Source organism: Elaeis guineensis, chromosome 12, assembly GCF_000442705.2.
Source record: "Elaeis guineensis isolate ETL-2024a chromosome 12, EG11, whole genome shotgun sequence".
Taxonomy (NCBI): Eukaryota; Viridiplantae; Streptophyta; class Magnoliopsida; order Arecales; family Arecaceae; genus Elaeis; species Elaeis guineensis.
Genome location: NC_026004.2, coordinates 87,395,456 through 87,467,544, shown reverse-complemented (window position 1 = coordinate 87,467,544; position 72,089 = coordinate 87,395,456). Strand labels below are relative to the sequence as shown.

Below are 72,089 nucleotides of genomic sequence, written 5' to 3'. Positions count from 1 at the left end.
GATTTTCTCTTGAGTTAACCTATCCATTCTGTTCTTATTCACATGACCTAGTTGACAATGCTAAAGATAAGCATTGCTGACATTATCTATTTAAGGATATTTATTAGATGTGTATATTATATGAACAGACTATGATAGAAGGTATATACCATGTTTTAATTATCCTTGCAAAATTATAGTACCATTCAAAATGATACCATAAAATTTATCCTTTATTAAAAAGCTGAAACCAATTTTGGCCAAAAGGTTGGCCTACAGAGATAACATTCATTAAAAAAGAAGGATAATAATGACAATCATCTAACATGATAATCCTAGACTCAAAAATAAATTTAATAATTTTTAGAGCTAGAACTGGAATAAGGCTTCCATCTCAAATGTTCAGGAACCATTCACTGTCTCTAAATTTTTTACTAACCTGAAGTCTCTGCAATGAATTCTAAATATTAATTGGACTTTCAATATTTAATACTCATAGTAGTATCACATACAGAAAAATTATAAGGAGTTATCATATAAATATCTTGTCTAGCAATCGATTTTTTATTTCTCTTATTTGATCTGTTGAGATCAAGGGAGGCTAGATACTGAGGATAATTCTTCTTTCAGTGATCCTGCTTCTTTTAAAAGAAGTACTGTGTCTGACTCTTATTAACTTTTAACTTCTTGCTATGACTGAGTTTTGGAGCCCCAGCATGCTGCACCTTTTTCTTATTCTTCTTCTTCTTCTCTTTCTTAATGAAATGATGCCCAGAAGAGGAACCATCCACCATATTCACCAGCTCTTTTTGAAGTTGGTTATCCTTCTCAAAAGTCTGCAGTAACCCTAACAAACTATGATAGTTTACTGCAAGCTTAGTCATTCTATAATGACTAAGAAAGGGTGGATAGGACTTGGGCAAAAAATTCAGGATCGCATCTTTTTCTAGTTGCTCATGTAAGAAAAATCTGAGTTTGCTCAGACGCTCGATCTGCTCAATCATGTATAGTACATAATTAGTGATCAATGCCCTCTCTCTCATCCAGACGTTGAAAACTGCACAAGATGTTTTGTGTCTCTCAACGTCATCAGAACTACCAAAGGATTCATTCAAAAATTTGAAAAATTTCCTCCAATTGAGCATCCTCAAAATTATGGCTGAACTCATTGTTCATAGCCGGCCTTATAATGCAATGCACAGTGACTTGATCATTGAGCCACTTCTGGTAAGTATCTCTGATCGCACCACAAGTGCTCGGGGGAGGGCTCCTTAGGTGTTTAATCTGTAAGTACATATAAGATTCTCTTGTGCTCTAAGATAATCTTAAGCTTTCAATATCAACTATCGAAATTATGTCTAATGAGCTTGTCGCTGTCCAACAGCAAGCAGAGCGATAAAGTGTTAGCCATTGTTGAAAAAAAAATAAGACCTTATTAGTATATAAATTATTTAATCCTAGAGACTTGGACTTTAGTTTAAAGGTTCTTCCACTATTTTATATGAATTAATAGCCTCTATCTCCAATTTGAAAAATTACATTAATCCCTTAGCAGGTACTAGAATCCATATAGATTGCACATGAGTCTGAGTGTGGCTCGGCCAATCCCTATGAATCTATGGTAGGTTCTTAACCAATTATTTCTCTAAATAATTTTTAATAATATATTTTACTCTGAATTTCTCTTCAGCAGGCGTGTGGTGCCTCCATTAAAAATTTTGGTTAGGTCTAACCATTAACATGATCATACCGAGTGCATCTAGCAAATGTATGCGCAAGCTCGAGTGTGGCTCGATCAATCTGACCATTGATCTGAAAGACAGTGAGATTATCATATAATGAAGGATAATTCCAATACCTAATAAACACCAAGTGCATGGCACCTCCAATGCTTATTTAAAATACTGGTTCCATTATCATACATCTTAATGAGAGGCTATGAACTAGTTATTTCCATAATAATTTAATAATTAAAATTGGTTTATGCATCTTAATAATTTAAAAAATTTAATTAATTGATTTAGAATGAAGAGAAAAGATTAACTAGTATTTCAATAATCCTCACACTGACTTCACCAAATCATCGAAAAGGACTAAAAACAAGCTGGTTCAAGAACATCTGAATCAATCACACTGATTAACCTTACTGGCATGGGTCAACTCAAATCAATCAGCGATCCACTCAAAACATAATCTACTAAATTGATCAAATAATTGAGATGATGGGAGGGTAGCTAATGCTTGTTTTAGACACCATATAGGCCAGGTAAGCATGCCTCCAATTAAAAACCATCAGTCATACTATTGAACTTATCTTAAATATCAATTGATCGACTAGTTTCGATTTGATCAGCCAAAAGACTCAGGCTCGGCCACTGAGCCATAATCAGATCCATTTGGTATGGTCAAAATATGGACTTGATCAAGCTATAACTATTCAGTTTGATCTAAAAAACTCTTGACCTAATCTAATTCAACTCTTGATTAGATTTAATCTATTTTTCTATTTAGTCTATATTTATTTCTAACCCTAGGTTTAACTCAGTTAGATGACCTAATTCGAACTAACCCATAGCCCCAACAGTTTATGAGGTATCTTAAGATCTTCAATTCTCAAATCTAAATCTTTGATTTTTATATCTTAATTCTCAATTAAGTATATGAAATTCTGTGTTGAAACTATTTCAATTTGTAAAACTATTTTACAAAAGGTTTTATGCAAAACTTGCATCATATGTCATTAATTTTCAAATTAAGAAACTTACTTTTAGATCTGAATATTTTACATAAATTAGAGAAAATTAATCATAAATTTTTTAGATCTAATCTAAACTAATTTATAATTAGAACTATTCTAAAAGATTTTTTTCACTGTTCTTCTTCAAGAGTTATAATCACATCAGCACCCCTATACATCATAAGAGAATCCATCAATTGGATAAGAGAGGAACTTTAATTTCTATTTTCTTTTATGACCGGACGGTCATGGTGATCAACTCAATCCAAGTACTTGGCTATTAAGAATAATTTTATACTACATATCATATATGTAAAAAAAAATTCTAGTTCATATCATATTCATAACATGATGGCATGCAGAATTTTATATAATCTAATTAGATCATTACATAACATCACAATTAGTTTAGATCTGAAACTAAAATTTATACAACATATAAATTATCTAATTTAGATCTAAAATAATATAAAAATTTATTAAAAAAATATGTATGATTGCATAAAAAAATTTTGATTTAAGATATAATTAAACATATGCAGATACATTGTCCAAAACAGATCTGAAACTCTATCAAATAGATTCAGATCTAAATCTAATTCAAACATCAATTTTCTAATTAAAATATATCTACAAAAATCTATCAAAAATATATTTAAATTCATGTATAATCAGATTTTAAAATAGAATAAAAATCTGCATACTAATCCCGCTAGAAACAGATTTTTAACAGATTATTTTTTAGAGGCTGATTTTGATCTGATAATCTGATCAAAATCAGATTAGAAAAATATAGAGAATATCATATCAAATTAAGCTTTGATCTTATCAAAATTTTTGATTCAAAACTAGATCAAAAAAATTCAAAAAATCAACTACACAATTATAACATGCAACCTAGCTCTGATACTAGTCAAAGAAAAAATCTTATCCAATCAGATCAGATGCTAGGAAGAAGGAAGAGATTCTAATTTAAAAATTTTTATAACTCTTATGAAAGTTACCTTGATGTGCAATAGAAAAATGATCGAGATTGATTGATTCTTGAAGATCGTTGCTTCACGAGATTTGGATGTGCAGATTCTCTACTTCACTCGCACATCAAGCAATATAGGAGAGAGGGATGAAGAACTCTTCAGGAGAGAAGAAGAGGAGAGCCTTGAGATCTGATCTTGAAGCTAGGATGAAGCCTGCACGCCACCACACCAAGAGGAGGGAGGACGCCTAAGAGAGGACATGCCCAAAGAGAGGATGCCCAAGGAGAGGACGGCTTGATGGATTACTTGATCAATTGCTAGATTGATTTCTCCTTCTCCAAACCCCTCCTTAAATAAACAAGATGTACTAGATCAAATTAAATACCTTCATGGGTTAGGAATAGGACTCTTCAAGTTTGAATCAAATCCAAACTTTCTAAATCATGAGGATTCCTAAAGGAAGTAGGAGAGGTGCCAGCTTGCGCCTCTTTCTTTATGCTGCACCTCTCTCTCTCTATGTGCCTCTCTCTCTATGCTGCACCTCTCTCTCTCTATGTTGCATGCCCAAAGAGACCCCTCCTCCATGTTGATCGACCAAAAGGTGAGAGAATTTTAGAAAAACATGGCTAAGTGCACCACATCAAGTTTGGTTCAAATTTGGATTCAATTCGAATCTAATTCGAATCTGATTCAAATCAAATTCGAAAAGACTGCTAATCTCAATCTATTTAGGATTTAGGTCCAAGTCTAACTTGGCTAATTAACTTAATTTAGTCTTAATAAAATTAAATCTAATTAAAATAAATCTGATCTAAAATAACTAAAATTCTAATCCAATCTCTCATATTTTTTTAGATCATAGATTCGATCAAATTCATCCTAGGAATCAAATATATGCCTCATGTGCAGTGCTAGCTGGACATAGTCAATATTTAATTTTATATGATCCAAAACTTAATTGTCAATTAAATAAATCTTTATATTCAATCAAATCTCATACTTTCAAATGGAACACATAGATATTAGGTCAATTTTTTTTTATATTGTTTGACTTTATGCGTGACTCTATAGGTTCGAGCATTAAGTCGGTAGTATAGAAATTATTTTCTATATTAATCGAAGTGGCCATCTAGTAATAATATCCGATTTCTGGATAAGTTGAATATTTATAAAGCAATATTCAAAAATCTCGACATATGGTTACTACATAATTCATCCCTTTGATCCTAATACTCAAGACGACCTATGGTTAAACTGTCAACCCTGAATTAGTCATCCATATTATATTTTAATCTTTTTCAAATTTTGTAATAGATCACATGGATTACCCTGGCCAAGATTTTACTGGGTTGAGATACAGTGATGCATTAACTTCTATAATCCGAAGGGGTCAATCCCATCTTAACTCACATACTGACTTCATAAGTACTTTATTGTATCCAGTAACTTTTTGTCACTGTATTAGAAATATAGGTAGTCCAACATCAAAGCACAGTAAGTTGCTTGTAAGTCACTGTGATGATCTCAGGTCAGAGAGATACTTATGCCCATATTCTTCACGAGCTGCTCTTGACAGTAAAGTATTTCACAGGTGAGCTACTATTTGATGATGGTATACTCTTACATCTCATCATTATGCCATACTAGTGTCTCTACACTCCTTGATTAAGAGGACAATCAATCCATATGGCACACAATGATCTATATTCGATAAATATTATTATCTTTATTAATAACATATCATTCGATCGTGAATAAGTTTTAAAAATTATTTGATAAATCTTTCTTTATCGATTATATTATAGTTCTAAGGACTTCATCATACACAAGAGTTCAAAGGAAGATGCACTTTTATGATGAACTTGCCAAAATAATTTTTATTCATTAATAATTTATATACAAATTATAAAGAGCACAATCATTTACAGATAGATAATTGGCTTTAAGATATATTTTTCAACATTTGCATGGCATCTGTCCGCTCTTTCAGGCTGATATCACGATCGAGTGGTTCAGGCCATGAATCTCCAGTGTTGCCATATTGAAGTAGCTGATATGGTCTCGAAGGGACTCATCGTCCCTTTGCTCAATGGTGAAGAGAGTATTAGATGCGCACCTATACTTTCAGCTGCTCTTAAACTAAGTAATAAAAAGTCAATTGGACACCTCAAAGGAGTGAATAGAGTCTAGCTAAAGCCCAACATGCCACATCCAAGCAGCCTTCCAAAGTGTGGTGGGAAAGGCTTTAGACATCACCAAGTTGGTGGCTTCCTAGAGCATTATGAGGGCCCTATAGCTCTCCAAATGGTCATAGAGATCATTGGTGCCATTGTAGGTCTCGAGCTATGATATCTTGAACCAACGAGGATGGGCTTCCTTCATAATCCTTATCGAGAATGAAGGCTTGGTGGAGAACTCCGAATCCTTAGATTATTGCCTAATGCTGTCGCAATACCTTGAAGTACTGGTCCACTACTTGCAGCTTTCGATCAAGGTCATCTCATCTCACGAAAGCCTCCTCAGGTTAGTGAGATAGAGAATCGCTAGTAGTCGAGTTCCTATAAAGAAGAAGAAGTGGAGGGTGAGCACTCTGCACCTCATCTAGAGCTCTATGGACAAGAGTTATGGCTATGGTTCCTTCCTCAAACTTTATGGATGAGGATGGCAATGGTGGGAGGCTTACTCTAGGCTTCGATGAGAGAATCGATGCTCATGGGAAGCCTCCCAAAGTTGAGGGAGCACGAGTGATGGCTCCACTCCAAACTCTATGGAGATGGAAGACTTGGGTGTGCTAGGATTACATGATTCTATTATTGCTGTATTGCTGCCTACTGCAAGCCCTGTACCAGTTTGGTTAGGGCTTAGACCTGCTGCAAGAGGAGCTAGAACTGCTCAATGATAACTATGGGATCGTATATGCCTTAAGAGGAAGTAGAGTTCCAAGGGCTTTGTATAAAGCCATCAGACTTCGTAGGCATATTGGGATGACTGGCGGATGGTGCTACTGGTGCTTTCCTAGATCTTATGATGGTTGTTGTTGAGCAGAATCTCCAATGATGGGATCAAGATCCTTTCTCTAAAGCTAATCTATTATTTTTAAGGATCGATCTATTTCAAATCGATAAGCTAGATGGTGAGCTCGAGAGCTAGATGAGGTGGTCAAGAGACCAAGTTGCTAGCTAAAGATCTCAAAATAATTGATGATGGTCGGATCTTCACTCCAACACTTAGATCAACCCTAAAACACAAGTAGAGAAAGTCAACTTGTCAATGGTTTTCTAGTGAGAACCTTCCAATGCCTAAGTCAAATTACCACAAGACAATAATGGAGATTCTGAGTGAAAGAAAGAGAGCGCGATCTAGAGTTCATGTCAATGTGTCCTTTTCTCTATGCTCTGTATGGACTTGACTTGGGACTTAGATACCTAAAGTAGGATTGGACTTGATTCAACTTACTTGGAGGATCCCTTGGGAGTGCTTTATATAGGCAAGGGCCAGAGCCTATCATGATGAGAATCTTGGGATGTGTGAGGGAGGTTGTTCGGGATAATTGCTCACACATCCAGAAGATACGATGAGATGTGTATTTCATGGTTATGGAGGCTATTCTGCTGTTGTGAGCTAGCTATAATCGAGTGGTGGGAGATTCGGACGTCATCATGCATCTTTTGATAATGGTCATGTGGTGAAAATTGGTTGGCCAAGGTGAGGACTTTATAGCTAGTTTATGTTGGACTCTGATTTGTTGGTTGTATCATGTTAACTATGGTCGGTTTTGAGATGTATCACTTATAATATTGATGTAAGATAGTATAGGAAACAAACCTTAAACCAAAAGCCCTCACTTATGAGGTTGTACTTATAGCCTAGCTTCATTTGTATAAGACATGTGCATCTTTTTGGTTAAAGGAGAAGAATTTTGCCATCTTTTTTCTAGTTCGTAGCAATAATTTCAAATTCATCTAATACCATCAATTTTTTTATACCAAATATGAAAATAACTAAGAAATAGACTTTTATTAATGGAAATATTTCTCACAGGTGGCAGCCCAAGTGGGGGGATGGGGGGTGAATTAGGTTTCTTAAAAATTTTATAAAGACTTGTGTCCAAAAATAATTTTTAAAGTATTTATCTGGTGTTTAGTAAAAAATAAATAAGCAATGGAAGAATAAAAATAAATACAATCATACAACCATAAATATAAGAAATTTATAATGGTTCGATGCTCAACTTTGTACCTACGTCCACTCCTCAAGTTGGCCCACTTGAGAATTCTATAATCCCATAAGATTATAGTTTGATTATTTTCTCAATTTTATAATCCAATCCAGTTTGTTTTTCTTGGCTCACTAACCAAAACCTTATAACTAGTAGTATCTCGGGTTACAATCAACCTAGTTGGTTTTTTCTGGCTCATCAATCAAATTCTCACAACATCCAATTTTTGGCTTGGACCAGCCCTCAAGTATCCAAGTTTCTTTTCAAAGAAACTTATCATAATAGATAAAAAAAGATATATAAGGTTGCATTTGGTAGCTGACAATCTATCCAAATTGCTGGCAATTTAAAGGGGCCTCATCGGATTACTACGTTTGGTACGTTCTTTAGATGGCAATCTGGATTGCCTTGGCAATCCAGATTATCTCCTAGAAGATAATTTGTATTACCTAAGGAAAGGATGGCTATTCAGTTTATCAAATATTTGATAATCTAATAATAAAATATTTGGATGAAACTACTCTCATCAAAAAAATAAACTAAACTTCTCTTTCCATCACATGAAGCCTCTCATGTTGTTGCCTCCAAGCCCTAGCTACCAAAATCTCCCCCTCTCACCTCTCCTTTAGTCGACTCGCCGTCGTTCAACTCATCGCTGGTGACAGCTCTTCGATCGAGGGGTCGGGGTGTGGTGGCCAGGGCAATGAGAGCGATCAGGGGGTCGGAGTGCAGTACCGAAGGTGCGAGGGTGGGGGGCAATGGGGGGTGGGTGCGGGGGACTGGTGGGATGGGTGGGGGCAACAGCATGGGTGGATGAGAGCGATGATGGAGGCGACCGTGGGGGGCATAAGGTGCGAGTTCATCGGGAGGCCAAGGGGTGGTGCGGGGGGGTGGGAGGAGGCGTGGATGGCCAGGGGGCGGTGCCAGACGCACGACACATGGGGCACCATGGGGGGTAGGATGTGCGGAGCAGTCGGGGGCTGTCGAGGGTGGGGGGAGGGGGAAGGGTGTGGTGTAAGGAGGAAGGAGAAGGAAAGAAATAAAAAAAATAATAATAATAAATATTAAAAATAATAAAAAAAATATTTTAAATTTTTCATAATAATAATAATAGCCATCGAATCATTTATTTTGATAATAAATAAATTTTATTATTAAAAAAATAAATAATTTAATTATTTTTAAATTTTAATATATAAAAAAATTAAATTTTTTAATATATATTACATAGATTGATTTGGCTAAGAATTTAGATCATTGATTCTACTAAATATATATTAAAATATTAAACTAATAATTTGATTTAAAGATATTTTAAAAATTTGATGTTACATTACTAGTAATTTGATTGTCATACCAAATATGTCAATCAAGATTTTCAATAATTTTATTGTAACATTATCTACATATACCAAACACAATAATCAATATTAATGGTAATTTAATAATGACAATTTATCCTGTAGGTAATCTAGATTACCTTTTAAGATTGTCTGATAATGCACCAAATATAATTTAAGAATTTAAAGCATAAGAAATAAAATCTTTAAACTTTTGGAAAAGTCAGAGTTATTAAGCTATTGAATTACTTTGACTTCTTCCTTGAATGCTTAAGAAAGGATTGATAGAAACTTGAATGCTTTTGGTTGGTGGTTGTAGGCTCAATTAAGTGCACACTTTCTCTCTTTTGAGTTGAGTAAATATAAAAATATGAGAATTGAAAGCTCTTGAAATCTCCTTTCTCTATCTTTTTTGTGTTCCACTCAATAGGTTGAATATTTTCTTCAATAAATTTAATAGCTTGGTTCGTTATTTGAATTTTTTACTTTTGTGACCTCAAAAATGGCTAAATTAATGTACTAGTCACTGAAAGCTCAAAAATAGCTATTTGACATAAAATATGACTATTTGAAATAATATAAAAAATAGTCATTATTCTATCAAAATTCTATGAGTTAGCTCACCCAAACTATTTTTTAGTAAGCACTCATCTAAATTCTTAATCAGCTAACTTGAAGTACTGAGTTGGCTAAGTAAAACTCTAAGATGACTCAGGAAAGGATACAATTTTTTTTATTTCTATTTATTCTATCTATTTGAGTGGATCGGCTTAGATATCTTCTTAGTCAGCTAATTTTAGGACTTAGTCGGCTAACTTATTTTTTAGATCGACTTAGAGAACTTATAAACTTTAACTATTTTCTAGCTTCTTCTATCTTTGAGATTAAATCGACTATCCCATTTTTTTTGACTAAGTTTCTGTCTTGCTCGACTATCTTGTTTTCATGGTTGGCTCAGGAGAATATCTAAAAACTTCATTCTTCTATCTTCAACTTAAGACTGAGGCTCAGTCGGCTATCCATTTATGTGAGTTAACTATGATCCTATCTTAATCGACTCAGATAAAAATTTAATTAACTAAGAAAAAAAAATTAGATTTCACATCTTTTTGTCTTTTCTCTTAAACTAAGATTGGATCGACTAAGCTTATATCTTGATTGACTCAGAGGCATGCCAGACATCCCAACAGTGATTCTTTATGTTTTTGAGTAGTTTTTTTTATTCAAAAATATTCTAAGCTAGACTTGTCTTCTCAAAATTAATTTTTGAGTAGATAATCTTGTTGAAAGGCTTTCTAGACTAGACTCTCTTTTTTTAAATTTCTTTCATGCCGAACTTAATTTCTTTGCTTCCATAACTTGAAATTTTAATTTTGAAAACATGAATTTACTCAATTTTGAACTTCTTCTTAAATGAGATCAACCATTGAGTATTATAAGAAATCCTATAATCACTCTCAAAAGCATCATTAGTAACTATAATTTGTACTCAAACTCTTTTGACATAATTAAAATCAATTTTTAGGCCAACAAGAATTATTAAATATTAATCTTAAGAAAGATTTAATGAAGATAATTTTGAAAAGAATAACAATGCAGAAGCAAGGGAGTTCATTGATCAAATCTAACTCTAGAAGACAAATCATGATGTTAGATGTTAAAAATCCAAGCGTTTCTCACAAGGTGCATCGATAAATATTGTGCAAGCATATATACGGTGTTATTGTGAAATATATTGTGCCAAAACACCACTAGTTGCAATATTAGGTTGTATAGAACTAAATTGACCTAGACTTTGCAATGGCCTAGCCTAATATAGTATGTATTTATTGGAAGACACATGCGCAAGACACCCCTTAAGGTCTTAGATCATATACAGGTTCTTCTATCCAACGGTTTCACACTCACGGACTTCAAAAATTTGTTAAAAGCAGCTAAATTGGGCTCCAATCTATAGGCAGTCCTATAAAAGATGACGACAATAGTGGCAGTTTCATTAAAGTAAAATTAAATTAATAAGACAATTAATGAAATAAATCTTTTATATACGTGGTAAGGGAGGATGTGGGAGTGAACAAAAAAGGCATAGGTAAGAGTAGCTCCATCTCTCTCTTTCTCTTCCCATCCTCTCTCCCAGACCCCACCGATAAGTTTTTTCCTCCATTCTTTGCTAAGCTCTATCTCATGGTACTCTCATTAAAGAAAGTTCTATAAGAGGCAATGAAGGCTATTTAACAGGTTTGATTTCTATTTCAATTGATTATAGTATTGTCTACATAGTTTAAATTCTAGATCTAAAAGCTCAATTCCAAATCATCGTATGGAGCTTTACAAAATTTCTTGAATTTGGACCTACAGATTTAGGATTCAAGTTTTTGTACTACTCTTTAAAAAATTCTTGCCCATTTCTACTATTGTATCTTAAACTTTTCAAATCTTCTATTTTGCTTTTGTTTGCAAATCATTGGAATTTTTTCTTCATCCATACAAGTCCAAAATTTCATACCATATATTGTACAATTCACATTTTTAGATTTTATAAAGCATTTTGTCACTCATGATATTTTATTTTTTTGAAATCATTGATTCATTTTCTAGTTTTGAGCATTCTTGAATTTAATTTTTCACATCAATTGTTGGTTGGTTCACTAAAGTATGTCAAATCGTTTAGGAAGTGATCAAAATTTATTATTATATTATGATTATCTTCTAATAGAATAGGAAATAGAGAGGCTATTTTCATTTGTAAGCTTGATTATGTTCAAGAACATATATGTCTTCATAACACTTCAACTATCTTTTTTATAGCAAAAAAATGTAAAGGAAAAAAAATTAGAATTTGGGCTCATGACCTTCTTAGGACATAAATACATGTGCAAGATTAAACTTCCCCATGATATATTACATTTACTTTTTTTCACATATTAGAATTTTTCCAAAAATAATCATTTTATGTCAAATGTCTACATGAGAATGTAAATAGCTTGTTCTCATGAGGATATGGTAGATCATCTGATCTCCACATGTTTTCCATCCATTTGCGAGAATATTTTAGATTTTCTAAATAGTATTTCTTAGACTTGACATTACATATAAGAGGATGATGTTTGATTTTGGACAATATAGTGTACATTATTGATTGCATGTATAATTTATCTATATGCAAAATAAGAAAATATTTCTTTGCATGCAATTTTAAGTATCATAGCTCATCTAAATTCAAGAAACTTTTAGTATGGTTCATGTAACCAACATGGTAATATAGGTTTACCTTTCTTATGTCCCCTAGTTTTCTCAATCTTTAGGTATGTACTTAATAGTGTGGGAGTCCAATGTTATTTATGAATATCACTGTGAAATTGGTTGATTGTGCAAATTTGACATGTATATGTGCTTTCTCACTTTCAAGGCTCATGTATGGATCTTCTCCAATTCATATTATATCAATATTTCCCATAAAGAGAAGAAAAGTGCGAGAGCATTTAGCTTACACACACACACACACACACACACACACACACACACACATATATATATATATATATGCACATTTTTTGGTTGTTAAAAGTTTTATTCTAATGGGAATTTGATCAACAATGAAAGCTATAATGATAGCTTTTTCAAACTAGTTACTCTTATTTACTTGCCCAAAAATTACCCTTCTCCTAAAACTAACTTTTCCTTTTCTCCTTTCATCTTTGTATGCAGCAAAAATCAAGTTCTCTCACTTAAGAAAAGAGGGCACTTTAAAAAAGAAATCAATAGAAGCTCGTACACACTTCTTGTTGATTTAGCAATGCACCAATACAATCACATTGGATGAGGTAAAGGTCATCCTAGCATAAAAAGCCCTAATATGATTGAAAGAGAAAAGGATGAGAAACTGAAAATAGGGTTAGGTGCATAACAAATGCTGACTCTAAAGATATAATCTCTTATCTTCTCCCATATATTTGATGAGATCTAGAGATTACCATGGCAAAACCTTCAATTCAATGAATAAGGATAATTTCCATACCAATCTCTATTATAATAAAGAAGCTTTTGTTACTACCACCATTAGCAGCCTTATCCCATCACCGCTCCAATACTTAGGCTCACTCACCCTCCCAACTCAACAAACTATGAATGAAATGTTAGAAAAAAAATTGAGTAAGCAGCAACCTTTATGGCAACAACTCCATAAGAATACCTGGAATAGCTCCAATCAATCCTCCCCTAATGAGATTACCTTAGAGGATCTCCTTGTGAGTTGGGGAATAGTTAAGAAAGGGAATAGCTCCTGCTCAATTTTTTACCAACCATCACCACCAAATATGTACCATACATCTAGCCTCCCAACTCATCAGTTAGATGAATTATTAGAAGAAAATCAGGATGATCAATAATCTTCATGGAAACAACACTGTGAAAATGCTCATGATAGCTCTTGTCGATCCTCTCCTAAAGAGATAGCCTTTGAGAATTTTCTTATAAAATTAGGGATGATTTAAAAAGGACATCGCTCCTGTCGAATCTCTTTTCAACCATCATCACTAACTGTATATAATACATCTAGCCTCCAAATGGGCCTAGGAGGGACAAGTTTGGAGAGGATGGCACATGAAGACCATTGGAGCCTAGGAAGTGTTATAAGTGGTGTGGGTCCAAGAGGAATATTTTATGAAAAAGAAGGGATGAGTATGATGAAGATTGAAGGGCATGAGCAAATGGTGGGGGATGAAGAACATCAAAATCTTAAAAACATCATCAGCAAGGTATACCCAATAAAAGTATGCTATAATACAGGAGGAAGGATGGGAATCACAAGGATTGAAATGCAACCGACTAAGATGGAGAATGGGGGCCATCTTGGAAGTGCCGTGGGAGGAGTATCCCTAGAAGAGATATGCTTTACTAGGGCAGAGAGCATAAGGATTAAAAAAATCAAGATACAACAACTGGATATAGGATCATCAGTGACCCCAATATCAGTGGATAGTCTGATTATCAAGACTAAAATATGTGCTAGTAAAGAAATGGAAGGGGATAGAAATAACAAGCGAAAGCATAAGGTATACAAAACAATGGAGCAGTAGATAGAAAAAAAGAGGAAGGACCAAATCAAGAATCAAGAGTCTGCTTCTCGCTCTCATGCTAGAAGGGAGGTATGAGCTTATTCTCAATTAACTAAAGAAAGTAACAGATTTTCCTTCTTGATGCACTCATATGATGTTATTGCATGATCATTCTTCCAATATAATTTCTCAAAGCATATGGTGTATAATAAACTTTTAATAATTTTTGTATGGCATGAATACTTGTTCAATTAAATGAACAATCATGATTGGCTTTGTCGACAAATAACATCAGTAAGTTCTTGCTTCAAATAATTGCTATTTAGCTCATTTTAAGATGAAGATATACGCTAGGTATTTTGAGATTCATGTTTGTTATATTGGAGGTTTGGCATACATTATAGGCCCCCAAACATGCATATCAAAGTGGATTTGATGACAGACATATAACTAGTGAAAATAATTTTTCTTTCAAGTATTGTAGTAGATTTAATCTTGAAGGAAATTATTTAGATTCTAAAGTCAAACTTGTAATAGGATATAGATTCATCAGTTCTTAGAATATTTTTTTGCCTTGCTTATCAAGCATGAGACATAAAACATGTTGACCAAATCTAATATTCCTAGGAAGAAATTTTAACTACCCTTTCAAACCCAACTTTTAAAGTGGGCTTGTGCTTTCCTAATGCTATTTTAGCTTAAGAATAAAGAATTAACATTGCTTCAGATATGGGGTGCTTCATTAAAGCATATGTATCTATCCTTCATTTCTTTGTCCAAAAAAAGTGAGGGGCTTGACAAGAAGAGAGTCTACTTATTTGTGTAAAGAACATATATGGAAACCAAACCAGGAGATTAGAATCAATTTTTCCTCCTAAATATAGATATCTAATAACATTCAAAGGCTACTAGCCTAAAGAATTCTAAAAAGGATTTCTATACATAGGATTCCTTGACCATTATCCCATTTGCCTATTTAAATAGTGGTAAATAACATGAGATATATTCAAGACCAAATCAGATGTATTCTCATCTCAAAACCATACCATATTTAGAAAACTTCCACCTATAAATTTCTCCATCTCCCACGATCATCTCCCTATGTTTGAAGCTTCCTTCCTTAACTCCATCCTATTATGTTGCACACCCTTCTTAGTTTCTTAAGCTACGTATAATGCCAAAGCCCTTCAGTTGTTTTATGTAGTGATTTTTTCATTGGTGGAAGGGGTTTCCATGAAGTGTCTTCATGTGATGGAGAATATTCATAAGAAAATGGAAGAAGTTTGTTTATCCTTTTGGACTCCTAATTAAGAGAGGAAAAAAGTAGAAAATAGTATGTTGTATATATTTTGATCATTAGTAGGTTCGTTAGAATTGCTATGTCATATTTACTCCATTCGTCCATTATAGTCCAATAGTTTAGAAGGAAAGGTGAGCATCAAAATATCTTGAGTTTTTAGAGGAACAATTCATTGAATCTATGCTCTTCAGGATGGCTTAATGGATGGCCTACTTCTCAAGATGCTTCTTTTGTGGTGGAAGGCCGATTATCTTTTTTTGAGCTTAAAATTATATATTTTTTTATTTATTTTCATCTTCACTTTGCAAAATGTAAATAGGCTTACAGGATAGAGTTGGACTGGATAATTAACCAGCTCAGGGATGAGAATATTGGATTAAGAAGTGATCTTGAGAAGCTAAAAAGAGAGACGATATAATTTCTTCATCAGTATCCCTTTTTATTTAAGAGTACAGTTCTTCTATGGTACATGTGTGGCACTATAAAGTGCTATGTTGCTGTAGATAGCCACCATCAAGAGATAAATAATTGTACATATTATTTGATTACTGTCCATCTCTTAATAGCAGCCATGAGAGATGAACAACACTGTACAGTAAACTATCCTAGTTGTTTCTTTAAATCTTTTAAATTATTGTCTTTCTTATCAATTTTTAGTTCTAAAAAATAATAACTTACTAAAAAAAGTGATCCCTCTTGCTTTTGCTGGCAGCACCCAAAACTCATAGACTAGCAGGAAAGCATCAATGCAGGAGAAACTGATTATGCGTTTTGACGTTGTAACAGTTGTTCGTGTTAAATTACTGTCACTACCAAATAGCTCTTATCCTACAATTCTCTACAATTCTAACTAGTCCTATTGAGTGGAGTAAAGATAGCTAATAAAGAGTAACAATTGCAAGGTATTTTACTTGTCAAACTCTGATAATTTTAAACTTGAGTAGAGACAAATAAAAGTATAATTCATAAACATATCACCTCTCAATCTCTGATTATTAGTTAATATTCTTGAGTAAGTGCATGTTTTAGTTTATTTCTATGAAAACCCAGTGGCATCTTTTTATAAAATCTTATGACTTTTCAAAGATCTACCAAGGAGTCAGTCACTAACAATGAGGTGGCAAACTATAGTTCTCCCAATAGCATTGCACCATATCATATATTGATTCCTCTCCACCTTGTGTTTGCACACTTGGTCCCATGCTTAGTAGTGTGAATCATATGTTGTGGTCAGTACAAGCATACTAAGTATCCAGTACTAATGCAACATGAAGGGGAACATACATAACATAGTATATAATTGAGAAACTATCTCATATCTAATGTTTTAGTACTCATAAGCCCATGTATCTATCAACTCGAATGTTAGAGAAGCTGAAGCATAATCCCATATTGGAAGTGGTAGAGATCCTTTAAATATTCAAGAACCCACCAGCCTATCAACTAAGTTTTTAGAGTAGGGTATTATTACAGCATCCACCTTGTAGCTCAAAGTTTTTGAGTTGGACATTATCACTAATGGCACTGCACCTTAGAAATAATTGTAATAATTTTTTTTATCTTTTCTTAGTAAAAAATATTCTTTAGCTAAGCAACATTCAGCAAATGGCTCAAATATCACTATGGTAAAAACACCTAAATGCAAAATAAATAAGCTCTCATGCTACATTACTTTTATGGCAGAATATCTCTCAAAAAGAATAGTCTCTTGAAGGTGGCGACTATGAATTCACAAAACAAAAAGTGCAAACTATCAAGCATGTGGATCATTAGGTTTATACATGATGAAATTATAAGATGTTCTACCACTTTGAAGTCCGACATGAAGTATCAGAAACAATTCTATGCCTCATGGTGCACCAAGGCATAGTTTTTTGATCCAATGAAGTTCATGATGACAAGATGAGCACCAAATTGCATAGAACATAATCAGCATAAGCTCGTTCTGGAGGTAGATCTTGAGATGGATCGTTATTTGTTAGTCCATAGAGTGATGTGAAGCTTAACGTGAAAGTTTTAAATTTCAATGGTAGTTACCTTAAATTCCTTATTCTCTTTGTTGACTTGAATTCAAAGACAAACTACATCATCACATATAAGAGTGCAAGAATAATTAATTATCTTAAAAAGAGTAGCAAGAAAGAAGGTATCCTTATTACACTTCATACTAGCAACTACCACTATACGTACATAAAAGAGAACTCCAGAGAGGAAAGAGTTAAATCAAAACGATCTAACTACTCCCATGCAGATAACCTATTGCATCACAGATTATCATAATAAATAGTCATATAATTGACAATGGATTAGCATTACTATTATGCAATACATTTGTTCTGATAATCCAAGTGTCATTAATGAATTTATGGTTGATAATTATTAAAACTGTTGGATGTATGCTCTAGAAGCTAATCTTGACTGACACTTTTAATATCTCTAGGATATAATTTTATACTTATTGGGTAGTTATAGTACCATTCATATTTATGTATCCATGAATCATCCAAGAAATTAATAAGATAATGATATATATTCTCAAAAAATTGAAAATTTGAGGCATGTGTCATTAATGGTTGATTTCTAAATTACTCCTGATCATAAGATCATCATGAAGATGGTGACTGATCCGGATAGATCAGTGCATGGATCACTTTCTTCGAACGGATGGATCTCGAATCTGCAGTATAGAGATACTGGAGTGAGAGTGTAGGTGGTTGTTAGAGAATAACTAGCACTGAGCGTGACCAACATGAGAAGTCACATGGATGTTTGCTCACTCGTTAGTAATTTTTTCAATACTGTAGTTGTATGACTGATCTTTTGACCTGAGATAATACTACTACTCGCAGTGAGGCTGCTGGAGTTTGACTGACACATCAACATGGGTCTGAATGAACCCTTGTAGTGGATGTTGACGACAGTTGATCCACTATAAGAGTAGAGTATGTATCAAGATAGGATCTATCGATCCTAGCAGAAAGAAGTAGTCCTATGAGATTTAAAAGGCTGAGTTCTTAAGTCTATGACTATAGCATTGTGATTGATGAAAAGAGTTTTTATAGAATCACATATGGACTTGAGCTGATTGAATCTATCATATGATCGATGTTGAAGTTTGATGATTTATCCATGACCTGCAATCTGATCGGGACTCACGATAGAGGGATCGTATTATATGTTAACTGCACCTAAAGGTTCATATTTTATTTTGCTGGGTTATCACTACATACTGCTAGGTATCACTGGTAGATTGTGAGACTCATGAGGATCATCTTGATGATCAATGATCTTTGGTGGACTGAGTTGGAATTATTTCAATCCATTGAAAAGTGTTTCAATGATATTGTGATAGAGATCACAATATATCTCACTACCAGATAGAATAGAACCTTTGGGGTCACACACAAAAGAAACTTTTAACTGATCAGATGGTTGAATTATGATTATGAATCGTAACAAAAATTCATTATCAATTTGATTGATAATTGATCTAATACAAAATTATATAACTTACTAAAGAGTTAGTGAGTTATAGAAGGATTAATTAGTAATAGGATTGCTAATTGGCTCAATTTGATTGAGCATTAGAGCTTGTATCAAATTCAATTTGATTGGATTTAATTTGACTCATTTTGAGATTGATTTGATCAACTCTATAGGGTTATAGGATAACCCCAAAAGGATTGGATGATTAGTTTCAGTTGAATTAGGATTTGAGTTTGACTCAATTCTTAATTAGACTAGGATGTATGTATTCCTAATTGGATCAAAAATCTTTATTTTCATGCTGCACCAAATCCTAATTGGATTAGGATTAAAATTCAGCATCAAGAAAGAATCCATCAGGACTAGGATTCCTCCTCCAATTAGGAGACATCTAATTTAAATTAATTAGACTCCAAATCAGATTTGAATTTTTATTTATTTGAGTCTAATCAAGTTCTAATATGATTAGAATTTATTGATATTTTATTATGATTAAAATAGTAATTTAATCAAGAGTCCTATGAGATTTAAACTCTTCCTTTATCCATGCAACAAGGAGTCCCACGTCCACCTAGTTTGGTGCGCCCAAGAGACCCATGCCCCAAACTTTTATTTCATGCCATATTCCCCTCCTTAATAGCATGTAAGAAAGAAATAAAAACCCCCTCTTCACCGTGTAAAATATGGGAGAGATCTGATTTTATTTGGGCGGCTCAAAGAGGATAGAGTCCAAGGCTCTTTGGACTCTATCTCCTACTCAAATTAGACTTCATCCTTTGCCTATAAATAACCACCACCTTAGGACAGCTAAGATGGGATTTCTACCAGGTTTTGACACCCAAAAAACCAGCAATTGGCATGGAGAAAAATAAAGGAAGAAGGAGGCGGCGTCCATGGGTAAGGCGTGGGTGAGTTTGTTATGATATCTCTTCTTTCTTACGCAACCAATTGTTGGTTGTTAGAACATCTTATCTCCTCCCTCTTATCCATATTTAGACATAGATATCTCCTCTTCCTTTTGTCTAAAAGTTGAACAAAATTATTACATCTCTATTGTAGAGATTTGGTGCATGAATTTTAGGAAGAAAAGAGAAGGAAGGATTCTTCTCATGATCACTAACATAGAGATCAAGATCCTCCTATATCTTCTTATTCTCTAAGAGTGTCTTAGAAGAAAAGAAGATTTTCAACCATCAAGATGCAATCTCTGCAAGGGAGCTAGCATCCCGGTGAGATCAAAAGACTTCTGATCAGATCAGAGTCTCGTGTGGATATCCGTAAAGATCGGACGCTTGTGCGGCTAAAAGGGACCTTTGAAGGACATCCCTGATCATCTGTTCTCATTGAAGATTGATTCATATCCAGATATATTTTATATTTATTTTTTTCTTTTGATTTTTGTATCTAAATCTTATCTCACATATGATGATTCTGGTTATGGTTTGAAGATATGATCTTATGCATGCTTAGATTAAATTAGATTTAATCTGAAAAATTTTTAAATTTTGTTGCGTACTCTTTTTGCAAAATCATATATGCATGAAACCATAAAACTTCAGCAAAAACTTCACTGTATCTTTTATATGAACATGCATAACATATCATCAGCTTGGACAAGGCATATACAATATGAAGTACATGATCTATCATAGATCATTACTTTGTCTTATTAGTAGTAGTGGTCCATTACACATTAATTCTATGATCCTAGATTGCCAACATATCTAAGAATGACTTGATGTCCAACATGAATAGGTTACCTTTAGTGAGCTTAATTCACAAAGGTCTTGAGAAAAAATTCAATTAGTCTAAAATCAAAATATGGAGAAAAGATGAAGTTCGAAATTCAGTCTAATGATTTATGTTAGGAAGCATATATCATGTTTAACATATTTGAGGGATCATGCATCCCAAAAAAATGAATTAGACCAAAACAAATGCTAAGTCAAGGTTAGGCATCTAATAGCACCATTTTTGGATACAGATCATGCATCTGGGATAAAACCCTATCCATTTAATGACTGAGAGTTAAACAAGGTGGCGTCATGGGAACATAAAAGATCCAAGAGGGCAACTAGTGTTGAATCAAAACCTACTCAATTCAAACCTAATTCCACATGTTTAACCTCAGGTTGGGTCCAAAGTATTAGTAGGCAACTAGCTCAAGTGGTCCAAAAGACACATCAAAGGAATAGGAAGTAAGGAGACTTGGGTAGCAGACAATGATAGGTAACTAGCATAGTTAGTGCAAAGTTTTTCTTTTTTAAAGGAAAGTCATGAAAGGAAAGAATTTTTGTCATAGACCTTATTAATAAGTTTAAATTTTTAATCTCATTAAACTTAACTAGGCTACATCTATAATAGCTAGGCTATTTCAAATAATACAGTCTAGTAAAATATATCCAGAATCACAATCACAATAGCACTAGTATTGAATGCCTAGGATAAAGAACTTAGATATATCTACAAAGCTTATAATAAATATATTGTTTTAACCAAGCACAGTGGAACCATCCTGAATTGTCGGTTTCAGAGTGTATTGAGCCATATCGGTGGAAACTAAGATGGTTTTGGCAAACAAAATGAGAAACCAATAATAGAGGGGGAGAGGGAGAAGGAAAGAGAGGAAGGGAGAAAGAGAGAGGAGAGGAAGGAAGAGAGGGAGAGTGGCAGATGGCCGATAGAGGATCATGGAGTATTTTTCTTATTCTAAAAAAATTAAATAAAGTCACAAGGGATTTGCTGACTTCACTTAAAATTTTTGAAAATAAAAAGAGGCTCTCTTTAGGACCCATATTTCGAACAAAATAAAGGAACCAAAGTAGAGCCCCTCCTCCACCCCTCTATGCAGCTTTCCAACCCTTTGTTGGATGTCCATAGCACTCCTCTCTTCCTCTCTCCCTTCTCCCTCTCTCACTGTCTCTTTTTCTCTCTCCCCCACCCTCCCTGCCATGTTAGGACATGCTTTGTAGGTCTTCTCCCTCCTTTTCTCCTTCTCTCCCTCTCTCTTTTTTTCTCTTCCATTCTTCCTCTCCCCTATCCTCTCTACTATGTCAGTATAAGCCCCGCAAGGAATGGCATAAGAGCATGCTGAACCATACAGTTGGACACCCGATCTAAGCCCCCATACGGGCTCAGTGATCCTTGATTGTAACTTTCAAGCCTTGATTCTAAATATATAGCAAAAATTTAGCAAACATTATAAATCAATAATGACTGTAATCAACAATGACGTTTACAATTTAATGACCAATTATATACAAAACAACATTACTACTATATGATTGAACCATGGCATTTATAATTTACCAATCAATCATTCATAAAGTACGACCATCAATATTGCATGAGTAGACTTCAATACAAAATATCCATATATGATTGAAAAAATTTATCATAAAAATAGTTTAATTCTTCAATGAACAATTCACTTAATGATTTTTCTTTTCAATTTCTTTCAACTAGGATAGAAAAACTAACTTAAATCACCCCCGTCATCATCTCAAATAACTCGACGAAAATCAAGAGGACAAAAATTCTCCAGAAAAGGTCCATCCAGTTTGAGATTTACTCTTTTACTAGATTTTGTCTTTTTTATCATAGCGAGCACATCTTTCTCCAGAAAGTTAAACATGACCTTTAATAATTTATCTATCTAAATTTAAGGAACCTGGCATTTTAAAATTATGTAGAAGCCAACCAATAATGAAATACTTAATCTTCTTAGTGACATCATAGATTCACTAAACTATTCTTGTGTTAGCTTCCAAAAAAGTCATTTAATAAAGGCAGTTATCTCTCATTAACATCACCTAGTTTCTAACTTGATTGCTAGAATATGGCTAAATGAGGGTACAAGTTATTTCTTTCTTTTTGAAGGGAATCAGTACCTACCTTAATTCTTTCTCTCATACGTTGCTGGACATGAAAAAATACCAACATATTCATTAAAGCAGCATTTTCCTCCTTGGTTTGCTATGATTAACATATAAAAAGATTATGTTATTTGATGAAGATAGTCATTTTAGACTTACTAAACGATATAAAAAGATGTTGCCTTCAATGGTCAAGTGTTGCTCTTTATATCAACAAATAGGTTTAGCCAAGTAAGAAAAGTACTGCTACCATGGCATTCAAAACCTCATTGCAGATCTAATACTGAATATTATTTTTTATGAATCTTGTGAATCGTAAATAGGAGAAATTGCTTTAAAATATAGGATGGTATCCACTTCCTTAAGAGTTCAATGAGATTATCCATGGGGATCTTAGCATCATATACCATAGTTGATTTTAATATTTTTAAATAATTTTATGAAGTTTAAAATAATATAAAATGCTAGAGTCAATATTTATTTTCAATTTTCTTTTTCATTTTGAAAAGAATGATAAGCAAGACCTAGATTTGAAATAAAGAAAGAGCAAAGCCTAATTTTTCATATCATATGTGGTGGAAATGGTATATGCTCATACTTGAATTATAGCTGTAACAATAGCATACACCACATAAAGATCAATAATCTACATTGTTTATAAATGTAGAAGATGCAAGTCATTTCCTCTATCTTAATGAAAAAAAACTAAAAAGCAAGACGAATTACAACAAAAAAATATCAAATGATACAAATTTATATATAGAAATGGAAATATATACTTTGAGATTAGTTGGCACAGCAACGCAAGCAGTACGAAGAGAATAAATGAGCATCTAAGCATCACTGGAGGTGGACTTTGTATTTTCAATTTTTTTTATTTCCTAATAAAACCACTAGAAGTAATGAGATAAAAATATTAGAGATCTTTTAAACAAAAGATAAGAATTATTTAAAAGAGCAAGTAAGATGTTATGTTGTCAAACATGCCAACTCAAAACTAAAACATTGCCAAATAACATGCCAGCAAAAAATAATGTATAAAAATTCTCAAAATTTATAAAAGCTAACAATACTATCAACTTTTTATTATACAAAAAGGTAAACTTGGTGAAGGCTACAAGCCACAAGAGATGCAATCAAATAACTTATCAACATGGAGACATGGATAATTTCTTTGATAGCAATAGAAAACCTAGATTCTACCAAGCCAAGAAGGGGCTTTTGACACACTCAGCCATAAGTGGACATTGGGCATTGTGAGTTGTAGGTAGAAAACTTATCGAAAGATAATTTTTTGATTATAGGATAAAAGTTAAATATAATAATTTGAAACCATCAGATGGTATCATACAACATACAACTGAAAGTTCGATACATATCTAGATATACCCATAACAAAACTAGCTAAACTTTTAACCTAGAAGAAAAATCTAGTAGCAAATACATCCTAAAAGAATTAAATGAAATGTTTCTTCAAAAGAATATGAAAAGAGAAGGTTGAAATATTCAATGATTTAACTCCTAATAGGACAAGGACTATCCTAGTCATTTCATCCTATTCCTCTGAGATTCCAGCACCTGAGATGGGTGTGGGACCCCGAAATATGCTTTCGACCTCCATTCCGGCCATCTCATCTTCTTATTGGCTAGATCACACATCGATATAGCAGTCCCGATCATGACTCATCCTATTTTTTTTCTTCAATTCATTATTGGAAGGAAGAAGAATGAGAAATTGATGTACTGAGCTTTCTCCGCTGATGTGTCACCATCGGCATTAGGAGGGAGGAGCATGGTTAGGAGTGAGGAGCCGGGAGGAGCATGCAACAAAGTTTGATTCCAATTACCTCACAAAGATCAGGAGGAAGGATTGCTCCAGGAGGAGAGAGAGGAGGGACAAGAAGGAGAGATTAGAGAGGAGTGGAGGGGAATAATGGTCGAACCTAGAGGAGGAAGAAAGGGAGGAGGGAGAGATTAGAGAGGAGCAGAGGGGAAGAATGGTCGAAACCCTAGAGGCTATTTTTGCCTCTCGAGTTCAGGTTGTCGAACTATCACTTGATTTATATTCTTTCAACCTCATCCATTTGATCTGCCTACACAACTCTCAGAGCACTTAGATTTGGACCTTCGGGATTTGGTTATGCACGATCTAGGATTTGGCTATGCGATGATTTGGCTGTGCGTGATGCGATGTGAGATTTGGCTCTGCACAAGTTTGGGCTGTAGGTGTTGTGCGATAGAATGATTGATCTTCATAGCATGGTGACAGCCTAAAAGCATGATGATAGCCTAAAAGCACTCACATGTGGTGATAGCCCAAGACTAATATCGTGATAAAAAAAAATTTAGAAAAAAAATCATGCATGAGAAAAAAAATCTTACAAACTATAACTATGGGTATGCATAAAAAAGGAGTCAAAAAACTAATATTCCTAGGACAAACCTAGCACATATGCATTAAAAGAAAAGAAAGTTATAAATAAAATGAGAATCTCACGTGGCCGATATTCGACATGAAAAATTATTCGTCTGAGATCGATACTATTTGAAATAATAATATGTTCGAAAAAAATATAGCACCTCACGTATAGTTTAATCCCATAAGTTCATAATCTTCTGTCACTTATAGGCTATATAAATATTCACACCCAATACTTAGTCTCTTATAGCCATAATATTTATCGAGAGTCAAGAGTTTGCTGTAAGTTCTAATGGCAATATTATTCTTAAGCACCTTGAGCCTTACTTGAGAAGGGAGAGGAAGGGAGATTCTAGAATTCATACAGTGAAATTGACAGGGCTTGCTAGTGCAATTTTGAGAAAATAATTAGTAGTGGTGGGTAATGACAATTTTGAAAGGTTTGAGGTAAGTTGATTGAAAGAATTTTTTTTCTTCTTTATTTGATCAGATTACAATATTACTTCTCTTTTGCTCTACACCTTGTTTTGATGTTATCCATGTATCAAATTGTCTCCTATGTTTAAAATTGGTAAAGCTATTCACTCATAAAGAATCATTAGAAGCTTCTTGACATTGCTAGATTCTAGAGCCTAGTAATCAAGGTTTCTACCTTCTTTTGGCGATGATATGGTATTTGAGGTTAGTGTTACTTAAGATAATGAGCTCTTTTTGATCTTCGATAGCTCTAAGCATAAGGGACATCTAAGAAAAATTGCATTTCAAGCTGCTAATCATCGTAGTTGAAGTTTGAATCTAAAATAATTTTTTTTATTAAAATTTTTAATAATTTTGTTATAAATTATAGATGTTGAGCATTGATTATTTTTATATGAATTTTTGAAAGCTATGATTCTCGTGTCATGGATGTTTGACTTTAGTTAGTCTTTTTTGGTGATTGTTTAATTGTTGACTTGAAAATATGCCTATTTTTTTTAAAATGAAGGTACTATTATGAGAATAAAGAAGCAATGATTTGAGGTATGAGTCAGCAATGACTTACAACAAGGCAAGAAAAAAGGTCATCTAATATAAAATAGATCAAAAACTATTTATTGATCACTATAACCATCCCCATCTCTATGATCTTTAATGGTTTTGACAGTTTGCATCCATAAATTTCTAATATGATGTAATCGCAAACTATGTCACTCCATGCCTTTTGACTTGCTACTTATATTAATATATAATTTTAGGGCTTCAGCATGTCTATCCATATTTTCACTGAATCCTATCTATTTGATCTTCATCTCTATACTACTTCATGCAATTTGCCACAACTGAACTCTATCTTGAAGATCACATTGCTTTTGCTTATCTAACTCTATCAAATCTAATCCATATGGTTACTATAATAAAAATGATCATTAGCGATATTTTTAAGTACCATTATGGGCCAAAAAGAATACTGCAAATATCTTTATCGATTTTTTTATGATACTTTTTTATGTATTGTCTTAAGATAGTGTGAGCAATTAATTATCAGTATTTTCAAAAAAATATTGATCAAAACTTTTATCTTAGCCATCAAACTATAGCTTATATTATTAGCATATAAATATAGTTTATTTAACTTATTAACATACATTCATGTCGTTAAATAAATAATGCTAAAAATATATATGTATAATATCATATTTTATGAGATTAATATGACTAAATCAAGCTCTATATAAAAATTAATAATTTAAAATTTAGTGATAATTTTTTAAAATTTCATAAATTATGATATTATTTACCAGCATATTAGTTAAATGCCATAATAGCAGTTCTGATTTTTCGTACTTCAAGTTATATATCATAAAATATAAATTTTTAGTGATATTTATAATAAAGTACTGTTATTAAAAAAATATTTATTGACAGATAGCGATATTTTTATCAAAATATAATAAAAAAATTAGTGGCATATAATAAAAATATCATAAGTAAATTGCTACCAAAAATTATTTTTGTTGTGCAATTCACCACAACCGAACTCTATATTATTTGACAAAGATTACATTATTTTTGCTTATCTAACTCCATCAAATTTAATCCACATGGTGTTTCCTATTAGCCACCATTTAGATTGTTGAAATGGATGTAAATAGGGTGGTGGATGCTCCACCAACTCAAGTTGGTGAAGTTCAAACTTAAGGTTTCTATACAACTAATGTCCATAATCTTTCAATCTTAAAAAAAATTAAATGATCATATGATGGGTATGGATACTAAATTATCATGTGATATCACTCTATTAATGGAGATGAATAGCAAAACTATATTAGGCCAGTATGGCAACTCAAAAGATCGAATTAGAAATTTTTGAAGTATGGAGAAATGAGTGCAAAAGAGAGGTGTTCCCTTAATTTTTCTCAAAAATAAAAATGAAGTCCTCATTTTAGTAAAGCTCAAACCAGCCGATTTTAATATATGTCATCAAGCTTACATTGAATATTAGGGATTAGGGCTTAGGTTTCAACTTTATCCACTCCAACGACATATCGCCATCCTGAGCTCTTCTTCTTCCATAGTGCCATGGACTACAAAAGTTGGCCACCGACACTGGATAGGCCAGCTCTCTCTCTCTCCCTCTCCCTCTCTCCCCCTCTTGATTTTTTGTTCTCTTTGGATCCCAATTGGGGTTTTATGTAAATTATCAAGATGCTTTCTCTTTCCTTCATTATCCTATCTTATGATTTTTTTTATTTGATCTTTTTCTCTCTTCTACTCTTTAGATTAGTGGAGAGAATCTTATTAGGGGCTTGTTCTCTTCTTCCTCCTCTCCTTCTCTTTCTATAACTTTTATGATTTGTATATAAAAGATGAGATCTTGAAACATCTAATCGCTGAAAGCCAAAATTTTGCTCAAGAAATCCACCTGATCTATGGCCTCCCTTATAAGTTTTTATTGAATCGAATGCCAAATAAACCGACAAAGAGATTTGAAACCACCCCCCGTCCATCTATATGCATATAATTGACTCCTACGAGTGGATTTCTTTCTTGGATTGAAATAAATAGTATTGATTTCTTGAGAAAGATAATTTCTTTGCAAAAGAAATGCAAATTTAGACCTAGAATTTATAAAATTTTTCTTTTTCCATATGCAATCCAAAAAAATTGAAAAAAAAAAATTTTTGTTTGAAGGTACAATTTATGTTCTTTATATGGTAGCTTAGATGTTCTATATGAAACTGAAGCTATGATGGGATGAGGAATTGACTAAGATGCAGATATGCCTATCATCTAGGTAACACTGTTCATAAAACAATGATGTCTTATTTATGAGCCATCAATCAAGGAATATAGAGATTTGGGTCATTTCATCATCACTCATTTGTTTCATGCAAGAGTAGTTTCGAGTACCTCCCATCTATGGTTTTCATGTATATTGCATGAATTTTTCTTTATAAACTTCTATCTTCCTAAACTTGTTGGAGAAATATTGTTGACAACCTGACCATATATGCCTATCTAGAGAGAGCAAAGACCGTATGGCTGCATTTGGTTGGAGAAAAAGAAAAATTGGAATAGTGAAAGTTATGCCTGTTGGTATAGTTATTCCGAAGGTTTATACCTATTTTAGTTTGGCTAAAAATTCTTATTCTTATCCATCACAAGTAATAGTGCTATCTCATTGTAGTATGAGGAATGAGATTACTTTTTGGCATAAGATAGGTAGATGATCTTTCTACCCTGATCATCTATACCTCAATCATATATTTTTTTGGATATTTTGTTCAGATAAATAATTATGCAATCACTGAGTGTGCTAATTATATGCATGTAGAAGAATGAAGATTATGTAATGCTCTCCATTCCACTATAAATCTTAAATGAGACTTACCTTTGTGCAATTTCAAATTAAACTAATGGCATTTTCTCTAATCGGATGGGTAAATAAGATGCTCAACTTTGTCACTTATCTTTTTTCACAAATTTATCAAATAAAATTTGGAAGGTGTTTGAGGGAGACTGAATTAAATTCATCTTTGTCATAAGAAAATATCCCATTGCTTATAATCCAATTAAAGATAACAATGATTTTCTTTATTGTGAAAAAAACTAAGAGTGGTTCAACTAGAAGTACAAGCATTTAAAAGGAGACAAGCGAAGGATAGTTTTATTTATTGCAAAATATAAAGCTGGCATAATTGAAGTATTTGTGGCAAGAATAGCTTTTGACAAAGCTCTCTTGGAATAGTTATACCTTCCATAAAGAGCATTGATTGGCATATCTACTACTCATTTATGCTATTTTTCTAAAAGTTGCTTGGCATGTTTAAGGTTTATTCTACGCCTTCGGACTACCTTATGCCCCAATAAAATGCAACCTATAGAAAATTTGTTTTTCATTGCATTGTCACTCTTTTGATTTTTCAAATATCAGTTATTAAATAAACACCCTGCAAGGTTTCTCTACACCACATCTAACTGCTTGCCATTTATTTTCTATCAGCTGCAAGGATAACAAAAGTAGAAAGATAATAACTTAAGGTTTGTTTAACGATCAAGATACACACGCGTGCGCATGCATACACACACGCACACATACATACATATACATATATACATATATACATATATACATATATACATATATACATATATATATATGTATATCTATATGTGTGTGTGTAGTGATTTAGGTCTTAGCGATATGGGGGTCATCATGACCATCCCGTCTGATTGTCCCACTTTCTTCTTGGTTGGATCACGTGTTGATACAACCATCTCCATCTAGAGTTGTTCTTTTTTTTTCCTTCGATTCATTACTCGGAGAAAAAAAATATTGAAGTACTAACAATTTTTCGTTGATGTGTCACCATTGGCATTGTCATCGAGAGGGGGGAGATAGGAGGAGCATGCATCGAAGTTCGATTCTGATTATCCCACAAAGATCAGGAGGAAGGACCCCTTGGGGAGGAGAGGAGGGAGGAGGGAGGAGAGAGGCATTTGGATTTCCAATTAGAAACTAAGGGAGGAGGGAGGAGAGATTAGAGAAGAGCAGAGGTGAAGAATGGTTGAAATCTTAGAGGCCATTTTTGCCTCTCGGGTTCGGGTAGTTGGGCTATCACTTGATTTATATTCTTTCGACCCCATTCGTTCAATCGCTCCCATACAACTCTCAAAGTACTCAGATTTGGACCTTTAAAATTTGATTGTGCATGATCCAGGATTTGGTTATGCAAGATGTTATCCGAGATTTGGCTATGCGAGTCTGAGCTGTATGTGTTACATGATAGAATGATTGATCTTCACGATATAGTGATAGCCTAAAAGCATGATGACAGCCTAAAAGTACAACTATGTGGTGATAGCCTGAGATTGATACTGTGATGGAAAAGAAAGTTCTAAAAAGAAAAATCATGCACAGAAAGATGAATCTTACAAAAAACAATGATGTGCATGCATCAACAAAGAGTCAAACAACTAATTTTTTTAGGATGAAATCGATACATATTCATTGAAAGAATAGAAAGTTAAAAATAAAATGAGAACCTCGTGTGGCCGACATTCAACATGAAAATTTATTCATTTGGGATTGATGTGATTTGAAATAATAATATGTTCAAAAAAAACATAGCACTTAATATGCAGTTGGATCCCATAAGTCCATAACCTCCTATTGCTTATAGGCTATATAAATATTCACACTAACTCTCAGTCTCTCAAGGCCACCATATTCACCGAGAGTCAAGAGCTATGCTATAAGTTTTGATGGCGATATTGTTCTTGAGCACCTCGAGCCTTATCTGACAAGGGAGAAGAATGGAGATTATAGAATTCATACAATAAAATTGATGGGGCTTGCTAGCAGAATTTCTACCCCCATCATTTGTTTCTATATTTCATGCTTACTTATCATCAAACTTGTAAATATTTTTCAATTGATAAACTATTATTTAAGAAATTTTTGTCATTATTTTTTTTCTTACTACTTTTTAACTTTCATTATAATAAGGATATCAAAATTGCGATCAATCTAATTAATGGTTGGTTTAAAGTTATTGCAACATATCATATTAGATTGGTTGGTTTAAGTTTTTTCAATCCTTTAAAATATGTAATTATTAGATAGAATAGCTCTAGTGGACTAGTCTAATAGTTATCTGCTATATTGCCCCCTATCTTCAAATAATTTAAAATCATATGAGGATGCCTATTATCTACCACACATGTGCTCTACAATTTGAAATAGGGCATTAGTCCATGTAATAATTTATTCATTAAAATAGTAAGATATCAAGAGTCTAACACTCAAGTTAAAGTAGGTAATACTTATAATGAGAAGAGAGAGCACAGACTCTCAAAAGAATAAATAAGGAGGTAAAAAGATTAAAATAGATTTTAAAAATTATAAAAAAAATTAAATAGAGAAATGGATAGATAACTGGATGTAATAAATATAATAAATAATTTAAATAAATTTTATTAATTATAAAAATATTTAAAAATTATAAAAATTTACTTTAAAATTATAAAAAAATTCTAAACATAAAAATAGATGGATAATTGAATATATTAAATATAATAAATAATTAAAATAAATTTATTTATTTTCTAAAGGAGGCAATCCAAGAGGGGGTAAATTGAATTTTTTTAACGATTAATTTGAAAACTTGTGCCCAAAAATAAATTTAAGTACTTAGTAGAAAATAAAAGATGAACACAAAGGTATAATCATAAATATATAAGATTTATAGTAGTTTGATGCTAAACTCAGTACCTACGTCTACTTTTCAAGTCAATCTACTTGAAAATTTCAACCACAACCCCTTAAGATTATAGTCCAATAATTTTCTTCGATTCACAATCCAATATAATTGGTTTTCACAAGATCACCAATCCCAATCTTATAACCAATTGTTTTTAAATTCATCAATCCAATTGATTTTTATGGAGATACTAACTGAAATCTTACAATATCCAACTTAAGATTTGGACCAATCATAAATTTTTTTATCCAAGAAACTCATCACAATAAATAAAGTAAGATATATAAGAATTTAAAATTTAGAATAATAAAACTCTTTCAACTCTAAAAGAAGTTAAAGTAGCTGAGATCTTGATTGCTTTAACTTCTTCCTAGAATGCTTGAGAGAGGATTGATAAAGGCTTCAATACTTATGCTCAAAAATGGTTGGTTCAAATTAATGCACTCTTTCTCTCTTAAGTTAAATAAATATAAGAAAGATTAAATTAAATGTATTCTTAATTTCCTTCTACTTTCTCTCTTGAGTTCCACTTAATAGCTTAAAGAATAATGTCAAAAAAACTCTCTAAAACTTTATCCTTTTGTTCCCATTTGAAATCTTTTCATTTATGACCTTAAAGTTATCTACAATTAATGTTCTAACTATTGAAAACTTGAAAATAGCCATTAGAAATAAATTTTGATCAATTGAAAAAAATAAAAATAAAAACTAGCCACTTTGTTGTTAGAATTCTGTGAATCGGCTCACTTAGGCTCTGAGTTGGCTAATCTGAAACTTTGAGTTGACTAAATAAAATTTTTGAGATGGCTCGATAATAGATGTAATTTTTTTAATTTTTTATTTATTCTATTTACCTAAGACTGCTTCAGTTCAATTCTCTTCTTAATCGGCTAATTTTGTGACTTTTTAGACCGGCTCAGAGAACTTACTAATTTATGCTACTTTTTTTGTCCTTCTACCTTTGAGACCGAGTTGGCTATCTTTTTCTATAAGTCAGTTAAGCTTCAGTCTTAATCAGCTAAGATATTTACTGGGTTAGAAAATTTTTTTGAATCTTTATCCTTCTATCTTCATTCTAAGTTTGAGATTGAGTCGACTATCCAAATGCTAGAGTTGGCTAAGATCTTGTCTTGATCAACTAAGAGAGATTTTTTGAATTTTAACTCTTTCTATCTTTTTTTTGAACTGAACTAGATCGGTTAAGCTCCTTACTCAGTCGATTCAAAGGCATGCTAAGCATGTCAAAATTGATTGTAGATAGCTTTCAATATTCAAACTTCAGATTAGATTTGCTTTTTCAAACTTAATTTTTGTATAATTGAGCTTGTTGAGAGGTCCTTCTAAACTAATTTTCTATTTATCTAAATTATTTCATATTGAACCTAATTTCTTTGCTTCCAAATAAAAGTCTTTGACTTAGAAATATGAATTCACTTGAGAGAACTTCTTCTTGGATAAATAAATCATTAAGTATGATGAGAATTCCTATAATCATCTTCAAAAGTATCATTAGTAATCACGAATTGTCCTCAAACTTTTTTGACATTATCAAAATCAAATGTAGGGCTACCATTATTACTTATAGAATTATTATATATTATAAAAATATATCCTAAACCTAGAAAAAGATAAATAACTAGATGTAATAAATATAATAAATAATTAAAATAAATTTCATTAATTATAAAATATTTAAAAATTATATAAATATATTTTATAAATTATAAAAAATCTTAAACATAAAGATGGATAAATAACTAGATATAATAAATAATTAAAATAAAATTTATTAATTATAAATTTTTAAAAATTATAAAAATTCATCCTAAACCTAGAAAAGAATAGATAACTAGATGTAATAAAAATAATAAATAATTATAAAATTTATTAATTATAAAATATTTAAAAATTATAAAATTATATTTTATAAATTATAAAAAATCCTAAACATAGAAATAATTAGATAACTAAACATAATAAATATAAAAAATAATTAAATAAAAATATTTAGAAATTATAAAATATATTCTATAAATTACAAAAAATCCTTAACAAAAAGATGGATTAACAATTAGTTATAATAAATATAATAAATAATTAAAATTAAAATTCATTATAACTTTTAAAAAATTATAAAAAATTATCCTAATCCTAGAAAAGAGTACATAACTAGATGTAATAAATATAATAAATAATTTAAATAAATTATATTACATATAAAATATTTATAAATTATAAAAAATCCTAAACATAGAAATGGTTATGTAATTGAATATAATAAATATAATAAATAATTAAATAAATTTTATTAATTATAAAATATATTTTAGAAATTATAATATTCTAAACCTAGAAAAGATAGATAATTGGACATAATAAATATAATAAATAACTAAAAGAAATTTTATTAATTATAAAATATTTATAGATTATAAAAATATATTTTAAAAATTAAAAAATCTTAAATATAGAAATGGGTTGATAACTAAATATCATACATATAATAAATAATTAAATTAAATATGTTTAATTATAAAAATATTTGGAAATTATAAAAGTATATTTTAAAAATTATAAAGAATCCTAAATATAGAAGAGGATAGATAACTACATATACCATAAATGCATAAACAACTTAAATTTAATTTCTCATTACTTTGATGAATTTTAGTAATTATGTAAAGTAACAAAATAAATTTTGATTATTAATTACATAATTATTCAAAAAGTTTAGAAAATTAATGAAAATATTGAATATAAATAATATAAATCTCCAAGTATTTTTTTTCAAAATTTTAATAAATTTTAAAATCTCCAAGCATTTTCAAACTTTTAAAAAATTTTAAACTATTATTTAATATGAATTAACAAAAAAATTAAAAAATTATAATAAATTTGAAAAAGTATGGATATAGAATATGCAACTTAAATCCAGTTTCTAAATCCTCATAATTATTAATTTCATAAATTTTTTAAAATTAGATAGATTTTGATACTAACAGAAGGATCTGAATATTAGATATTATTTCGAAAAAATGAGAAAGAATCGGTGTCAATAAAAATATAATTATTATGGACTAGAAAATAGAGAAGATGGAGTCATCCAATTGAAGCAATACTTGATGGATGGATTTAGTGATGTCCAGAAGGATCCAAAGGTATCTACAGAGGTTTGAGCGATAATGAGGGACCATGTATAGAAAAAAAAAGGGGGTGAAGATAGCATTTAAAGCTTGAAGGGAAGCACTTGATCATCAAACATCTCAAGCATATGTTCACTTAGCTGATGATTATTATTATTTTGATCTGATTGATTTAAAAGCAGCTTATCTATGAGAGGCTATTCGGATCTCTCGATAGGACCAATGGCAATATGAAGAGGTATTGAGGGATAGAGTACATTTTAGATGCTCTCAATTTGAGAAGGGTGGTGGCTTGGTGCAGGAAAAAAACACATTCACATTTATCTGTTTGCTGGATTAGAGAGGAGTCAATCCTTAAGGATGGAATCATCTTCAATCAAGTTATTATTTGGTGTATTTGGGAAGAAATCGAAGAAGAGCTCAAGAGGTCCCACCATCCATGATCTAGATCCTACACAACCGCAAAAATTAATGACTATATAAATAAGAATAAGAAAAATAAATAGAAAGGGCAATTGTCAATTGGTTTCACTTTAGCCATGCTCCAGCATAGACAATGGCAAATATGTATTTTTTATCGATGATTAGTATAGTAAAGAAAGTTGGTATAGATATTGATCATCTTATATCTTATGAGATATATGAATCATATTGGCAACAACAACTCACAGATATCAAATCTTGGATTGAGAGTTATAAAAGGGAGTGGAACATTAATGGGGTGACATTGATATGTAATGGTTGGTCTAGGCCTACTACGAGGAGTATCATCAACTTCTCAGTCTATTATGATAGGATGATCATTTTTCATGCTTCAATTAATGCTTCAAACAAAATACATGACTCTAATTATATTTTAGGCTGGGTGAGGATGTAGTTTGATGACATTGATGAAGAGTATATCATCCAAATAGTTACAAATAATGGGATAAACTACATGAAAACTTGAAAGGATATGATATTGGAAAAGCGACATCTACGTTGGACCCCTTATACAGTACATTATATAAACTTGATGATGAAGGATATCAGATGCTATCTAAGATAAAATTCATAGTAGATAATGGATAAGCAATATCGAAATATATCTACAATCACACGTGGTTACTTGCTCTTATGAGAAAATATATTCAAGAGAAGCTGCTCATGCCAGGATTGACAAGATTTACCACTAATTATATAGTATGGAAGAGCCTTCTTGATAACAAGTTTGGTTTGAGTGCTATGATGACTTCTAATGAATGGAGGGCTCCCAAATATGTAAGGACTAATGATGGATGACATATTGAGATATTATGTTGATTAATGATTTTTGAAATAGATACTCTGTTGATCCTATAATTGACTTTAATGATTTTAAAACTTTGACTGACTATGATACTAATTATATGTTCATGAGTGAATGTAGGATTTTTCAAGTGCCTAAAATGAAGAAATTATCTATAGAAGAAATCTCCTCAAAAGAAGCTAAGTCAAAGAAAAGAATGATTTTAAATGCTCAAATAAAACTCAAATAAGAAGTTTTTGGAAGCCTTCGTGATGGAAAAGATCATAAAAATTAAAGTAGAAGAAGCCTTCAAAAGTTAAAGTCAAAAAGCCACTCATGTAGAAAAATATTTAGAATTTTTCAGTTGGCTATTATCTGAGTTAACTCAAATTTTATTCAAATCGACTCAAACTGAAAAATAGAAAAAAAAAATTTATGGCATATCAAAGTTTCAATTAGCATGCATTTAAGTCAACTCGAGTATCGTCCGAGTTGACTCAAAAAAAATGATAGAAAATCTAAGTAGACTTGCAAAAATATGAATAGACTCATAGAAATTCGAGTGGCAGCTCGAGTCGACTCGAATTATCCGAGTGAAAGTTGCAAAAAAAAGATAAAGAAGAATATTTTTAGAAAGACAGACTCAAAGGTTATTCGAGTCGACTTGAGTCCAATCCGAATCGACTTGAGTTCCTATGGCTAGTTCTGTAAAATTTTCAAAAGTATATAGAATTATTTCTAATAGTTAGTTTTTTACTTCAACGGCTAGTCCAAACCTCCTAATGGCCAAAACTCCTCCAACTAATATTAAGACTATAAAAAGCTAGAGAATCAAATGGAGAAGCAAGAAAAAAGAAATTAAAGAGGAAAACTTTTCTTTTAACGAGAGCTTCATTGCATATCTTTAAAAAGAGAAAAAGAGAGAGATTTGTGCATAGATTTGAGAAAGCTTTCAAGTGTGATCATCCTCATCATCTTCTACATCCTCTCAAGTATCAAAAAGAGAAGTTTAAGCTTTATTTGAGTAATACATCAACCACTTCTTTGAGCTTCAAAGAGTTTTTTTTCTGTTTTATTTTACTTGTGCTGAAAATTATATCTTGTATTTTGTTTTCTTTACCAGTTTCTTTGGAGAAAAGAAACTTAGGGATTAGGCCCGTCCAAGGCCAAAATTGAATTTGTTAGATTTTGATTGGTGAGCCCTTAAAATTAACTAGATTTATTATAAGTCCGAAAAATAATCGATGTAAGATTTTGATTGGTAATCTTAGAAAATCAACTAGATTTGTTTGTGAGTTTGGATAAAACATACGCATTGTAATCAGGAAGATTATAGTAAAATTCTCAAAAAATTTTTAGGGAGTGGACATATGTGTGGGGTTGCATCGACCACTATAAATTATCTTATATTTATGATTTATCTTGCTTACTTTATATTCTTGCTTTGCTTTCATTAATTTACATCCGCTACTGCACATATAAATTCTACACAATCACTCAAGTTAAGCTTAAATTGAAGTACTAAATTATTTAGATTATTGATTTAATTGAAATTTTTAAAGAACCCAATTCATCTCCTTTCTTAGGTTATTATCTTTCGGAGCAATATCCTTTAAGATGGTTAAGATAGTAGAGCTCTTGTATGTAGTACTATAGATAGTAGACGTAAAGAAGAGATTATAGCCATAGTAGGACAAAAGAAAATAGCACCATATTTGTGTATCTTTGAGGACAGATGGGATACGCAAATGGAAAAAGAATTATACTTGAGAGGTAAAATTTATTTGAATCTCAACTCTTACTTATTCTTTATTGAATAAGCTATGAATGTCTTTGTTCTTAATCAATATTATTCTTATTTTTTGTGCAGCCTACTATTTAAATTTCAAATATCAGTATGACTATAATATTGTCTTGGATGAGGAGCTTCTGATGGCCCTGAGAAATACTGTATATAGGTAAAGAACAAAACAACATATACTTGATATCTTAAATATATATCATAGGTATAATGAAATATTGATCCAAGAGACCTTGACCCTTTTGGTGACAAATTACATAGCCTTTTGTTTTGTCCTATACTTTCTTCCCTGCTCTCTAGAAAGCAAAGCAAATGGTCAGGTCCATTTGGGTTGGGTCATTGAGTAGAAGATTCAAATCAATCTAAAAATCAAACAGGTTGGATTAGATCGGAACTCCGTAAATCTAAACTCGATCCAAAAAATAAAATGGATCCAATTTTAGAACCAGTCCAATCCTACAAGTCTTTTAAAATGGTTTATATCGGATCTAAATGAGTCAGGTCGGATCACTAATTAACCCGACCCATTTATACCCTTAATTGTAGCCTACACATATCATGATAGATAATTAATCTTAATTCGGGTAAACTAGCTTCTAAAATTTAAGCAGAGATTTGCATCATATGCCATGTACAAAGATATATCAACAAATTTGTATATAATCAAAGATTGGCTACAAAGGAGAGAGAGGACTGAATGCCAAAGTAGAATCACAAGATGATTCCAAAAAATTCTGCATTGATATCAATGTTAAAGGATAAAGAGGTATAATTTATCTATAATGTAAATGTATTACCTTGAAAATTTACAGTATGCTCGGGTTGAAATTGGAAAGATAGTTGGATAGTTTTTTTTGAATATTCCATCTATCATGAATTTTAATAGAGTCAATTTAGCAATATCATATAGGATTTGAGAAGAATAGAATCAATTTAGCAATATCATGTAGGATTGGAGAAGAGTTTTGAATTTAAAATTAAAATACCAGCGGATTTGGAGTCATGGGTTACCCAAAAGCTTAAACCAATAAGCTACGGTTAACATTGTTTTTAGATTGATAGATAAAATATTTATACCCTTTAAATTCTTATATATAAAAGTCCAAGAAATAAAACCCTAGCGATCGTCACAGCTTCCCAGTTCGGCCCCTCCGAGGCTGCCGCCCCGTTGATACTCCAAGGACGGAAAAAACAGGGGAAAAATCGGGGGGAAAACATTGGAAAATTCAACGGAACAAAGGAAAGACGGAAAAAATTGAAAGGTAAGACCTTTTCCTACATAGATCATTATTTTTTCCTTTTCGCTTCTTTTTTCTTTCCATTTCATTCTCTATTTTCGGAGATCTGGGGGGACGGAGAGCACCTGAGAGGATCGGAGGGGTTTTCTAGGTTCCATTTGGGGTTTTTTCTCAAGCATATAGGATTTTGTTAGAGTTGTGGCGGTGCCTTGAGGTTTTGAGTTTTTAATCTTGGCAGAGGCATGATATTTTGTGGGGTTTGGGGGATTTTTGATCGGAAGGATTCTTCTTTGGCTCCAAAAATTTCAATTTATGGAGTTTCGTTCTCATGATAATGTGAATATGATACCAAATCCATGCTCTGGGACTTGCACGAGGCTAAGTTCCACCTTTCTGCACTGTCACTGTTATGTGGAGGGCCAAATGCGTGTCGTGGTAGTTCACACCGGCCACCACGGGACGAGAGTGACAGACTCAAGGCTTATGGTTTAACATGTGCTTTTCCTTACTTTCTGAACATTAGCTTTGTGAGATAGGAGGTGGTCTAATTGTTTTGAAAGCTTGAGTAAGAGTCATGGTCGGAATCAGAGAAACCAATGTTTGATTGAGGGGGCTGGTGTACTTTTAACTTGTAATTAGTTAAAAAAATAATTTCTTCACTTCTATTTGATGTATATATTAGTCATTGCATATGGGAATTAAGGAAAACATAGTAGTTGTTCTCTAAATTCTGTGTTTTTAATGGTTAGCAGTAGCTATGGACATCAAAATCTGTTGGTGTGGCTTTAATAGATTGTCATCACAAAAGCAGCATGGCATGTGAGTAATTATTTAATTTATTTATTGATTAGGCTGGTTCAGGTTGATTGGGTGGCTTTAGGTACCCAAATAACCTAACCAGAGTAAAGGTTAATCGGGCGGCTTTGGGTACCTGGTAGGTTTACCATTTTTTAGTGGGATGGGTTTGGGATTTATAGATAATTTTGTCATCGGGTTTGGGACAGGTTCGGGTAGCAAGATTCTACATGGGTTAAGCCTTTAAGGTAGTAAGATTTTAAACATGTTCGGATACCAGTGTGGCAAATTTTGTGGGTACCCTACTTGTTGCCATTCCTATCAGGACCCATAGCATTTTAGCTGTCAGCACAGCCACTGCCGCCACCACTCCGCTACAATCCTGCAAAACCTTTTGATCCCTCTTCATATCGCCTAAGATCCCCATCTTGGCAGTTCTTAAGGTACTTGATTCCATGAAACCTACATGAGGGGCCTTGCTATGTGTGCCTGTTTGTGTGTATGTGCCCCAAAAAAGGTTTTGCAACCAAGAGATTTAATGGATATCAAAAAATCCTTTGCAAATGGTGATTCACCCTTTTAGGATAGGGTAGTCCATGGCCATCAGACTCCTCCTGGCAGGGTTATCCTCAAACAATGATGTGCATTTAAACAAGCTTTTAATCCATTGAAAACTATGAAGCTAAATATCACAAAGATGATCCTTTAGCCACTGATCAGGACATTGACTGGATTGGTGGTCTTTTGTCAGCATGTTTTGAGAGAAGAAAGCAAACTTTTGGATGAAATTTGCATTGTGTGAGTAATTACGTCCGATACTCTGTAAAATCTGTAAAACAGATTGAGCTGGATGAGAAGACTGTTGGCATCTGTGAACAATCCACAATTGTACAATATGAGCTGCAGTGACTATCCATGCCCTGTAATTTGTGCTTCTATGCAGTTTAGGTGAGTATTATTTTTTAGATGCTATCAGATGCCGCATCTTCCAATTGTGGGTTGTTCGCATGCTAATATGAATTTATAAATATAAAAGCTTTCTCATTTAGAAAGAAATGCCTCATGCTCATGGGCCGCACAATGTCAGGATATGTTTCTTTCCATTAGGACGTGTCTCGATAACCCTGAAAGTACTGAAAGCATTTTTATAAAGTAAACTTTTATCATTTATTGATTGATTATATCTTGATACTGTAGTATGTATGTTTTTTTTTTTTTACTTGTCTATTGTGGATTTTAACTGATGCCACTTTTACCTATGCAACATCTTGCTTAATTCCCTCATCTAATCGAAATACAAACTCCTCTCTGCATCTGTATGGATATGTTACGGTTCATTCTATGATTTGTTTCTTCAAGCTACTGATGCAGGGAAAGTTTTGATTGTTTCATATTTTGCCTCTGTTTGGTATATTATTTAATTAGATTTTTCAATGTGATTACAAATTTTAGTTGAGTTGATACGATATGGTGCTCAAGATATTAGCTAAGACTTGGCTTTGAATCTCAATGAAGCAAGAGGTTACCCTTTTTTTCTCCTAATCTCTTGCATTGGTGGATTAAGACTAGTAAAATTGTTGTGTTTCCTTGTATATTGGCATAATCATCATTATCAATGATTTCATTTACATTTGATTTCAGAAAATAGAATCTTCTAAAGGCATTAAAAACTGATTGCATTGTCAATGATAGGAATTAAAAAAATGATTTCAGCAAATAAAATCTTCTTTTGGCATTGTTTTTTGGTTACCTTTTGGTTTCACAATATTATTTTCTTGAAAAGGAAGAAGTTTGCATTTGTCTTCTTATTTCTCTTCCAAGTTGCATCTGGGAAAGGGGGGGGGGGGAGCTGTGTCTGTTTTTTCATGCTCGACAAGCTTTTTTGTTGGTATATATGTACAGTGAATAGTTAATTAGTAATATGCATCAATTGGTAAAAACATGGATATTTAATATCTTTTCTTCCATCTAGATGTTAACAATAGGAGTAATATGTTTTTTTTGATTTTTAGATGTAGCAGCTTAATGTACCCTTCTATTTAATTTCACTTGCATGTTAATATATTGTATGCTGAAAATTGGTACTTTCAGCTTGAGGCAGTGAATCTACATTATACAACTAGAAATATATGTATAGGTTGCATATGAGGAGCAGAATATATAATGATTGAACCTATTTTTGTCAATGATCTTGACAGTGGAAGTTAGCCAGTTTGCCCCTACCATTTAAGGTCCTCTCTTCATCATTTTTGAATAGTTTGGAATGTTGATCATTAACATAACAACTGATGTTTTGAAATGACTGTAGAATGTGCCAATGATGTGGCATATTGGTTGGCGAAAAATAAGATTCTCAAAACAATAATAGAAGCCTTTCACAAGAACTATGTGTTGGGACTTGGTTTCTTGAGTATTCTTTCGGTTTGACAAAGTTCTTCTTCATACACTAGAAATTTCTTGGGATGGACAACTTTATGATAAATTTTGCTTTGAATCACAAGGCATTTAATATAAAGAAAATTTCCATGCCATAGCTTCTTTTGTTCTTATCTCTGCTATTTGCATGCAAAATATCTAAAACTTGTGAGATTTGACAAGAATTACATATGGTCCTTCCCCTTTTTCAAAATATGTTCTTATTGCTATAAGAAACTAGGAACCTTTTGAAAATGAATTCTTAATTGTTTAGGTATCTCACTTAATTAACATTGGTTAATCTATCAGTGCATGAGGGGGTAACAACTCAAAATGAAAATGCAGTGGAAGGACAAGAATAAAAAGAAAATGGTGGTTAGGAAGTCTGATCTTTAGTATGTTAATTGGAATGCTGATTTTTGTTTGATGTCAAAGTCATGACTGTCAGTTTGTAATTCCAGTTTAATGAATTTTGTTTCCCCTTAGTTGTTAATTTGAAGATTTTTTCGGTAGTAAGGATCTCATCACCATGCTAGAGGATATTTTTTTAGTTTTTTTTTTCCTTTTTTTTCCTTTTTTTTTTTTTTCGTGGAGGGGGTGGTCTCTCTTGTTTCCTAGACTTGCCATGCCCACCCCGCTTGAAGAAGCTAGGGGTTGGCTCCATAGAGTCGATATGGGCTTCAACTATGAATATTTTTGCCTAGCTCTTTGTTATCCTTGGGCAGCCCATTTAACCCAGCTCTACTCAACCAAATAAACCGTCACCTCTAGAATCCTCAACGCTCCTCTCCCACATATTGTGTGACAGTGTGAAAGGATGGCTGGCGGCCAACCATTAGCCACCAGCCATCCTAGGTAAGCATCACAACCTTCAGTTCCCTCTCTCGACCGTCAGCCACCAGCCATCCTAGGTAAGCATCACAACCTTCAGTGCCCTCTCTCTCCCTCTCCCTCTCTCTCTCTCTTCCTCTGTTCTCCCTTATCCTCTCCCAGCCCCTCTCTCCCTTGCCCGATCCTAGTGGCTGGCTGGATGAAGGCAGCATGCCTTCCTCTGGTGTTCTTTCTCTATTCCCACCTGGTTTATCGAATCTTGATGGCAGATGGGGGGATAGCAACAATTAGTTGCACCGCCCGCCCATCATGCCTGACATCCAGATATAAATTCTACCTTCTTAACTTAAAATCATGTTCTATAATCACGTGTTTGCTGGGAAAAACTGGTGCGACCATGATGTTTTTGCTGAATTATTAATCTGATGACTCTCTGCCTTCCTATCCTTTGGCCTAGCACAATTGCTCTTAAATATCTAAACAACGATTTTTTCTACGTTCTAAGGGAAAAAATATCATTGAATTTATATCAAACATCTAGTTATAAAGCTTGATCTTAATGAGGATCTCCTTCATTCTCTCCACCTTGCTCACTGGAGTCTGGTGGTAGGCTGGAGAGCAACAATAATTTTGTTGGCTATCTATTGATTTTACTATCCTATGATATTCGGGACTCATCATTGTGAAATTAGCATCCGAAAGTCCCATGGCTCTTAGCTTCTCTTTAGCTCTTATTGTTCATTATTAAATTAGCTTGCAGGACCCTGCTGGTAGGCCGACGGGCAGCAACAGTGAGCTCCTCATCTACCCTGTTTATTAGTTTAATTTGTTAGTTAAGCATTGAATTGTTCATTGTTAACTGTGAAGCTTCTTCAATTTTACCATGAAGCAGTCTCCAAATTGATGGTTTATGTATAACTTAATCATTTATAGCAGATTAAAAAAGAACTGTAATTTTATTTCAGTGAACATGGATTTATTTTGCTTGCATTAATTTTGCTCATATTCTCTGCTTATGGTTATATGTACTTTGAATATAGTTTTCATTGTTTGATAACTTGAAAGAAATATAGTGGTGGTGATGCTAAAAATTGTTATTGTGGAGATAAGAGATTGCATGTACTTGCTAGGAAAATACTAATAAATTTTGAATTTTTTTATCTTTTTTGTATTTTTTTATAGTTTTAATATATTTTCTATATATGATAATTAATAGTTAATATATTTATTATGTTATCATGATGTCATAGTTCAACCTGGGTTGACATGGTGGTTGAACTGCTGACCTATGACCTGGTTCCTTTTCTTATTTGATAAACAATTCTAGGATAGGAATATTTTAGGTGATGTGCTTGGTAGAATCTAGATTTTTTTTATTACTATCAAAGAAATTCTCCATGTCTCAATGCTGATAAGTTATTTGATTACATCCATTATAGCTTGTAGCCTTTACCAAGTTCACCTTGTAAATAAAAAGTCAATATTGTTGTTAACTTTTATGAATTTTGGGATTTTTTTATACATTATTTTTTGCTGGCATGTTATTTGGTAAAGTTTTATTTTTGGGTTGGCATGTTTGACAACATAACATCTTACTTGCTTTTTTAAATAATTCTCGTCTTTTGTTTAAAAGACCTCTAATATTTTTATCTCATTACTTTTAGTGGTTTTATTAGGAAACAGAAAAGAAGTTGAGAATGGCAAAGTCCACCTCTAGTGATGCTCAGATGCTCATTCGTTCTCTCCGTACTGCTTATGCTGCTACGCCAACTAATCTCAAAGTATCTATTTTTGTTTCTATATACGAATTTGTGTCATTTGATATATTTTTTGTTATAATTTATCTTGCTTTTTCAGTTTTGCTTCATTAAGATAGAGAAAATGATTTGCATCTTCGTCATTGATAAACAATGCAGATTATTGATGTTTACGTGGTGTATGCTATTGTTACAGCTGTAATTCAGGTATGAGCGGATACCATTTTCACCATATATGATATGAAAAGTTTTGCTTTGCTCTTCATTTCTTTCAGATATAGGTCTTGCTTATCATTCTTTCCAAAATGGAAAAAAATTGAAAATAAATCTTGATTTTAGTGTTGTATATTATTTCAAATTTAATAAAATTATTTAAGAATATTAAAATCAATTATGGTACATGATGCTAAGGTCCCCATGGATAATCCCATTGAATTCATGAGGATGTGGATACCATCCTATATTTTAAAGCAATGTCTCCAATTTATGGTCCACAAGATTCATAAAAAATAATATTAAGTATTAGTTCTGTAACGAGGTTTTGAATGCCATGATGGTGGTACTTTTCTTGACTAAATCAGTTTGTCAATACAAAGAGCAGCACCTAGCCATTGAAGGCAACATCTTTTTATATCGTTCAGCAAGTCTAAAATGACTATCTTCATCAAATAACATGATCTCTTTATATTTTAATTATGGCGAACCAAGAAGGAAATTGTTGCTTTTATGAATAGGTTGGTATTCCTTAATGTACAGCAATGTGTAGGAGAAAGAATTAAGATAGGTATTAATTTTTTTCACAAAGAAAGAAATAGCTTGTATCCTCATTCAGCCATGTTCTAACAATTAAGTTAGAAATTGTGGTGTTAGTGAGAGATATCTATCTTTATTATATGACTTTGAAAGCTAACACAAGAGTAGTTTAGTGAATCCGTGATGTTATCAAGAAGATTAAGTATTTCATTATTGGTTGTCTTCTGCATAATTTTAAAATGCCAGGTTTCTTAAGTTTAGATAGATGAATTATTGAAGGTCATTCTTAACTCTCGGGGGAAAGATAAGCTCACTACGAGGAAAAAGACAAAATCTTGCAAAAGAGTTAATCTCAAACTAGGTGGGGCTTTTTTTTGGAGAATCTTTGTTCTCTTGATTTTTGTGGAGTTATTTGAGATGCTGATGGGGGTGATTTAAGTTGATTTATTTGTCCTAGTTGAAAGTTGAAAAGAAAAATCAATGAGTGGATTGTTCATTGAAGAATTAAACTATTTTTATGACAAATTTTTTCAATCATATATGGATATTGTGTGTCTAAATCTACTTATGCAATGTTGATGGTGATACTTTGTGAATGATTGATCGGTAAATTGTAAATATCATGGTTGAATCATACAGTAGTAATGTTGTTTTGTATATGCAATAGTAATGTTCTTTTGCATATGATTGATCATTAAATTGTAAATGTCATTATTGATTCAAGTCATTATTAATTTATAATGTTTGCTAAACTTTTGCTATGTATTTGGAACCAAGGCTTGAAAGTTACAACCAAGGATCACTGAGCTGGTGCAGGGGCTTAGATCGATAGCTCGATTGTATGATTCAGTACACTCCTATGCCGTTCCTTGTGGGGCCTATATTGATATGATAGACAGGGTAGGGGAGCGGAAGAATGGGAGAGGAAAAAATAGAGAGGGTGAGGAGGAAGGGATGGAGAGAGAGGGAGAAGACCTACGGAGCACGTCCCAAAATGATAGAGAGGGCAGGGGAGAGAGACAATGGGAGAGAGGAAAAGATAGAGGGAGAGGGGGGAGGGAGAGAGGAAGAGAGGAATGATGTGGACGTCCAATGTTGGGTTGCGGAGTTGCACAAAGGAGTGGAGGAGGGGTTTTGCTTTTGGTTCCTTTGTTTTGTTCGAAATAGGGGTTCTAGAGGGGGTCTCTTTTTATTTTCAAAAATTTAAATTAAAGTTGGCAAATCTCTTACTGACTTAATTTTTTCAAAATAAGAAAAATGCTCTGTAGTCCTCCATCGGCCATCTGCCACTCTCCTTCTCTTCCTTTGTCTCCTTTCTCTCTTCCTCTCTTTCTTTCTCCCTTTCTCCCTCTATTGCTGCTTTCTTATTTTGTTTGCAAGAACCATTCTGGTTTCCATCAATATGGCTCAATACGCTTCGAACTAGGCAGTTTAGGATGGTTCTATTGTACTTGGTTAGAACAATATGTTTGTCGTAAGCTTGCGGCTATTTCTAAGTTCTCTATCCTAGGCATTTAATGCTAGTGCTGCTTTGATTGTGATTTTGGTTATATTTTAGTGGATTGTATTATTTGAAATGGGCTAGATATCATAGATGTAGTCCAGTTAAGTTTTATGAGATCGGGAAATTTAAATCTATTGGTAAGGTTCATGATAAAAATTCTTTCCTTTCGCGACTTTCTTTTAAAAAAAAAAAATTTTGCACTAACTATGATAGTTACCAATACTTGTCTGCTATCAAGTTTCCTCACTTCCTATTCCTTTGATGTGTCTTTTGGACCATATGGGACAGTTGCATGTTGATACATTGGATCCAACATGAGGTTAAACATAGTGCTATTAGGTGTTTGATCTTGACTTAGCATTTGTTTAGGTCTAATTCTTTTTTTTGTGATGCATGATCCCTCAAACATGTTAAACATGATATATGCTTCCCAACATAGATCATCAGACTGAATTTCAATATCCATATTTCCTCCATATTTTGATTTTAGACTAATTGAATCTTTCATCAAAGCCTATGTGAATTAAGCCCACTAAAGGCAATCCAGTCATGTTGGACATCAAGTTGTTCTTAGGTATGTCGGCAATCTAGGATCATAAAATTAACGTGTAACAGACAACTGTTCTTGATAAAGCAATGATCTATGATAGATCATGCATTTCATATTTTATAGGTTTCTCCCAAGCTTGGTGATATGTTTTCCATGTTCAAATAAAGGATACAGTGAAGTTTTAATAATTATTAACCATAAATTCATTGATGATATTTGGATTATCAGAACAAATGTATTACATAATAATAATGCTGACCAGTTGTCAATTTGTATGACAGCTTATTATGGTACTTTGTAATGCAACAGGTTGTCTATATGGGAGTAGTTGGATCATTTCCATTTAACTCTTTCCTCTCTGGAGTTCTCTTCTGTGTAGGTACAGCGGTACTTGCAGGTATGAAGTGTAATTCAGATACTTTCTTTCTTGCTATTCTTTTTAAGATAATTAATTATTTTTGCACCCTCACATGATGATGCAGTTTGTCTTCGAATTCAAGTCAACAAAGAAAATAAAGAATTTAAGGTAACTATTGCTAGAACTTAAAAATTTCGCTTTAAGCTTCACATAACATTATGAACTAATAAATAATGATCTATCTCAGGATCTACCACCAGAACGACCGTATGCTGATTTTGTTCTCTGCAATCTAGTGCTCCATCTTGTCATCATGAACTTCCTTGGATAGGAAAACTATATCTTAGCACACCATGAGACATAGAATTGTTTTTGGTACTTCCCGTCGGACTTCAAAGTGATAAAACATCTTATCGTTTCGTCATGTATAAACCTGATGATCTACATGTCCGATGGTTTGCACTTTTTGTTTCATGAATTGATCATCGCCACCTTCAAGAGGCTATATTTTCTGAGAAATATTCTTCCCATAAAGTGACGTAGTATGATAATTTATTTATTTTGTTTTTAGTTGTTTTTACCATAATGATATCTGAGCCATTTGTTGAATATTGCTTAGAAGAATATTTTTACTAAGAAAAGATAAAAAAAAGTTATCACAAATTATTTCTAAGGTGCAGTGCCTTTAGGGATGATGTCCAACTCAAAAATTTTGAGCAGCTAGGTGGATGGAGTGATAATGTCCAACTTTAAAAATCTAGTTGATAGGTTGGTGGGTTTATATATTTAAATGATGTCTATCAGTTCTATACGGAATTATGTTTAAGCTTCTTGAACATTCCAGATTATAGATAGATGGGCTTATGATTACTTAAAACTTAAATATCAGAAGTGGGATAGTTTTTTGATCATATACCATGTTATGTATGTTTTCCTTCATGTTGCATTAGTATCAGATACTTGGTGTATTTGTGTTGATCATGATGCATGATTCACACTACTAAGCACAAGATTAAGTGCACAAACATAACATAAGGAGGAATCAATATGTGATATGGTGCAATGCTGTTGGGTGATATGGTGCAATGCTGTTGGGAGAATTACAGTTTGCCATCTCATTATTAATGATCGATTCCTTGGTTTAGTGTTACTCCCAAGAGGTTGGTTTGATAGATTTTTGAAAAGTCATAAGATTTTATAATAAGATGCTATTGATTTTCATTCATAGAAATAAACTAAAACATGCACTTAAGGACGTTAACTAAGAATCAAAAACAGAGAGATGATACGATTGTGAATTCTCTACGAAAGTTTAAGACTATTAGAGTTTGACAGGTAAATCACTTAGCTTTTTTTTTTTTTTTTTCATAAACAACACCTAGTAATTATTACTCTTTATCAATTGCCGTCACTCCACTGATCATTCTCTCATGCAATGATACTTTTCTACTGGTCCATGAGGTTTCGGTGCTACCAGCAAAAGCAAGAGGAATCAATTTTCTCGGTAAGTTATAAATTTTTAAAATTAAGAATTGATAAAAAGATAATAATTTAAAAGATTTAAAGAAACAATTAGGGTAGTTTGCTGCACATTGCATAGTGCTGTGTATCTCTAATGGCCATCATTAGGAGATGGATGACCATGAAATAACATGTACAATTATTATCTTTAGATGGCGGCTATCTGTAGCAACATAATACTTTATAGTGTCGTGCATGTATCATAAAGGAATTATACTTAAAAAAAAAAAAGGATATTGATGAAGAAAAAATTATACTGTCTGTCTTCCTAGCTTCTCTAGATTACTTTTTAATCCGGCATTCTTATCTCTAAACTGGTTAACCATTCACTTCAGCTCCATCTTATGAGCCTATTTATATTTTGCAAAGTGAAGATAAAAATAAATAAAAAAATATATAATTTTAAGATTAATATATATATATATATATATATATATATATATATATATATATAGATTTTTCACCTGAAGTTTCTTGAGAAGCAGGCTATCCACTAAGCCATATTGAAGAGCATAGAATTAATGAAATTTTACTCCAAAAACTAAAGATATCTTGATATCCATCTTCCCTTCTAAAGGGTTGGACCATAATGGAAGAATGGAATAAATATGACGCGACAACTCTAATAAAACAACTAATGATTAAAATATATACAATATATTATTTTCTGTTTTTTTTCTCTCTTAATTAAGAGTCCAAACGGATAAACAAATTTTTTTCATTTCCTCATATATGTTCTCCATCACATGAAGTCAAACTCATGGAACCTCCTTTCACCAATGGGAGAGTCACTATACAAAATAACTAAACAGCTTTGGCATTATATGTAGCTTCAAGAACTAAGAAGGATAAGCAGCATAATAGGATGGAGTTAAGGAAGGAAGCTTCAGAGATAGGGAGATGACAGTGAGAGAGAGATATTTGTAGATAGAAATTTTCTAAATACAGTATGGTTTTGAGATGAGAATACATCAAATTTGGTCTTGAATATATCTCATGCTATTTACAACGGTTTAAATAGGTATATGGGATCATAGTCAAGAAATCCTATATGTGGAAATCTTTTAGAATTGTTTAGGCTAATAGCTTTTGAAGGTTATCATATCCTATATTTAGGAGGGAAAATTGATTCAAACCTCTTGATTTGGTTTCCAGGTATGTTTTTTATGCAAATAGATGGACTTTCTTCTATTCAAGCCCCTCACTTTTTTTGGGTAGAGAAACAAAGGATAAATGCATATACTTTAATTTAAGCACCCCATATCTGAAGCAATGTCAATTCTTTATTCTTAAGCTAAAATAGCATTAAGAAAGCACAAGCCCACTTCAAAAGTTGGGTTTGAATGGGTAGTTAAAATTTCTAGAAATATTAGATTTGGTTAACATATTCTAGGTTTCATGCTTGACAAGCAAGATAATACAAAATATTCTAAGAATTGAGGAATCTATATCCTACCACGAGTTTGACTTTAAAATATAAATCATTTCCTTTGAGATTGAATCTGCTACAATACTTGAGAGAAAAATTATTTTTACTAGTTATATGTGTGTCATTGAACCTACCTTGATATGCATGTATAGAGGCTGATATTGCATGCTAGTCCTCCAATGTAACAAACATGTATCTTAAGATATCTGGTGTATATCTTTATCTTAAAATGAGCTAGGTAGCAATTATTTTAGCAAAAACTTATTGATGTTATTTGTTGGCAAAGCCGATCATGACTTTTTATTTAATTGAACAAGTATTCATGCTGAACAAAAATTGTTAGAAGTTTATTATATACCACATGCTTTGAGAAATTATGTTGGAAGAATAATTATGTAACAACATCATGTGAGTGCATCAAGAAAAAAAATCTATTACTTTTTTTATTTAATCGAGAATAAGCTCATATCTGCCTTCTACTACGAGAGTAAGAAGTAGATTTACTATTCTTGATTTGGTTATTCTTCTTTTTTTTCCATCTGGTGCTATGCTGTTTTGTACATCTTATGCTTTCGTTGCTATTTCTATCTCTTTTTATTCCTTTACTATTATATGTTTTAGTCTTGATAATTAAACCATCCACTGATATTGGGGTCATTGACGATCCCATACCCAGTTATTGTTCCTCAATTATTCTGATCCTTATGCATTGCTCCCTATCCCACGAAAGCACATCTCTTCTAAAGATACCCTTCTCATGGCTCTTCCAAGATGGTCCTCATTCTCCACCTTAGTTTGTTGCACTTCAATCCATGTGATCCCCATCTTTCTACCAATTTTATAGCATACTTCTGATGGGTATGCCTTGCTCATGATATTTTCAAGATTTTAAGGTCCTCATCCCCCACCTTTTGCTCATGCCCCTCAATTTTCATTATACCCATCCCCCCTTTTCATCAAATATCCCTCTTGGGCTCAAACCACTCATAACACTTTTAGGGCTCCAATGGTCTCCATGTACCATCCTATCCAAACTTGTTCCTTCTGGGCCCATTTGGAGGCTAGATGTATTATATTAAGTTGATGGTGATGGTTGGAAAGAGTTTTTATAGGAGCTATGCCCTTTTCGAATTATCCTTAAATTTTTCATGTACTAAAGTTTATAACTTTTTAATATCTTTCTTCATGATTAAGTCTTAGATATGGTAGAACTTGCTCCCACCTCTTTTCTAGACCTACTCAAATTGGAAAAATGGTTCGGGCTAGTTAGGTAATCCTCCTGGACTAAAGCTCCTTTTGCTTGTGGAATTTAGCTACTACGAAATTAAAACTTGAAAAAATAATTGTTTTCCCATCTCGTGGAAAAACCTTTTAGCTTTTTAATTGAAAATTCATCCTATGGTGTGAAGTATCCATCTTTTAGATATTAGAGAACATACTTCTCATCATTTCTAAATGCTGGGGATAGTTTGCGACTAGAATTGCAGATATTGAAGCTGAAAGTATTAGCTAAGTTACAAAAAAGCTTTATGAGTTGTATAATCTTCACGAATTGAACAAGACAAAGCTTCATATCATATTCCCACAAGGTAAAAGTAATCCTCATCTTTGTTTCTTTGATAGAATTCAAGCACTAAAAACTTTTCTTTTGTTTGCTTGTACTACTTGCGGGGGTGGATCATATTTTAAGATTGCAAAAAGTAGGGGACTCTGGCACCAACTGGACTTGATTATAATGAGAGAGGTTCTTTCGATCTACTCAACTTGGAATTCTCGAAATAATGATAAAACAAAATAATTTTCAAAAGAAGATTTCTAAGCTCTTTACTTTTATTGAATATTATTAAAACTACAAAGATCTTTCTTTCATATTAGCAAGGTTCAGTTTTTTGAATTTGGGTCAAATTAGCTTCTATTTAAAAAAGAAATATTCTAAAAAGTAGGGTGAAATCCTTTTATTTCATCCTCCTTAATGTATTAAATATGGTGGTATGAGACATTTTATGTTTATAATTATCTCCCTTTTCCAACTTAGATTTTTCTCCTCGTTAATGTATTAAATATGGTGGTATAAGACATTTTTTGTTTACAATTATCTCCCTTTTCCAACTCAGATTTCTCTCCTATTAGGATCAAAATTTTTAAAATAAAATAAAAATACTAAATTCATGGAGAAAGTTAGATTTTAACGTATCACAAAATTCTTTCCACCTCAGAAGTTATAGTTTTCTGAAGTTTCTATTTGTAATTAAGTTTTGGGTATGATAGATCTTGCTCTCAGAAGTTATAGTTTTCTGAAGTTTCTATTTGTAATTAAGTATTGGGTATGGTAGATCTTGCTCCCAAACCTTGTACAGATCTATGTGAAAATAACACAAGATGAAAGAAGACAATGCAAGCAAATTTGGGATCAAAAACTTAATCTTATATGAACTTTATTTAAAAAGAAATATATTTATTTGTCAATAAGTTTATTAGTAAACAAAAACAAAATTTTTTTAGGAAATTATATATTATAAGTTATGAATTCATCATTTTTCAATTGATTGGTGGTGGAAGTTCTCTACATTTGAAGGACCACCCAAATGGAGGCTCAAGGCCCTCTTTAGCGGAATTTAAGGGCTTTAGCATGTTTGTTGAGTACAATTAGCTTATTGTTGGTCGATAGCCTCGAATGTCGAGTAAAGTAGGAGCCAACGAGATCTTGCCTGCCTCGAATGACATCGAGTAAAGTAGGAGCCAACGAGATCTTGCAAGAAAAGAGGCAAACTTTGATCAACGTTCTATGAAATGTTGTCTTTCATACAAAATAGACTCTATCATATAAAAGGTATGAGAAAAGCAAAGATGCATGATCGTTGTATATTCTTCATATTATTCTTTCAAAAAAAAAAAAGAATGCATATTCTCCACAGTACAATTTTGTACATGCACTAAACATGATTGAGCACCGAAAGAAAGGGGCAGTTCACCATCGGCAGGGCCATCTATCAAGGTTTGGAGGGTCAAGGGTACTTTGGAATAGGATACCCTCCATTTTATATATAAGTCCATTTATAACAAAAAATAAAAATCCTAAAATTCTTTAAATGACCTTACTTTCAAAGTCTCATTACAATTTTTGGTTCCAATTCTGCATCATAACAAAAACCCTGATTCTTTTATTTAAAAAATGTCAACTATAGTTTGAAAAATATTCTTACTTTTTTAATGAAATAGCTTATCCTACACAATTCTTTTCCTTCTTCTTCCTCCTATTTTTCCTATCTAATCCCACAAAACTCAACCAATAATCCTTTTTACTAGCTCAACAATAAGATAATCTTGAAGGGTTTTGAGGGACCAGAATTTGCTAACCCACTTTTTTATAATCCAACAACAAAATATGGACCATACATTCTTTTTTGTTGCATTATAATACATGATATATAGAATGGAGAGAAGATCGTCTAAGCTTTTGGCTGGTTAACACCTTACCACCTATTCGGTCCGGGGGCTCAAACAAGCCCATCTACTTATAATTGTGCTAGTTTGAATGATAGAAAACTAACTTGCATATAAGAAAATCCACCTAATCTATTTCAAAAAAGTGGGAGTAATTTGGATGGACAATTTCAGCTTTTGCCACCCATACGTGAGATTAATGGTTTATCACAATGAATGAGAGATTGGCATTGATGACCTAGGTTCTAGTCCTGCATCCACCTCATTTTATTCAAAATTTTCACCCATCCTAATTATTATCATAGAAAAATTGAAGTTGTATAGGAGATCAAAGAAATCCAGAAGAGATCAAAACTTTTAGAACAATTTGTTACAAACAACACAACAAAATACACTCTTGAAGTTTAAAGACAATTCGCTATCATTTTGGACTCCTATTCTAATTTTAGTATTAAGAACAACCTTTAAAAAATCAACATTCGATTAAGAAACTTTCCTAATATATTGATATTATATTGCCCTAATTGGACCAATATTTCATACATTTTGTTGTTGAAATCATAACAATGACATAATCCTTGATACCAACCCATAATTCAACATATGCTATTATGTATTTTATATAAATGACCACTGTATTTTTACTTTTGATAACATTGATCTTTTTTCTTTTTTTTTTTTTTTGTGTTTGAAGAAATGGCCACTTTCACCTTTTTGTATTGAAAAGTCCCTCGCCAATTCATCTCATTCTATCCTGTGGAGGGAAAATGGGACAAAAAGGTATGATGTATGAAAAAAATATGAAAAAAAGAGGTAGCTCAAGAGAGAAAAAGGGGATTATAGAAAGAGAATCCTCTTCTCTCTCGTTATGACTTATCCCCACTATCATCCACCACCATCGAGGATTCTACATCCATCTAATATTATTATTGATGTCCATACTGTCCACCATCATCATGGATCTCCATCATTACCCACTATAAGCAATGATCTCCACCACTACTATAATCTCGACAACCACCTACTATCATTGATGATCTCTATTTCTACCAACCATCAACAACAATCTCCACCATGGTCATCAATGCCAATGCTGTCAAGCATAGCTATCACTAGTAACAATCTTCACTATCATACACCATCAATGACGATCTTTACTATTATCCCCCATCAAAAATTATTTTTACTACTACCCATCATCGTCAACAATCTCTAACATCACCTACCATTAAGGATGATCTCCACCACCTCCAACCAACAATGATGATCTCCACCACTACCCAACAAGGGATATAACCCATGATAACACAAAACCAATCGATCATAATCAATTAAAATTCATCACAAATAAAATATAATAAAAGATTCAATTCCATCATGTATTAAAAAATTAAATTAATATTGGTTCAAAATATCTAAATCTAAGATCAAATATCAAACTCATATCTCAAAATTCATAATTAGTTGACTACAAGTCCATAATTATCAAATAAACTAAGTTTTAGCTATAAAATTTTCAAGCCTGCTACATAGATCCTCAAGCTTGAATCTTTTCTCGATCCCAACCTTATTCCTTAGTAAAAAAAAAAAATAAAAAGATATGACTTACACTAGCTCAGTAAGTAAAACCTACTCTTTCTTATCAGATCAAATATAAATTTTTTTCATGATAATACAATATTTAGAAAGTGTTGGTGCAAAAATCCGCCTGCGCCGGAGAAGCTGGAGTTGAGGAAGCCGCGGTCGCCGCCGGGACCTGCAAGGGAAGTCTAAACCGGAGGTGGGGTTGCTCCGGCAAGACCCTCCGACGTTCAAGTCAGTTCTCTGCCTCAACAAGAATGGAGTGCTCGAACGGAGAATTTAGCAGAGTTTTGAGATAAGAAAAATGAGCTTAGAGAATAACGTATCTGGATCCCCTTTTATAGGCAGAGGGGGCAACGGATTGATGGTGACACCTGCAACCGTCTGGTAGTGGGCCGCCCACGGTCGGAAAAATTAATTGCGGAGAGTGGTGGGGTAGACTCGTGGCTATTGTCATAGTCTGCCACGTATGGCCTGTTGCGGATAGTGGGGCGGCGTCCGTTGCCGCTAGCTGTCAGCGAGTAGTGGGATCGTGCAGCACCTGCCGCAGGGAGCGGGACAGAATCGTGGCCGTTTGCTACAGCCTGTCAGGGAGTAATGGGTCCGCTGCTGGAGCCGCGTAGAATCCGCTGTAGGACCTGGAACAGGATCATGATTGTTGTCGCGACCTGCCGAGGGGGTGCGGATCTGTCGATTGAGGTTCGGCCGTGGTTGGAGTCCGGCCTCCGTAGGAGCCCGGGCGGGACCGCTCCGATGTCGAAGGTGGAGCCCGGCTCTCGTAGGAGTCCGGGCGGAGCCGTTCTGATGTCGGAGGTGGAGCCCGGCTCCCGTAGGAGTCCGGGCGGAGCCGTTCTGATGTCGGAGGTGGAGCCTGGCTCCCGTAGGAGTCTGGGCGGAGCCGCTCCGATGTCGGAGGTGGAGCCCGGCTCCCGTAGGAGTCCGGACGGAGCCGTTCTGATGTCGGAGGTGGAGCCCGGCTCCCGTAGGAGTCCGGTCGGAGCCTTTCTGGTGGGAATTTCGGCCGCGGGTATTTTATACCCAACAGAAAGTAATATATATTACAAAAATAATACTTCATAGAGCATATAATAAAATAAGTCATAAACCAATCATGTATGCATAAATCATGAGTATTTTGTAAATATATTTCATAAATTATTCTTGTCATATGTCCATATCATATTTTAAAATCTTGTTAACAGATATTCATGCTATAGTCACTTAATACCCATGATAGGACTAGTGTTCTTAATCGACAAATTCTTGTTTCATCTACCAATTTTATATCTACTGGTAGGGCCTGTGTTCTTATGGATGCTAGCTCCGATGTCGATTTTTCTATAGAGATTCATTCATAGCTACTTGAGAGCCTTTCAAATCTTTATATATATTTTTTGAAATATATATACATAAATTAAAAAATAATTAAAATTTATGCTTCATAAATATACTATTTTTATTAAATATATTCATGAAATCAATGATCATAATAAAACATGCTTTTGTATATCATATATATTGATTCTTATTTTATGAAAAATATGATTTTATCAAGAGATTATATATATATATAATATAAAAATTTAAAAAAAAGAAGAAGCATAAGATCCACTTATCTCGATGGTCCTAGATTTTCAGACTTTGTTAAATGAACCAGATAATCTTATTTAAAAATATTAAATCATAATCAAATATCTTTCAATTAATTAAATAATAATAAAAAAAGCTATTGATCAAAGGATTGGCTCGATAGACCATCCGGGCATCAAAGTGATCCAAAATCATTTTTTTGAGGTCAACTCAGATCCTTAAAAGAGGAAGGGACGGCTCAATATTGAAGTCCTTACGTCTTCTTAAAGAGAGGAACTGGATGAAGAGAGAGAAAATGAAGAGAATCTTTATATTCCTCAAAAGAGAAATCTATGATCAAAATCATCAGGGGTCATGTAAAGGTGCTCAATAGGGATTAACAGTGATCAGATACTAAGAATTTCTAACAAGGGCCAACCTGAGATCTGATAAACTACACGGATATCAAAGCGATCTTCGATCATCTTATTTTTATTTCAAGTCCATACTAAAGATCATGGATCAGATAGAGAGAGAAAGAGAGCGGGTGGAGAGAGAAATTCTAGAGAGAAGGAGAGAGATAAGAGAGAGAAAATTCTTTTTCTCTCTTTTTTTTTCTTTTCCTTTTTTTTTCTCTTCTTCTTCTTCTTCTTTTCTTAGCCGAATAGGGGAAGAAAGGGGCGGGGGTTATTGACCGCCAGACTGATGGTGGAAGGTGGCAGCAAGCAACTGATAGCAGTGGAGTGGGAGATGATGGCTGGCGGCAAAGATCGAACAGCGAGAATCATGTGGCACATCTGAAAATTAGGGGATCCGCCCCTTTCTTCTAATTTTCTTCGATCATTGGCTGATCACCAGCAGCCATGACCTTCGAGAAAGATAGGTAAGGAGGTAGGGGTCATGCTCCATAGGTACGGCACCACAAGTGATGGCGATGGTGGTCAAAACAAGGAAAAAAGGACTCGACTAAATGGGAAAAAAAATAGAGTTTTCATTTTGATGACTTTTTTGGTGAGTCCAATGGCCAGCAGCCATTTACAATAGCATGAAAAGTGGGGGAAGGAAGAGAGGAAGAGGGGTTGACCTTACCTCGAGCTGTTCGGTGGGTCTTCGCCTCTGATTTTCGACGGGTATGAAGAGAGTATCCGCGGCTTCAATGGAAGAAACCAATAAAAATGGAGAGGGAGGAAGGCCGGTGGTCATCGTGGGTTGCTTAGGATGGAGAGGGGGTGATTTATAGGAAGCTCCCAGGGATTTTTGGCAGCCCTTGGGAGTTCGATTCCCAACCAGATTCGACAAGGAAGAAGACTCCCTTTGGGAGTTTTCGTTCCTCAGTTTTCTCTTTTTTTTGGGCCACTTTGAGATTCGTATGGTAAAAATTAGGTTATCACACTCCATTCTCCTTAAAAAAAAGTTTCATCCTCAAAACTTAGCATATCTTTATTTTTAAATAGATGAAAATACTTAATCTTCATATCATCTTCATCATACTTTAGATCAGTTTCTAGCAACCCTAGTTTCATCATTTAAATTGATGCAATTCTTTAACAAGGCATTGGTAAGAATAACTTTTCTTAAGAAAAGAGATAAAATATAGTGGCTTATTCAATTCTACAAATATATAATTAAACTTGGAAGATGTGAAGGAATAAGAAATATTTATAATCAAATAGCATATGAGTATCTATGGGTTGACTATAAAAAAATACCTGAAATTACTTGGTTGCTTGCACTGGTATCCTGCTGGATCAAAGCAAACACTCATACACTTTCTTTTTGTTTCTGATCTATTGGTTTAGAAGTCTTTGAACTATCCTTTTTTTTAATGGGATAATTCTGTGCTATATGTTATACTTTGTCGTATGAAAAGCATGCTCTCAGCTTTTTGAGACAAGGTCTATAATGATTTTTGTTATGATATTTATGGTTCGCAACTTTTTTATTATTATTTATGAAATTTTTCTATCCATCATTTAGATTTCTTGCTAATCTCGGTCTCTTTTTGCTACTCTTTTCTTATTTTGATCTTTTTATCTCAGATTCTGCTTTCAAAGCTTGTTCTAGTATATCTTTATAATCATTAAAAAGATGAGAAGACAAATAAAACCAAATCCCATATCTTAAATCTTATTTAAATCTATTAGTTTTGCTCCTTTCAGACTCCATGAGCTAGGGGCAAAAATGGCCTAATTTGTTGAATTTATTTACATACTCCAATACTGTCATGTTATCTTTTTGCCTCAAAGTCAAGAACTCATTCTCTTTTACTAATCTCATTGACTCAAAAAAATATTGATCATAAAATATTTTCTTGAACTCCTTCCATGTCAACTGATTATCGTTATTTCCATATGCAGCCTTTATTGCAGTCCACCAAAACTCCGTATTTTCTTTTATCATGGGAATGACTAATCTAACCTTCATATCCTTAAGATACTGTAGTGCATTAAACATTTTGTCCATTTTTTGAGTCCAGATCTCTGCAATCAAAGGGTCAGGTCCACCCTCAAACAATAGTGGATTAAGCCTTTTAAATCTCTCATAATATGACTCTAAAAATAATGTAGGTCGAGGAGCGGCTTGTATCTACTGTAGTTGCTAAATAAATCGAGCCACCGTTTTGCAAACTCGAGTAATGTTTGTCTAAGTGGCTGACATATTAGGAGCCTGCTCAACTGACTGGTTGGCATCTCCTCTCATAGTCCTTCTTGCTTCTCTCTTTTTAATGGCAAGGTTCGCCATAACTTCATTCTCTCTGTTGCTCATGATCACCTATCAAAAATATTAGCATTAATCAACTTCCTTAGATGAGCAATAAGAACTCTAAAAAAATTTATCTACTCTTATTTAATTATATATAATCTAACTAAACGAGTTCTCATTATTTATTGCTAGACTTTAATACTAGCCATAATCAAACCTATTGCCCACTATCACAAACTATCTTACCACCATCTACTACTAGTGATATTCACCGTTGCCTACACCAATGATCCCCACAATTGACCACAATTGACTATGCATAGTTAACGATCACTATTGAAGATGATGTACATGTGTAACCAAAGTGATGAACACATTTTAAACTATTGATGCACATATATAGAACTAAAAATCTTTTTAATGATATTTATTTTTCTAGGAAACATATAAAATATATAGGCATAGTGGTATTACAATACCGTCAGGAATGAAAATGTTTTAGAAATCAGAAAAATTAAAAATTGGATATGATGGATGTGATGAAGCTATTATTACGACAATAATGAGCTAAGCTAATATTTATAATGAATCTCTATTTGAATCTAAAAACTGCAAATTCTCAATCTTGTAATAGAATTTATTCGACATGTTTGCAATTACGAATGTGATCTTATCCCTATTAAATTGTGTGCATGGTAGTTGAGCATGTATATATACTCATTTCAAATGTATACATCAATAGCTTATAATGTATGTATCTTTCGAAATATGTGCACAGGATTCTTGTGCATCAGCTATTTAAGATGCATATGTGCCCAAATTAAAATGTTGGCACCAGCTGAAATGTGCACTACTTATAACTTTTTAATATCTTATAATAATGTATCAGTTGTTATCTAATGAGCATTGTATATTTAAAACACATGGATCACCTATTTAAAATGTGATACATTAATAATTGGACATGAGTAACTTGCCAATTTTAAATGTGTCTATCACTTCTAATAACCATTTGTAGAATTAGTTGGCATCTCCATATCGCTGCTAATAACTATCTTGCTTCGGCCCGTGGATGCCCGTGCTCTCCGCATGCATCCGACCTCATCTTTTCCTCCGATCTTGGCATCGGCCTCTATTACCAGCTTCGACTATTAGCCCCCATGAGGTCTGTTTATAGCCCATCACGTCATCCATTGAAAAACAAGAGTAATCATAAGTTAGGCAAGCCCCCCATACTCTCAGCTCTTAACTGTCAACTCATAACGTTAATGGAGATGGCCCCCACATATTGTGAGGTGGCAACACTCATCAACTCAAAAAACTAAAGGGCTAGGCATGGTCCTCAAGAATATGATGAGGGGCAAAAAGGTTCTTTCAGGCCTCTTCTTTTTTCAAGACTCCAATCTCACCTATAAAAAGATAATTCGAGAATCTCAAAAAAGGTATGCCTCTTTTTTCCTCACAAACGTTCGCTCTTTCTCATCTGTTGTAGAAAATCTGATTTGAGCGTCGGAGAATCTTCGTCGAAGTCACCTCTGACGGAGATTTTTCTTGTAGGTCTGGTCGCCGTCGACACACGAGATGTTGTCCCACTCCAGTGCCTTCGGCCCAAAATAGATTCCAACCGCAAAAGATTGACGTTAGAGAGAGAGGGTGTAACCCAGCCATACTGAAGACACAAATCATATAGGGATCTGTAACGAAACATGCAGAACTATTATTATAATATAGACCAGAGATAAACGAGTATGATCCTGATGGTAGATATGTCATTCCAGAATAATGGGATAATTACTCAGGAAAGTCATCTAATGTAGTGTAAATGGAGTTCTAACTCTAGATCTCATCGATTCTTATCTTCTAAACACCTTAGCACGTGACTTATGGGGCCGATCTTGACCTCGACAATGATCTTAGTTCGGATGGCTGATGTTTGCCTCAGTTGAGTCCTTATCCATTGGCCCAGAGGTAACAACCAGACATCAGATGCTGATCCAAGAGAAACTTCTACTCAGGTATCTTCTCCAGGGATCTTTGATCGATCCTTACTCCTAATCATATATCACGCCAGTGACTATATCAAAATATTCTGGGGCACCTGAATTCTCCCCGCAAGTGTCCGAGCTCCTCACATTTATTTGATCCCCACCTCAGCCTATGAGCCCTATCGCGGCCTTGGCCCCTGCATTGGCTGCCGACCTACTCTCAGTCCCAGCTTTATTAGTGCCACTGCAACCCAAGCAGGTGTCTCTGAGGAAATTTTTCATCAATCGATCCTCCCTTGGTTGATCATTGGACTCTCAAAAATAAGAAAAGATCAGAGGCTCAGCATGCCACCAGTCTGATCAGCCCACCATCAGTACTAAAAGGTCTTCATCAGCCACACTGTCACATGTACCTTATTAATTTTTTATTGTACATCACCCACTGTACATATACCATGAGGATAGCCCTGGGCCATTTGGACCTGACGAGAGGCATTAATGCCCCTTCCCCTCTTGTCCAATCCTCCTACGGGCCATGGGCAACACAACAAGACAAAAGAAAAAGAGGAAGAAATGGATAGAGAAAAGGTGATGGGAAAGGAGGAGAAAGAAGAGGATGCACTTGCATGTCCTACTTCGACCTCACCTCGACCTTCGACCTTGGCATCGGCCTCCACTACCACTTCAGCCATTAGCCCCCATGAGGCCTCTTTATAGCCCATCACATCATCCACTGAAAAATGAAAGTAATCATGAGTAAGGGAAACCCCCCATACTCTCAACTCTTAGCTGTCAACTTATGGCATTAATGGAGATGGCCCCCACATATTGTGAGATGACAACACTCATCAATTCAGAAAATCAAAGGGCCAGACATGATACTTAAGAACATGATGAGGGGTAAAAATATTCTTTCAGGCCTTCCTTTTCCCAAGGCTTCAATTGTTGGAAAATATAGGCGATTTCATGCGTGTATTTCAAAAATTTTTGAAAAAAATCACAATAGAAAGTAACTAGATTAATTATATTAATCTAACATGCATATGATCAGATCAATAAATCAACCTATCCTAAGATCTATGATATGATATATTGTATATAAAATCTGAAAAAATTAGAAGATAAAATCTACATGCATATATGTGAGTAGTAGATCAAATCTACTTCTAATCTGAGTTCAGAACTTGATGTTTGAATACAGATTGTTGCCCAGCTATGCAACCCAAGAGGGGGGGGTGAATTGGGTTTCTAAAAATTTTAAGCCCAACCGATTACTTAATTAATTTCTTATAATGAACAAGACAAAGATTTTAATTCAATATTAAATACCTAAAGCAGGAATGCAAGAATATAATAAAGATATAAAGTAAAGCGATAAAGCACACCACAAACACAAAGATTTATAGTGGTTCGGTGCTAACCTTGCACCTACATCCACTCCCCAAGATCCTACTTGAGAATTTCAATCCACTATCCTTTGTATTCAACCCGAATACAAAACGTCGGAAACTCCGACACTAGCTATCCCCAGCTAGATCACTTGTTTTTCGGGTACAAGTAAACCCAAAACACTCCGATTTCAGGTTCGGATCAACCTTTCCTTGTTTTGGAAATCCTCCAAAAACAAGAATAAAAACTCACAAAGAGTAAGAATATTTAGAGCACAGATTAATACAATAACAGCTCCTTCAATGAGCAAATATAACAATAAAAACTTTACTCAAATGAAGAACCCCTTTTTTTCAGATTTTCTCAAAGTGGATGAACGCTTGAATGCTTGAGAAGAGGTTGATTGTTGATTGAAGATCTCTTGAAAGCTTTGAACGATCTCTAGATCAAGGTTGAAACAATAGGCGTGAAGGATTCTCTCCTTGAAAGCTCTTGCTTTTCTCTTTCACAATCTCTCTGGTATATTGTGGATCCTCTCTCTTTTTCTTTTTGGATTTTTCGTTGATCTCAGGCTTTTTCGTGCAGATTTCGGATCCTCTCTTCTGTTCTTCTCATTTTTGATTTCACGTTTGATCCGCTATTTAATCTGCAATTTCTTTCATCATTTAAAGCATTTTGTAGCATTAGAAGCAAGAGAAAACAATTTAGATAGATAAAGAGCCGTTAGAGCAATTTTAGGAAGCATAAATGGCAATTAAAACGGACAAAAAAATAGCCGTTGCTGACATTTTCCGTCGCAGGGGTCGACTCATGAGTCGACTCATGCATCAGGAGTCGACTCATGAGTCGACTTTTGTTGCACAGACCAGAAGGTCTGATTTCTGGATTTTTTGGCTCAAATCAGCAGAGGTCGACTCATGAGTCGACTCATGCCTTGTGGGTCGACTCACAGGTCGTGCCAAGTCAAAAATCCAGCGTGCCATGGGAATTTTTGCGTGCCAAACAGCTCACAGTGCCATGAGTTGACTCACGGGTTGACTCATGATTTTCAAACATGCATAACTTTTAAAATACAAGTCCAAAATCAATGAAATTTTCACCATTGGATCACAAATCTTTTGTTCTACCAAGTGATACTATCAAATCAGAATTTTAGTGAAATTACGATTTTGCCCTTGAAGAGCATAAGGACTTTTTCATTTTAAAATTATTTGTATCCCTTCAATCTGCTTTGTAATCATCAAAATCAATCTAGGAGCAACAATCTCCCCCTTTTTGATGATGACAAAACATTTGAACAAAAATATTTATGTTAATGCATTAATTTCAAAAGAATCCATTATAAGTGTATATGCTTGAAAAGAGTATGATCCTTTTGGCATGTAATATAAATGCAAAAATAGTTTGTCCATTTTCTTAAAGATTTGAAAAGGGTATTAGATCATTTTGAGTTTAAGATATATCAGAGCAAGAGAAGATAAATAACTTTTTCTATGTATCAGAGCAAGAAAAATAATTTTTACAATGATATCAGAAAAGATTTTACAATGTATCAGAGCAAGAAAATTTTATAATATATCAGAGAAAATTTCACACTGTATTAGAGCAAATGTCAGAGAAAATTTCACACTGTATCAGAGAAAATTTCACACTGTATCAGAGCAAATGTTATAATATATTAGAGAAACTTTCACACTGTATAAGATCAAATTTTATCATGTATCAGAGCAAGTTAAAAGAAATTTTAGGGTGTATCAGAGTAAATCAAATTTCTTAAGTTGTATCAAGGTAAATAAAATTTCAAAAGATGTATCAGAGCAAGTTTGAATTTTGAAATATATCAGAGCATATAAAAAATTACTTATTTGCATTGTACTTATGATTTTGCTTTTGATGGATGACTTTTTGTTTAATTTCTGTCTGATACCAAATTTCGATACCAAATTTCTCAAAGTGTTGTTTAATTTCTCCAATATTTGTTTCCCAATATTTTTTTTAATCTTCCAATTTTTGTTTAATTTCTCAAGTTTGGTTTAATTTCTCAAGTTTGGTTTAATCTTCCAATTCTTGTTTTTGTTTAATTTCTCCAGTTTGGTTTAATCTTTCAATCTTTGTTTTTCTTTAATTTCTCCCCCTTTTTCTCATAATTTAGGGTTTTGTTTTTTTTTAATTTCAATTTTTGTTTTTGTTTAATTTCTCCCCCTTTTTGACATCATCAAACATAGTTAACTCTTCCTTTTTCTGAAACATTCTTTAATTTCTTCCCTTTTTGAGTTTTTCACAGATGTTTGCTCCCCTTTAATATAGCAATTATCAACAGCAAACAACAACAAGGAGAAGACAATATTTCCACAAGAAGAAAATATATAACCAAAATATGATCGATATCATTACAAAGAGGTAGAAATATAGGTAAAAGATGATTCCATTAATATCATACTTGTTTCAATACATAAAATTCAACCAGCTAAATGTCAATACATGGCCCCAAGGTATAGATCCTAGAACAAGACACTAACTCCTAAGACCTAGTAAAGATCAAGATAAGTCAATGATTGGAGTCATCAGATATAGGGTGAGGAGATGATGGATCAGAAGTGCGTCCTCTACCCCGTCTGCCTCTGGCACGAGCAGGAGAACGAGATGAACTGGGAGGCTGAGAACGCTGAGATGCTAGGGACTGAACAGAAAGGGTGAGTCTGATAGAATCAAGTACGTTCAGTGCTCTGGAAATAGATTGAAGTAGAGCAGTGAACTGAGTGGTAGCATACTCACTCGATCCTCGGATCTCTTTCCTCAGTAGCTCATATCCACCTTCTAGTGCTCCTCTGAGCCTGCCAGCCTCTGCAGTGAGGTCTGTGACCTCAATAGTAGACTCCTGTGGCTGGGGATGGGCCAATGCAAGGACTTGCCCCTGCAAGTCAAGAACTCTGCCAGTAAGTCTCCAGACTGTGTCCTCAAGCTGCTGTATCCTGATAGACTGATCTGATATCATCTGAAACACAGTGGAGATGTGGGGAGTAATGGTCTGATCAGAAGAAGTAGCTCCAGGTGCAAAAGAAGTACTACCCCACTGGCTAGACAGCAAAGAAGCCACACGCTGTGAAATATGCTCGATCTGATCGTCAGCCAGTCTGAACTCTGAATGAGGTGCTCTGCTCTCTGGCTGATACACTGGTGTGGGCATCCTAGTAAACTCAGAAGGGCCAGCCTCAGTATCAGGAATGAACTGGGTATCTGGTGATGCTGCCCTGAAGTCATGTACAGGAGAAGATGGACCTTCTTCTTCTACTCTGCCTTCAGTTCTGTCTTCAGCTCTTTCCTCAGCTCTCTCCTCAGCTCTTTCTTCAGAGCCCTTGGTCCAACCACCAACAGTCTTTGTAATTCCCATTCGGTGCAGGCTGTGTTGGTTGAAAGTGTCCACATGTGAGAGCTTGGTAGGTGTCTCCCCTTCACAGCTAACTCCAAACCTCCTAAATACTCTAGTAAGGGCCATACCATAAGGCAAGTGTGCCTTGGATCTGTTCAAAGTTTCTCTCATAGCCTCTATCATAAGTGCAGGGAGGTTTAGGGGGGTCTGAGTGATGATATGAAACATGACACATACATCTCTGCCAGATAGTAAGTCATGTCTACCACTCCTAGGAAAGAAGAGTTTTGTTACAATCTGATGCAGGACCCTCATCTCAATGGATAATAGCTTTGCTTCCAATTTGTTTAAACTTCCTGAAAAAGCTTCTCCTAAGATAATTCTGATCCCTTCTTCTTTAATTGGGAGTTCCATATATGAGTATCCTTCACTAGGCAACTGAAGTATATCTCCCAATATCCTAGAATCCAAGCATATGTCAATCTCCTTGACTGTTGAAGTCACTGACCCGTTTCCATAATTTAGGTTCTGGTAGAACTCTCTGACTAGATCAACATAGGTGACTTCCTTAAGGGAGCAGTAGAGTTCCCATCCTTGATTTTTGATCTTACTTGCAAAAGTAAAGCCTTCTTTCTCAAAGAACCGAAAATCTATGTTTTTTCGGTTTCTACTTTTCTATCCGAAAGAGGATTTACACTGGGGCTTATGGAGGATTGAGAGGGACCTTGAGCAGGTACTGAAACTGGAGTGGGAGCAGTTGAAGACTGAGCATGCCTTTTCTTTCGGACAACTTCTTCAGGCTCACGGATTGATTTTCTTCTTTGGGGAAGTTTCATCTTTGGAGCCATATCCAATAAAGTAGCAGATAAGAAGACTTGAATTGAGAGGAGGAGGGATCACAAGAGAGTAAAGAGGAATTTTAGTGGAGAAAAGAAGTGGATTTTGAATGATCGGTGAAGTTCTAGGGCACGTTCCAACCGTGCCAAGCAATGCGAGAAAGCACGAGAAATCTCTTTTCCAAGGAGACGATTTTTGGTGGAGAGTAGGAGGGAGAATTGCCTTGAGATAAATCCTTGGTTTTGGAGCAAGAAAGAGTTGGAAAGAACGGCTTTCGGAAGGAAGACGATGAGAAGATGAGTCGTCTCACAAACAGGGTTCCCGTTTAAAAACAATGATCCCGTGGGAAGTTTGTGGGATTTACAAGTTTGCCATTGAGTCGACTCATGGGGGTCGACTCATGAAGTTCAGAAATTCAGCAAAAATGCAAATAAATTTCAGAAAAATTCGAAATTTTGGGAGAAGGAATTTTGCTCAATGATAAGTTTTTAGAGTGATAAATCTGAGCTTTTGGAATCAGGATAGTTGTTGGAAATTGAGCTCTAAGAATATTTGATATCAATTAAGAGAAGTTTAGGCAAATGGATCTAGAATTCCTAGATTTCTCCTAATTTCACAGAATCTATCCTCACTAAGGGCCTTTGTAAAGATATCAGCTAATTGATTTTCAGTGCTAACATATTCAAGAATTATATTTTTGTTTTGAACATGTTCTCTTATAAAATGATGTCTTATATCAATATGTTTAGATCTTGAGTGTTGTATTGGATTTTTAGATAGATTTATGGCACTTGTATTGTCACATCTTATTGGTGTTTCATTAAGTTTGATTCCAAAATCTTCGAGTTGTTGCTTAATCCATAAGATTTGAGCACAACAACTTCCAGCTGCAATGTATTCGGCCTCAGCCGTAGACAGTGCCACCGAATTTTGTTTCTTGCTAAACCATGAGATTAGGTTAACTCCAAGAAATTAGCAAGTTTCACTTGTGCTTTTTCTATCTAATTTACATCCAGCAAAATCAGCATCTGAATATCCTAATAAATTAATTTGTGAGTCCTTAGAGTACCATAGCCCTATAGTTTGTGTACCATTTAAGTATCTAAGGATTCTTTTAACAGCATTCAAATGAGATTCCTTAGGATTAGATTGATATCTAGCACATAAGCAAACACTAAACATGATATCAGGCCTACTTGCAGTTAGATATAATAATGAACCAATCATACCTCTATAGTATTTTAAGTCTACGCTTTTACCTTCATTATCCTTGTCAAGCTTACATGAGGGACTCATTGGTGTGCCAATTGGTTTGCAGTTCTCCATTCCAAATCTTTTGAGTAGTTCCTTGGTGTACTTGCTTTGGATGATGGAGATTTCTTCTTTTGATTGTTTGATTTGGAGTCCGAGGAAGAAGGTGAGTTCTCCTATCATGCTCATCTCGAACTCTCCCTGCATAAGCTTAGCAAAGTCTTGACAAAGGGATTCATTAGTAGACCCAAAAATTATGTCATCAACATAAATTTGTACAATTAGCATATCATTTTGATTTCTTTTAATAAATAGGCTGTATCTACATTGCCTCTTGAAAAACCATTATTTAGTAGAAATTTGCTTAGCCTTTCATACCATGCTCTAGGTGCTTGTTTTAGACCATATAAAGCTTTATTTAATCTAAAGACATGATTGGGAAAAGCATGATTTTCAAATCCAGGGGGTTGTTCTACATATACTTCTTCAGAAATATATCCATTTAAAAATACACTTTTAACATCCATTTGAAATAACTTGAAATTCATAAAGCAAGCATATGCAAGTAGAAGTCTAATAGCTTCTAATCTAGCAACAGGTGCAAAGGTTTCATCAAAATCAATTCCTTCTTCTTGATTATATCCCTTAGCAACCATTCTTGCTTTATTTCTAATTACATTTCCATGCTCATCTAATTTGTTTCTAAAGACCCATTTTGTGCCAATTATTGAATAATCTTTAGATCTTTTCACTAAGGTCCAAACATTATTTCTTTCAAATTGATTAAGTTCTTCTTGCATAGCATTAATCCAGTTATGATCATTTTCAGCTTCTTCAAAAGTTTTAGGTTCAAGTTGAGATACAAATGCACAATGATTAAGTACATCTCTAAGTGAAGAACGGGTTTTTACCCCATGCATAGGATCACCAATTATTAACTTCTTAGGGTGGTTGTGAACATACCTCCATTCCTTGGGTAAGTCATTTGTACCTTGAGGTTGTTCTTGAATTTCTTCACCTTTCTCATTTTGTTCGTCTTCTTGATCCTTGTCTTCTGGAGTTGCTGAATCTTTCAGAGTGATCTCCTTTATACCTTCTATTAGTGGATCTGCATCATCAACACCCTCATTCTTCCTTGAAGGAAGATCGTTAGATTCATCAAAGACAACATGTATGGACTCCTCAACTACTAAAGTTCTTTTGTTGAAAACTCTAAATGCTTTACTAGTGGAGGAGTAACCTAGAAAGATTGCTTCATCTGATTTTGCATCAAATTTACCAAGTTTTTCTTTTCCATTATTTAATACAAAACATCGGCAACCAAAAACATGAAAATAGGCAATATTTGGTTTTCTTCCTTTCCAAAGTTCATAGGGGATTTTCTTTAAAAATTATCTTATTAAAGCACGATTTAAAATGTAACATGCTGTGTTAATAGCTTCCGCCCAAAAATATCTTGGAAGGTTGCTTTCACAAAGCATGGTACGGGCCATTTCTTCTAAGGTTCTGTTTTTTCTTTCAACTACCCCATTTTGTTGGGGTGTCCTAGGAGCAGAGAAGTTATGGCCAATTCCATTTTCATCACAAAAATTTTTAAAATCTTGATTTTCAAATTCAGTTCCATGATCACTTCTAATATTTTGAATTGAAAACCCTTTTTCATTAGAGACTTTTCGATGAAATTTCGTGAAAATTTGAAAAGTTTCATTTTTGTGAGTTAAAAAGAAAACCCAAGTAAAACGAGAGTAATCATCTATTATTACAAATCCATATCGTTTTTCTCCTAGACTAGTGGTTCTAGTTGGTCCAAATAAATCCATATGTAAGAGCTCTAAAGGTCTAGAAGTTGAAACAGTGTTTTTGGATTTAAATGATACTCTAGTTTGTTTACCTAATTGGCATGCATCACAAATTCTATCCTTTTCAAAATTCAGTTTTGGCAAACCGAGAACTAAATCCTTTTTAATTAATTTTGAAAGAGAATGCATGCTAATATGTGCAAGTCTACGATGCCACAGCCAACTAGTCTCATTTATTTTAGCATTTAAGAAAACTAGGCATTGCATGTCTAATTTAGTTAAATCATTCAAGTCTACCATATAAACATTGCCATGCCTATGTCCTATAAATTTAATGCAATCGTTAATAGGACTCGTCACAATGCAAACAGATGATTCAAAACTTACTTTATAACCTTTATCACAGAATTGACTAATGCTAAGTAAGTTATGCTTTAAACCTTTAACTAATAAAACATTCTCAATGTATTTGGAGGGAGTGATACCAATGTTACCTATCCCGATGATCTATCCTTTGCCATTATCTCCAAAGGTGACCATCCCTCCATCCTTAGCATCAAGAGTGATGAATTGTGATTCATCACCAGTCATGTGTCTCGAGCATCCGCTGTCAAGATACCATTTTCTGTTTCCTTCTTGGGATGCTAGACACACCTGTAAGCAAAGG

At 33.6% G+C, this 72,089-nt stretch overlaps 1 protein-coding gene and 2 pseudogenes across 2 annotated transcripts; 2 read left to right on the top strand and 1 right to left on the bottom strand.

Annotated features, from left to right (window-relative positions):
• The first annotated feature begins 13,817 nt into the window (after window positions 1–13,817).
• On the top strand, window positions 13,818–16,408 carry LOC140852856 (uncharacterized; annotated as a pseudogene).
• A 1,043-nt stretch (window positions 16,409–17,451) lies between these two features.
• On the bottom strand, window positions 17,452–40,803 carry LOC105061182 (dolichyl-diphosphooligosaccharide--protein glycosyltransferase subunit DAD1-like; annotated as a pseudogene).
• Window positions 39,465–49,063, top strand: LOC105061165 (dolichyl-diphosphooligosaccharide--protein glycosyltransferase subunit DAD1). Of its 2 annotated transcripts, none has more exons than XM_010945130.4 (6): window positions 39,465–39,605; window positions 45,287–45,403; window positions 45,539–45,586; window positions 48,496–48,583; window positions 48,669–48,712; window positions 48,792–49,063. In XM_010945130.4, exons 2-6 carry the CDS (start codon window positions 45,320–45,322, stop codon window positions 48,873–48,875), a joined length of 348 nt encoding a protein of 115 aa, XP_010943432.1. In that variant the 5' UTR covers window positions 39,465–39,605; window positions 45,287–45,319; the 3' UTR covers window positions 48,876–49,063. The 2 variants fall into 2 exon arrangements, with proteins under 2 accessions (XP_010943432.1, XP_010943433.1); XM_010945131.4 differs by having other exon boundaries at window positions 39,467–39,605; window positions 45,299–45,403.
• Window positions 49,064–72,089: the final 23,026 nt, after the last annotated feature.

Coding starts and splice junctions, on each gene's coding strand:
- LOC105061165 (XM_010945130.4), top strand. CDS start 45,320: ATGGCAAAGTCCACCTCTAGTGATGCTCAGATGCTCATTCGTTCTCTC. Junction 45,404..45,538: donor CTACGCCAACTAATCTCAAA/GTATCTATTTTT, acceptor TAAACAATGCAG/ATTATTGATGTTTACGTGGT. Junction 48,584..48,668: donor AGGTACAGCGGTACTTGCAG/GTATGAAGTGTA, acceptor ATGATGATGCAG/TTTGTCTTCGAATTCAAGTC.